Source organism: Cryptomeria japonica, chromosome 4, assembly GCF_030272615.1.
Source record: "Cryptomeria japonica chromosome 4, Sugi_1.0, whole genome shotgun sequence".
Taxonomy (NCBI): Eukaryota; Viridiplantae; Streptophyta; class Pinopsida; order Cupressales; family Cupressaceae; genus Cryptomeria; species Cryptomeria japonica.
The window spans coordinates 267,114,549-267,186,637 of NC_081408.1; the positions used below are offsets into that span (position 1 = coordinate 267,114,549).

The following is a 72,089-nucleotide window of genomic DNA, read 5'->3' on the forward strand; positions in this document are numbered from 1 at the left end:
ATCTTACTAGACCTCCATTGCAATCTTGAAATGACAAGAATTTTCTTTTATCACCAGTCATATGATGCGAACATCCACTATCAATCATCCATTCCTCCTTTTCTTCAATGTTAGCTGCTAGTGCCTACTCTATCGGCTTGACAGTAGGTGTTGGTTGATTTTCTTTTATTGCAACAAATGCCCATCCATTATCTATCGGATCTTCATCTAAATCATCTGTAACTCCTTCATCTACATAGTAACATGATTTATCTCTATTCTTCTTAAATCTATATCTTTGGTATTCAAGGTTAGGCTTATATGTTCTCTTTGCTTCCTCTCTCAATCTTGCATGTCTATTAGGCCATCTAGATGCTATGTGACCAATCCTATTGCAATTAAAACATTTGAAAGGTGCTTTACCTTCATACTTACTTCCTATTGGACCTTTAGGCATCTTCCTTGCAGATAGTGCTTCAAGTTCTTCCAGTTCTTCATTTTCCCTCTTGATATCTTCAAGTTCTTTTGCATAAAGTGCTTTCCAATCAAATTTGTCAGAAGATGATGATGATGATTTTGTAGATGACGATTCTTTGAAAGCTCAATCAATCTTGAGTGTAGCAATAGGACCGAATTTCTCAAGCTCAAATGCTGAAAGTTTTCCAACCAAGGTATCTCTAGATACTAATGTATTAGGCATTGTTCTCATTTCATTAATAGCAATCACTTTCATTTTGTAAGCCAGTGGCAATGCTCTTAAAACTTTAGAAATTATTTCATCTTCACTTAAGGATCCTCCACAACATTGTATTCCTAAAACAATTTCATTAACTCTTTCCATAAAAGCAAAAATTCTTTCATCTTCTTCCATTTTCAAATTTTCATACCTGACCCGGTAACATTCCAGTTTTGCAATTTTGATAGTGGTATCTCCTTCATTCAATGTTTCCAATTTATCCCAAATAGCTTTAGCAGTAGATCGGTCTGATAATCCCATGATTTGTTGATCCGATAATGCGCTTAGAAGTGCTTCTCTTTATTTGCAATCATTCTCCAAATCCTTAGCTAATGTCGGTGGATGAGGTTGATTCAGAATAGGAGCGACATAGCCATTCTTTGTAACTTCCCATATATCTCTTCCAATGCAGTTTAGATGTGTCTCCATTCTGATCTTCCATATACCATAATTAGTTCCATCAAGTTTAGGATTGTTCTTCCTGAAAATGTTTGTTGCCATGGGATATCCTCAAGCTGTTAGACTTTTGCAAAAAAGAGGACTAGGCTCTGATACCAATTGTTAGGAATTGGAAGGACAACTGAGAGGGGGGGTGAATCAGTTGTCAATGAATTTCAACCCAAATATAAATTAATCCAACTTGAACTTAGTGCCAGTAAACCAAACTTAATGTCGGTGAAACAAATTAGTAGTTTATATCAATATCGGTGAAACTTAATGCATGAAACAGAAAGAGAAACAACATCCACAACACATGACACAAATATTTTGACGTAGAAAGCCTGTAAGGGAAAAAACCACGGTGGGAAACCTTACCCACAATCAGATGATTTTGTACTGCAGATAGTAAGTGTATACATATGGGGTCTCCACATGCAGAAAGGCCAACAACCTAGAGCTCACTGCTCAATCATAAGATGGGAGTCACACTGACTATAGTATGATGGTTAAATCCCATAACAATATACTGCTTCAAAGTAGCATCTCCAATGCTAGATTCAGTACTGGTTTAAGCTCTAAAAAACACCTTCATACCTTCCTTGAACCTTCAGATGATGTCTGCATTATTTGCAATATAATCTGCTTATATGATCTTCAGTATTCGCACATATACTAAGTTACATTCCCATAATACATCTCACAAATGAGATCTTACATTTATACAAAACCTAAGACTAAATTTAAGGTCGACTCACTAAAGATATTACATTTAAATCAATTATAAAATAAGTCTTGATGTGATACAATATGACGGCCTTAATAAAATATCCAAATAATAAATCATCTCCATAACATGTCATGCTAATTTGGAATAGATAGCGTACACCGGTCCATAACCTAGACCTATCTGTCGGTAACAACAAATATGTCAACCCGATTAGACCAATAACTAAAACACCAAATCCAAACATCTAATCCATGCCTTCGACATAATCAAAGGATCTCCAAATGATAACAAGTCATCTTCATTATCGGTGAACCATATAACCTGTCAGTGAACATATACCGATGACTATGCATAAGCCACTAACCTTGCCAGTGAACACAACATGTCGGTTCAATAGTAAACCAATATAACCAAAGTGCCAAATCAACAATGTAGACCTCTAGAAGGATAAGTGTTGACATCAATGACAAAACCAATGCAACACATCCATAATACCAACATGAGCGAACCCTCATTCATATAAAAAAAAATTATTACGGCACTAGGGTTATAGTCGGATGCGTTGACGAACATTCCTCTTCCACCCACAGTCCCTACCAGCAAGACAAATCGGCAAACAAATATTGGTAAATATACCCTACTTGTATGGTTCGAGCTCACTTGAAAACAAGGATGACTATGCCTCCAAAATGTCGTCGCCACCTTTGCTTCCTTACACTACAAACGACAAAAAACAATCCTGCATTTCTAGAAAAAAAAGGAATGATAAAATTAATAATTTGCAGTATTACCTCTCTTTTTTGCAGACTGCGAAAGATTACGAAATTATTGCATGCCTAAAGACTCTGAAAATTCGAAAAGAGTCTCCAACTGCCTAGAGATAAATTTACCAGCTTTGACTGTCTAAAGAGTCTCCGACGACAAACAACTCGAAGCTAAAAGCTTCGTTCTGCTTCGAAATCACAGACCAGGTGGAATACATGCAAACCGATACCGGTTTCGTGGAATGGTTGTGGCCCTTTGTTAGCCCATTCGTGGATTCCAATGTTATTTCCGTCATGTAATTCAAAATCCTTTTATGTCGTTGGCCGATGACCCTGTCGAAAACTCGCGTACCATCGGCACCTCGTGACCTTCTCCGTGGACCCCATGCCACGTCATGTGATCTCCCACATGCCATGGCCATGCCATTTTATGTGGAGAATAGTCGGTTCCATTTAAAATTCATAATACAACTTTTTCTATTTAAAAATATAGTCAACATAATATTTTGATTTTTATATAGATGTTGTCATCAATGAGGAAATCAGAAATGCATGGGTGGGCTTCTTTCATACTTTTTTTCATATGCAGTTTTCGAGATGAAATTCTGTCCAAAGTTAAAAAGCAACAACAAAAATCTAACAGCTATGATTTTTTTTATCATTTTGTTGTGTACGAAGTGTAGGATATCCGTGGATGCATTTTGATAGGTTACTCTCTTTCTTTTGCTAGTTGGAAACGATGATGTAAAATGTCTGTAGAAATGAAATCCATATAGTCTGCTATCAATGGTCCTGTCAGGGTGAAGGCAAGTTGCACGTCTATCCGTTACTGAGGGAAAAACGGTTCATTTGTTTCGAAGACCGTAAAGTCAATGAGGAAAAATTGACAGACTAAACATCTGCAATCGTCTTGCATCGATTTTAATGAAATTTGAATAGTTGATTTTGAATCAGCTTGTGCATCTCAAATAAAAGATGCCTTCAGCGTGAAAATATATTTTTCTTACATATCAACACTAATATGAAAATTACAAATAACAGAAAAAACTGATTTAATCTTTAAAAAAATAAAAGCAGGTCAACGTTCTCCCAAATAAGTGAAACTGAAATCAATTTTAAAAAAATAAGTCACTCAATTTGCACTTTCAAGATGTGACTTTTTCGGCCCACTTTATTTTTATAAATACGTGTAATATTTTTGCAAGGGAAGCACAATTTACATGATCTCTATTTCTGCCCTTTGAAGTGCAAGCAGGGTGGAGGAATTTCACCAGATACACTCAACTTCACAAATTATCATAAAAACCCAGTACGCGATGCCACGTGTCTTCTAGAGAGAGGAAACTTAACACAGATAAAGACGCGTCGATGCCGACATTTAAAAAGGATAAAATCAAAGTCAACGGAGAACAGAGGAAGTTCAGGAATAAGTAAACGAAAGCAATGCAAAAAAAACGCGTAACACTCTGGAATCACAATTACGTATAAAATCCAAATACAACTGGCCACGAGGAATTAATTAATTAATTAAGTTGTCTTTTGCTTGGAAACTTCCCCTGTTTCTTCAAAAACATCGTGATATAATAAGGAACGCTAGATAGTATTTCCATAGCAATCTTTCATTTCATTTCATCAGAGAAGTCGCTTAATATTATTTGCAGAATTTGTTTTGTGTTTCTCGTTTCTTCAGTTTACAGAGAATGAGCTATTATAATCAACAACAAGCCCCTGTTGGAGCTCCTCCTCCACAAGGTATTCCTCATTCTCATATCTTAGGGCTTTTTTAGGTTCAGTTTTTTCCACTGTCATTTGGGTTTTTTTCTAAAACATTTGATTTATCATTGTTTCGCAAAAACAACATGGTAGAATTCAGCAGCAGTCTTATCTGAAAAATCTATCTCAATTAATGATTTATTGATGAAAGATTTCATATCATACACAAACCCTACAGAAATATGAATCTATGGTAATATTGTTCCAATCTTTGCAATTTTATGATTTTTTATTTCTTTTTAATGTGAACAGGGTATCCTCCAGCTGGGTATCCACAGGCTTATCCTCCACCACAACAGGGTTACCCTCCAGCTGGGTATCCTCAGCAGGGTTACCCTCCCCAGGGAGGACCCCCACCTCCACCTCAGAGGCAATCTAGAGAAGATGGCTTTTTGAAGGGATGGTGAGTTCTCTGCTTTATTTTGATGTGCTTAATTGGTTATCCTTATAAGTAAATTTCAATTCAAAACAAGAATAAATTGAATGTCATTCTTAACTGGGTAGTTTCAATCCTTCACTTATTTGAATACCCACAATTTACTGCTTATGAGAAATAGATTAGTGAAGGAATGGTTGGATTAGGAAAAACCTTATTGTTTCATATTTTCTTGCAGATCTGGCTAATTATTTTCTGTGTTGTTTTAAATGCAGTTGTGCTGCCCTCTGTTGCTGTTGTGTGTTGGAAGAATGTTGCTTTTGAGCTGGTACAGGAATTTGCAAAGGCTCAAAATTTGGTCTGCTAAGATTAAATGATTGAATTTGGATATAGGATTAGCTGTCATTACTGGCTCAAAATTCATTGTTTGTAGAGCTTTCCTTAGGACCCATTTGTAGCCATATTCATATTGTTGTATTGAATTTGCTTTGCTTGGAGGATTGTTGGGCTTTGACTGTTTAGTGGAGTATATTTATAATATATATTTTAATAAATAAAAATAAAATTGAAGGAAATTCCTTTCTGTTATAAATTTCATACCTACTGTGCATGGTATGCACAAGGCATTTTGTCTCGCTAGATTAAATATATTGAGTGCATGATTGGTACATATAATCACTACTCACATATTAAATTCTAAAGTAATCTATTAGATTTGTGTTGATAGTAAACCTGAACTAAATGAGGTAATTCAAAATAAAAAAATTTAATGAGGTAAATTTGATATTGTTTTTACACCAACTAATTCCTACACCATCTCCATATGCTCTTCTTCTTCAATCTTCTGCCCTTCCCTATCCGCACAGCATGCTTCTTTTTCCTATGTTTTCTTTGGATTTGTTTAAGGCTCAAAGTCAGTGCAATAATCTTTTTTTTGTTCACTATATTTACTCATTTACCTAATGTTCTTTTGGTTCATCACGTGCAGTTGTTTCTACTGGTAACCTTGTGCAACAATTTCCTTGTTCTTTTTTCTATTTCATCTTTTCAAAAACACAGCAAGTTTTTTTCTCTTCTCATGCCAATTCTATTACTCTTCCCATGCAGCTACCCTGATTTCTAGATATTTCCCCTCTTTATTCTTCCCTGCGCAACAAGGTTTCACTATTATCTTTTCTATTCCATCCAACAAGAAGTCATTTCTTAGCTTTTTTTTATCATTTTCATGCAACAATCATTCATTTTGCTTTTCCCTCAAAATCTATGGCACTTGATTTCTCTATCTTTCCCACGCGCTCGCTCTTCACCTTCCAAGCTAGCGTGCTGTTTGGGATTTTTTTTACCAACAGCCCTCTCACATTTCCACACTGGAAATGAATGCTGGAATTTTCCTTTGTCAAAGATATCGTAACCACAATTTTGCCTTAACCGTCCACAAATGCACACCAAAATTTGAAAACTGAAACAAACAGTCAAACTCAAAGTAAAATCTCTTTTGTGTTTGGTTGATGAAAATCACTTGTCCACCAAGATCCTCTCACATCAAACACACTAGGTAGGAAATTTGTTGTGAGCATAACTCACAAAATGGAGTTGAGTAATAGGACTATTCTTCTAGATAGTAAATTATCGATGCACACTCCAATGCTATTATTGGCACCATTCCTCTTTCATTCTTTTCTTCCTCTTCTTCCAGCACCAGATTAAAACAATCATCACTCTTCTCCAACAATTATGCTCTTCACTCTTCTATCTCAATGTGGAATTGGTTCCACCATGTACCGACCTCCTCGTCCAACAAATTTCTTCCTTTCCTCTCCTCGTTTGTGGGATACAATCCACCATTATCTGACTTTCTCCGCCAAAAAATATTTCCACTCTTCTCCTCTTTCATGGGTTTTGACTAACCTCAAACTAACCACCTTCACCACGTTTCACTTGCAACATCCTCTATAGCTTCTATGTGCAAACATGTGATGTCCACAGTAATCTATAACTACATCCTCTAATTTCATTTTTGTAAATAAAAGTAAACCAAACTCAAAATTTTGTACAATTACCTCATTCTCTTTTATTACACTCCAACATCTTTTTCATCATCTTTCATTGCAAAATTCATCTTCTCACTTGTAATGTCAAGTTTTGCAAGCCCCTATTTAAGTTTGTCTAGAAATTCTCCTTCCAATAGTTTATTTATCTTTCTATCTTCTCTTTGAATAGAAGATCATCTTCATCTTCTTCAATATTCTTGCCAAATTGAGAACTCTCAAAGTCCATCATCTTTGATATACCTTCGTCGTTGCTTAGTTCTACACTTACATCTCCCTTTTCTCTCTTCTCCTTCATGCCTTTATCAATACATGCTTTTCCTTCAACCTCATGCTCAAAAAATTCTTCTCTACTTGCTTCTTCAAGCAATTCTTTGGAACATCTTCATGAGGCCCTTGAAAAAAAAAGGGACCACAAATTTTTGAGCTCTCATTCTTCTTCTTTTCAACCTCTTCGGCTGTTACAACAACTTTGCTCCTCTTTTCTACAATCATAAATTTATCAAGAAAGTAATATTTTTTCATGACTTCTATTCTTGTCTTAATCTTCCTCAACTCTTCGTGAACAAATTCTTTTGCAAGCATTATTTTTATGAACTATCTCATTGCTACTCATATCATGAGTTCCCTTACAAATGTCCCCATCTCTCATACTGTTGTAATCTTCAACAAATTCTCATTTCATTCTTTGCAGCTCCAGCTCTCAATTGTTCAAGACTCTTCTACTTGCAACTATCCTTTTAAGCTCTTCTAAACCAATTACTTTACACTCTACTTGCAAGTCCTAGTTTAAATTTATTTTTTTATCAATAAAGGACATTAGCCGATAGATTTATATATTAATATAAACAAGATATACATAATAGAATTAAGAGTTTGTGGTCCTAGTTTATATTTAATATTAAAAATTAAATTATTTATTATTTTTCAAATATTTTTTTTATTCATTAAGTCTTTTTGTATGTGTTTTTCTTAGGAAGAGTCCAAGAATATAAATATAAGAATTAAAAATTGCAACAATGTTTCAAATACAAGGAATCGAGATTGTTATCAATGTAGCATTTCCATAGAAATCATTCATTTCATTTCATCAGAGAAGACGCTTTTTGTTATTGTTTGCAGGCTCTGTTTCTTGTTTCTTGTTTCTTTAGTTTACAGAGAATGAGTTATTACAATCAGCAACAAGCCCCTGTTGGAGCTCCTCCTACACAAGGTTTTCCTCATTCTCATTTTTAGGATTTCGTTATGTTCAATCTTTTCCATTGTCATTTGGGTTCTTTTTGAAACATTTGATTTATTGGATAAGAGTGTTTCGATCGTTTGATTGATTGAAAAACAATCGTAGTTGAAATTTAGAAGCAATCTTATTGGGAAAATTTCATTGAAAAGATTTATTCAATTTAATTTTGATAGAAGATTTATATCATCTAATACAGAAATATGAATCTAAGCTAATTTTGTTCCAATCTTAGCAGTTTTATGATTTATTTTTTCTTTTTAATGTAAACAGGGTATCCTCTAGCTAGGTATCCACAGGCTTATCCTCCACCACCACAGGGCTATCCTCCAGCTGGGTATCCCCAGAAAGGTTACCCTCTCCAAGGAGGACCCCCACCTGAGACAAAATCTAGAGGCGATGGCTTTTGGAAGGGATGGTGAGTTTTCTAGTTTCTTTTGGAAGGGATGGTGAATTAGAAGAGTATTTTGTATTTAGACATGTGTAGTGTATATGAGATCCTTGGTAGGTTGTACTATGTCTTTAGGGAAAAAATAGCTCTCTACAAGACCATATTCATTACATGGATCAAATATGCTTAGCTCTAGATTCATCCAAAGTAACCTAATTCATACTCCACATTCTTAAGAATCATCAACTCAATTATTTATCTCAATATTTATCTTTAAGCTTCTTTCTTCAACCTCAATTTTAAAATGCAAAAGAGTCATTATAAATTACATTATATCTTTCATTTTTTTTTGCAAACTTTTAATTAACATATATTTTTCTTACATACAAATATAAATAAAAAAAGTTGGTTTAATCTTAAAAATAAAAGCATGTTACCCTTCTTGTGAAATAAGTAAAATTGAAATCAATTTTATAAACCAATTTATGTAGAAGACATTAAACATTAAAATTGGTTGTGATCAATGATGAAATTTATATTGGTCTTAAAATATTTATAATATTTTTAATTTTAAGTAGTATAATATTATTATACAAATTTCTAAATCTAAATTTAAATTATGTAGATTTATGAATATTTTAAGATTTAAAATTATTTAAAGTTGGCTTGGAAAGTATGACTACACTTTGTTATTTATTTGTATGAATGCATACGTGTGTCTATTAAGATTTAAAAGTATGTTTTTCTTCTCTTAATTCTATATCAATATTTGTTCCAAATATAATGACACTTGTATAAATTCCATGTTTCTATGTAAAATTTAGTGAATGATTAAATCCTTAATTAAATTTAACTTTTCATACTCTAAGGATCTAGATCTAATTTTTTGTAGTTTAGGATGAATTTTGTGTAAATCTCTATCCCATTTGTGAGATATACACAATTGTGTTATGTGAGAACAAATTCTCATAGGATCCTTGGAATGGAGGTTTATCATAGAGTAACACCCACTATGATTTTCAATGCAATTATTTTCTTAGTGAATTTGAATAGAGGATAAAAGGAAATTGTAGGAGGTCATATTAATCTTAAAGAAGGTCAAACTAACTAGATTAGGTTGTATGGTGTGCCCTAATCTAGTACTAGGTTTCCTAGTGTGATTATGTCCCCTACATCAAAAAATATTTAATATATTTTCTTCAATAGAATTTTCATTTCTAATCTTCTTTAATAAGACATTGCACTCATTATGTACTTTAATCAATTCAGCTTTCAACTTAATTGATGTGTTGATTGGCTTATCTATGGTTTACACACCCTGTGAATGGTTATTTGGATGTGACTCCTAGATCTTGGCTTCTCCAACATGGTGCCAGAGCCATAGGAGTACTCCTCGTTTATGTTATTAGGTGTTTCTAGATTATTCAACCCTTTCAATGAAGTCAATTAAGGGCCTATATGCCATCTTCCGATCTAATATTTTGAATAGTATTGTTGTAGAGATTTTGGCTTATTTGGCCTCTTTTGTTGCAACAATTTTTTGGCCTCACGGCCTATTAACAGGTTAAAAACCATTTCTATTACAAAATCAACATTAACATCAAATTTTTAAATTCAACATTCCTCATTAATTATATTTTACTCTTCATCCTCTATTACACATTTTTTAGCATTTACTTTAGTCTCAAATCCTTATGTTATAAGGTTAGTTGGATTATCATTAGACCTTGGATACTTTTAATTTATGAAATTTAATAACTAAAAAAAAGTTTATTTTTTTTAAAAGGATGAAAATATAAAAAAAAAAGTCATTATAGAAATATCATCAATCTCATAATTGTCATTGTTATATAACCTGCATAAAACTTAAAAAGTAACTCAGATGAGCTACATGTAGCAAGATTAGTAGATGATGCCTTCTCAAAAATAAATTTATAAGACATATAACTCAAGTGAAATAGAATATGAAAAGACAAATAAAGATTTATATATATTTATTTTGATGTTATAATAGTATTTTAGATTATTAACTTTTAAATTGAGTCAAATATACAAAATTTGATGCATTTATAAGGTAAACATTTGTGAAATCTAATTATTAAATAAAAAATTTGAAAAAAAAACATGATTAATTTTTAAGAATATATATGTTGATGAAAAGCATTTAGACCCTTTTATTTGTTCCATTTTATATTTTAATATTTAATTACTTATTATCTTTTAAATATTTTATTTATTTATTAAGTCTTTTTTAAAGTGATTTAATTGGAAAGAATCCAAGAAACTAATTATAAGAATTTTAAAATTATAACAATATTTCAATTGAAAGGAATGAGATTGCTATTGAAAGTCAACTTCAAAATCAAACTTAAAAGAATCGCACTATTTATACACTTGTAGTCTCATGAGCTTTACATGAAGTTAGAGTATTGTATTTTGAGATATCAATATATTCTAGTCTTTAGAGGAATATGTATGCGGGAAAAATGGGTGAATAAAACTTAATATGTGAAAATTTAGTTAAATCCTAGTCCACAAACACACACAGGACTTCTTGGTGCAAGCTATGGAGTAATAACGTATTACTCAGCTTCCCAAGGAGGGTCCCATGGTTCTCTATCTCACAATGTCCCTCAAACCAATGTTTTTGCTCTCAGATCACTGAGCAAAATGGTTTAGGGATGGCAAATGCAAGAACGAGGGATGCACTGATAGTTTTTAGGATGAGATGTGTTAGGCTATGTATGATCTTAGAAATGCAATAAACTAAATGATAAGATGACAAGATTAGTATGAATACTATCCTAGCATACTATATTTAGTCTATGATTGAGCTAAAATGATAAAGAAATTATTCTAAACATGCATATTAGTCTAATTCCTGATCTAAAAGAGGCTAAATGAGGAGCATATATGAAATGAGAAAGCTTGAAATAATTTGAGCACAAGTGTAATGCTTCAAATTTGAAAGATGATTGTTGCAAATGGAGGAATGAGAGCTCTATTTATAGCATAAACAGGGCAATGGAGGGTCAAGATTGAATGGTTTAATCAAGGGTTGAGTTTGAAAGTTGGGTATCCATGTGCACAATTGGCACCAATGAAATGGTGACAAGTGTCAACATAGGGTTGGGTTAAGAGAAGAGGTTGGAGGCATTAAAGGCCTGAGAAGACCTCATGGTTATCTAAAGGCTAAGGGTCAAGTCTAAGTTAGGCTTACCCATTGGATTAAGAGTTAATCCAAGGATAAACCTTTGTGCAAATGATTAAGAGATAATCATGGTCAAAGCATTAAAGCCCTGATGAGACCTTTGGGTTGGGTAGAGGTTGAGTCAAAACAAATGTTTTAACCATGTAGGAGGGTTTGAATTAACCATTAATGGTTATTGAAGACTTTGGGGATTAAGTGGTTGAAGGTTGGAAGCCTTCAATGGTTTTCAAAAACTTTGAGCCATTTAGTGGTTGAAGGTTGAAAACCTTTAATGGTTATCAAAGACTTTGAGGTTTTGAGAAGTGACTTCCTTTTGCTTAGGGATGTGACAAAGTTTAGAGGAGGGGTTAGGTTAATTAGAAGTGATTAGAAGATTCTAGAAGGGATTAGAAAGGGGTTTGGGATTTTGCAAGTGGATGGAGAGATAATAGGATTTAATTGAAATAATTTAATTCAATTTGGTTGTAATTTGGAGAAATTAAATAAATTAGATTTATTCAATTTAGGATAACTATTTAATTAAATTTGAATTTAATTAAAAGTGGATAGGGGGGGTTTAATTGAATAAAATGATTTATTCATTAAATGGGTATAGTGAATTTAATTTAAATAAATTGAGTAATTTACTTAATTAAATAGAGGAAGGTGGATAATTTAATTAAATTGGATTTAATCAAATAGAGAAATGAACATAAAATATTCATGTAGGAATGTGGTCATTTTTATACGTCTACATTTTGCCCCTCTTTGAAGTGACGTGTGTGCACATGTTATTTCAAATAAAATGATGCTTTATCATGATTTATGATCTAATGCAATTTTTGTGTCGCTCTTTTGATTTACAAGTCGTGCCCCAGATTCGATGTGATGCCCCAGATTCGATATTTGATGGTGATGCCCCCTCGGGAGATGAATCAATATTTTTGAAAAAAACTTTTGATTTAATTTGAAGAGTTGCGTATGATGTGTATGATTCCATGCATGTATAATGTGTGCAAATTGATTCATCTCCCGATAAATTACAAATGTTATGGTATAGGGGAGACCGCGACCATATTACAGGTCCATTTGGCTAACCCTAATTTCATTTTCCTCTTATAAAAGGGGAAAAGGGCTTGATTTAGACTCATTTGTGCTTGGTTGACTTTGGAGAAAGAGAATTTGCTCTGGAGAGAAAATGCCTATTCCTTATCACAGACACCGTTTCGAGCGCGTTCGGAGGTATCGGAGACCTGCAGGGCGGGGACCACCAGTAAGTCCATGTTTTTGACCTTTTTTTGACTTTTTATTTTGTCATTTTTAGTCAGTTTTTGAATTTCAAAGTTCGGGTTTTACGTTTTAGCATGTCTAGGGTCTATAGTAGCGCATATGAAGTGTAGAGTAGCGCATCAGGTTCAAATTTAGGGGTCGCGTCTGAAAAAGATAGGTTAGCGCATAAAATTATTAGGTTAGCGTGTGCATGTATAATAGCGCATAGAAAGTGTTGGGTAGCGCTTCCATTCAGCAGGTTAGCGCGTAGGGGTGACCTAGCGCATAGGAGTCGCAGGGGTTCGCATGGGCAAGGGGGTTTAGCACGTAGGCTTAACCTAGCGCATAGGGCTAAACGAGTAGCGCCTAGGAGGGATAGATTAGCGCGTAAGCAGAGTCTAGTGCATTGGGTGGGTTAGGTAGTGCATGTGATGAAAATTTTAGCGCGTAGATAGAGTCTAGCGCGTAGGGTAAATAGATTAGCACGTAGGAGAGACAGCCTAGTGCGTGGGAGGTTTTTAGCGCATTGAATAACTATTTTAGCTCATCTGAAAAAAAATTGCAGGATGGGCCGATTTGAAAATTTGTTTTGTTGGCCTGTCATGTTTTGATGAATTTATCCAATATGAGTGTTGGTATAACTTGTTTTGATTTGTGATTTTCCAAGTTATGTATAGATATCAATGTGTTGTGTTTAATCAAAATATGATTTATATGTGTGTTCTGTTTCAAGTTCAATGTGTGTGAAAGCCTGAGTTGTGTTACAAGCCGATATGGGTTGGAAACTTGAGTTGTTTTACAAGCTGATATGGGTGGAAAACTTGAGTTGTTTTACAAGTTTATGTGATTGTGGAGATTTGAGTTGTTTTACAAGTTTTGATATGGTTTTTGATAACTTGAGTTGTTTTACAAGTTGATATGAAATGATAGGATTTTGAACTTTGATGTAGATGAGCAAATTGTTTCATGTTGTTGATGTAAGTTTGATCTTGATATCTGTGTTTTGATGTGGAAACTAATATTGGATATGTTTTGTTTGTTGATAGGAGCGATTGGGCGTGGTATAGTCAAGGGAGAGATTCCCCAGACCGTGGACATTGATACCGCGGTTGTCACAGGTCAATTTGGAAATTATTGAGAGATGTGGATTGATGTCTCTGCTGGATATGCCTCAGTTCACTGTGAACCGGGGGCTTTTGACAGCTTTGGCAGAGAGGTGGCATAGCGACACCAAAACCTTCCATTTTGCCACTGGAGAGATGACAGTCACCCTTGAGGACTGTTACCGGATTCTACGCATTCCTGTGGTAGGGGCACTATTACCGTACGAGCAGTCGGAGGAGGGTGGCACAGAGGCACTACGCTGGATTTTCCATGATGATACAGTCTGCGACTACGAGATTCCATGGCAGGAGTTTCTAGATTTAGATTATGCACCGCTGCCATCTGTACTGGCAGGATTCATTGGGGGATTCCTTTGTCCTGATCGCAGGTCAAAGGGATTCTCGGTGGGATGGGGACTAGTTTTGGAGGAGATGGTTACTCAGGGCAGGAGGTTTGCATGGGGGTCAGCGATGCTGGCTCATTTATACAGGAGTTTACATGAGGTAGTATACCTCGGTTACGGCAGTTTGTCAGCTGGCGTGACTTTATTACAGGTATGGTGCTGGGAGCACATTCCAGCAGCGAGGCCATTAGCAAACAGGGACAGGCCCGTAGGTGTAGCATATGCCTATGGATACAGAGGTCTAGTTGTCCAGCGTAAGCTGGGCAAACTAGAGCATTGGAGGAGGGTTTTTGATGACATAGATACAGTCACCTGGAGACCGTATACAGGATGCGAGGTATGGGCAGAGGATGGGCTGGAGATGCCCTTTGTTTTTATGACCAGATACTTGATTGGGAGGACCCCGTTTGTGATTGAGCGGTTTGTGGTGACCCGAGTTTTGAGGCAGTTCGGGCGCTAGTAGGGTATTCCTCAGGGAGCGTGCCTTTATGCACGGCGGCAGCAGGATGTGGCCGATTGGGGGCCGACTATTGATAGTGTCGTGGCAGTGGAGGAGTTTGTGGGGTTGGCCGGGTAGATCTGGGATTATACCCCAGAGATCCAAGATGCGGGGATGACAGACGAGTTCGCTCGATTGTTTGCGGCGCGGGCGGTGGCTAGGATCTCGGATCCAGAGGAGATGAGGCCAGCATTTGACTCAGATGAGGAGGAGGGAGATGGGGGAGATGATGGAGATGATGGGGAGGATGGAGGAGGAGGAGGTAGAGGAGCCAGAGGGAGGCGAGAAGGTATAGTGAGGAGAGGAGAGAGAGGTGTGGATCGAGCAGTTAGACAGGGGAGGATAGATAGGGGGAGAGGTGGATTGGCTATTGGAGCTGGTAGAGAGGGGACAGTGGGGGAGGTGCTAGCTGCAGTGGGGGGTGATGATGAGCCTAGTTGACCAGCTCAGAGGAGGAGGACAGATGCACTCCCACCTCCAGTACCAAGGATAGGCCGAGTGGGAGGGGTTCCTCTAGCACAGGTACCACTACGGGTTCGAGTTCCAGGGCATATGGAGGATGCTCAGATCTGGACCTTACAGATTACTGTGCAGCAGCTGTAGGCACAGATTTTGACTTATCAGCGGCAGATTGCTCAGTTGACTACTGAGCGAGATACCGAGATAGAGCGGTGAGGACGAACGGAGGAGGTGGTGGCGAGCATGCAGAGAGCAGCGGCGGGTGGTCCCATGAGAGACACCATGAGAGAGTTGGCACTGAGAGCCCAGGAGGTAGAGTATTACAGGCGACACTACGAGGTTGTAGTACCCAGGGACCGGCGAGTAGAGAGTTTTGCTCAGTCGAGATCTAGCCGATTTCGAGCCACTGGGTCACGATCTGAGAGCCAAGGTGTGACTGGTCCACCGAGACAGGACCCTCCTGGAGATCTAGGGGCGGGTGCATTTAGAGCGAGACCATCTCCGTCAGGAGATAGTCATACTTGAGAGACATGGTCTCTGTTGTATTTTTGAGCATTTGTTATTCGTTGTACTGGACACAGTGTTTGGACACATTTTGTAGATTTTGATCAGTTTTGAGATATATATTGTAGACACCCAAAATTGTCATGTCTAATTAAATAAATATTTTATTTATTTAATTATCTAAGCCTAATTCTTCTATTAATTAAATAAATTTTTATTTATTTAATTAATTCATTTATCCTCTTCTAGCCTTATTTCTCATTTAAATAAATACATTTATTTATTTAAATTATCCCTTTCCTATATTAAATAAATATTTTATTTATTTAATTGCCCTACTTCTTCTATTAATTAAATAAATCTTTATTTATTTAATTAATTCATTATCTTTTTCTACACATGACACATGTCATTCATCTCTTATTTCCTACACTACCTACCCCTTTCATTATTTTGGTATTTCTTATACCTACCCTCTAATCCTAGCCGACCTCCTTTTTACACCTCTCAATCTTAACCCTCCATTTTCTATTGTGTCTTCTATTTAAGGAGATGCTTTCTTCATTACCAAACCCTAACTACTGGATCAATTGACTACACTACAATTCTACTTGCAACCACATTCCGTTCTTTGTTGAGCTCTTGTGCATACAAAAATCTGAGAGCAAGCATATCAAACAAGATCAATGGAGATAGGAAGAATGGAGATCAAAACCCTAGTGGACATGTGATGGTATAATCTTTGTGATTTTTGAGTTATTTTGCATTGTCTTAGGTTATCTTCATATGTTATGGTGGATCTTTGTTCATTGTTAGACTAGGGTTTGGTGGTTGAATCCATTTTAGTCTTTCAATATTGTTGTTTATTGCTATCCATTTTCACCATATACATTTTGGCATGCCCGGTGGGACTCTTGTCCCTTTGCATTTAACATTTTTGTTGCAGATTTTGCATTTTTGAAGTTGCAGATCGGACGATTTCGACGACATTTTAGGTTTTTTCCGCGTCTGCGAGTGTTCGGATCGCGTTTTTGTATTTCAGAGGCGTCTGTGATATCTTTTATCCCGTCTGTGTTTCTGTCATTTTTATTTTTTGCAGGTTTCCGAAAGTCGCGTCTGTGATCCCGAATCGCGTCTGTGAACCATCTGATCGCGTCTGCAGAATAAAGAGGCGTCTGTGTTCTGAAATCACGTCTGCGAATCACAGAACCGCGTCTGTGTCGGACAGACACGTCTGTGTCTGGTATAACAGCGTCTGTGCATTCTGTTTTGCAAATTTTTTTAAGTTTTTCGATTCGGGTTTTCGGATTTTGTACTTAGGGTTTCAGATCTGGTTTATTTTTGGCTAACCTTTGCAGATCTAGCTAACCTGGTTTGTGCAGCTTGCTTTGGAGGCAAATACGTTTTGTTGAAGGCCCCTTTTCACAAAGTCTTTTTGGGTTTTCTTAAAATTTACCTAACTTGTGTGCTTGCAGGAAGGGGTTATCACTTGAAACAACCCAAACTACTAACAATTTTGTTGCAGGGCCTTAGCTAGGGTTTTGTAATTTTATTTGTGTGCCTTGTCTTCATAGCTTAGCAAACACTTCGATTGGTGCACTAAAATTGAACCATTGTCTTTTGTGTCTTGAGCAATAGGCTCTTTTTGTTTATTCTTTAGAGGGCCTGTCTTCCCGTGTGGTCATTAGGACTACTAGTGAGAAGAGAACGACCCAAGTGGTAGCAAAAGAAAAGCCATCTTCTTCCAAGCCACTATAATCAAATGTATTCATGGTGAAAACTATGAATAACGTGTGCTGATTAGTTCATACCGACACTATGTCTCCCCATAAACCCGTTTGATCAAATTTATTTGATCATTTGTAGGGCGTAACCCCTACCGGCTGGGAGCCTTCTGTATTTACAGAGCTGAAAGTGCCGCATGTATGGCCACACGAGTGGATGCCCTTACTAGCACCTCATTGTTTTAGATGCCCAAATCCTTCTAGTTGTTGAGGCAGGAGGTCGGACCTCTGGTAGTGGCCCACACACATACGGTTCTTAGTAGAGATACAAAGTTCACCATGGGGAGTTTTCATGGGGACTGATGCTTGGCTGACCCGAGAAGTGAGTGCCGAGGGTGGAGCCAGTGAGGTCAAGCATCTAAGTATCCGCTCTGAATAGCGTAGCCTCGGGGGTAAAACCCCATGTGGGATCAACAATTATTGTCCTGGCCAGCCATAAGAATTGTGCTTGACTTATGATAAACATTCAAACAATCAAGACAAAACAGCAAAACATTGTGTCTTTTGTGTCTTCAAGTGTATGCAAAAACTTTTTACATCAAACAACACACTTTTTGGAGTCTAAACAGTTTGCAAACATTGGGTCATCAACACTGTGTCCTCTTGTCACGAAAAACAGTCGAAAAATCAGATTTGGTCACAGCAAAACAAATTCACAGATAGGAAAGATTGCACTAAGGTTACAGAAACGCGTCTGTGTCTGTTAAAACCGCGTCTGTGTCTGATAAACGCGTCTGTGAAGTACAGAATAGCGTCTGTGTCGAACAGAGACACGTCTGTGTCTGGAAATCGCGTCTGTGAAGTATACAGAAGCGTCTGTGTCCAAAATTGCAAAAAACTGTTACAGTCCCAGCAAACATCAACAGGAAATCTCAGAATCACGTTTGTGTCAAACAGAATAGCGTCTGTGTCTTCAAACCGCGTCTGTGAAGTATACAGAGGCGTCTGTGTCAGGATTTGAAAAAAGTTTAACAGTCAAGCAAACAAAGAAATCAGTTTCGGCATACTTGAGCTTCCTAGGTTGTCTCTTCAGGTTTCATCTAGCATTCAGCCTGTTCTAAGGTCTTACACAGTTCATCATTGCTTCATACCTCATTTTACATTCATACTTGTCTAAACTTGAGTCAAAAGGTCACTTGCTTGTCCTCACTATACTTTGTCAACACACTACATACTACAACACTTTGTTAAGTGGTCCCTCATCAAGGTTTCTTACCTTTGGGTCTCATTTGGTCTTACTTAGAGTCAAGGTCAGCTTACCTCATCAAGAGAAACTATCCTCTCTTTGGAAGTCACACCTACTCTACTACGTACATACTTGGTCTTACACTTTGGACATTGCAAGTAAACTTTAGATTCATTTACACTCCATACAACTCTTGATCTTACATACTCTTGTCATTTTCATCTAAGACTCTCACATATTGCTAAACACCTAGTTCATGGTTGAAACCCGTCTTCAAAAATCTAGGAGAAAAGCTAAAGAAGCTCAAGGGTCCGTAAACATGAGTTCTTATGAGTATGACAATGATGTCTTCTACAATCCTGAGCACACTACATTACCAGACATGAATGTTTATAGACACAATCCAAATATGGAAAGCGCAAACGCTATACACAACGCTACACACAATGACAATGTTGACAATTCTTCAATACTATCAGCAGACATACAAGAATCTATAATGGATCCTCAATTCAATAGATTGGTTGAAGAGATAATGAGGAGAGATCGTCAATACTTTCTAAACATGATGGCACAAAGTGGAGCCAAAATCCCACATGATTTTGACTTATCTCAACTTATCGAAAGTAGACCTTCACAACAAACTCAACCAAATAGTGGAGGACCCAATAATATGATGCCGGAGTCACCATCAGTTTTGCTTCAGAAACCAACAATCCCACATACACAAGCTCAAATGCATGATACTTACACTCAAAGACCATCATGGAGGCCTTATGTTCAAACACATGCTCAAGATATGGGTCAACCAAGACAAATGGATACTCAAGGACTTCCTCAAAATTTTGACACAAGAAGACCTCATGCCAAAATTGGGGGCAACATAATGGTAAATGAAAGGCCCATTGAATATGGTTTATATACACAAAACAGATATGGGGTCCCTCAACAAGAAATTATGCCAAGTGCTCCATACATGTCACAACAATATAGACCTCCATATGGACATGTCTACGATCAGTATCATCCATATATGCAACAAGCTCCTCCTCAAATGGGTGTTTCAAACATGGGATATGCTACAAGAAATCCATCTCCTCCCAAAAATAATTTGGAGCAACAAATTAGAGATCTACAAAAGAAAGTGGAAGACATGGGCACATCAAAACCCACATATACTATGAGAGATATATGCCCTTATCCCTTTGATAAGAGCATTCCAATGCCTCCGTTTCCTCCGCACTTTGCAACGCCGAAATTCGACAAATATAGAGGGAGAGGAGACCCCAAGGCACACATAAGACAATTCTTCACAGCTTGCATTGAGGTAGCGGCAGAAGAAACATACTTAATGAGGTTGTTCCCACAGAGCTTAGGAGATCAAGCGATGGAATGGTTTTCTCAATTACCTCCTGGTATTAAGTCATGGGGCGACTTGGCAGAGGCATTCATTCAACATTTCTCTTACAACATTGAAACAGATGTCTCAGTTACTACCTTGTGCAATACGAAACAAAAAGAAGGAGAATCTTTTGCGTCATTTTTACAAAGATGGAGAAACTTAGCTAGCAGATGCTCTTGTGAAATCCCGCAAAAACAAATGGTGGAAATGTTCACACAAAATGTTAACAAGGCTATTGGCTATGATCTCAGAAAAGCTTGTTTGTCTACATTTAAGGATGTCATTGAAAAGGGCCTAGCAACAGAAAAGGTCTTGATTGAACAAGGAGTTATCAAACTATTCAAAGAAAACAAAGAGGACTTTAAGGGAAAGGACAAACCAAAGTTTTGGAACAAGAACAAGAACACAGTTAATGATGGTGTTGTTGATGCCAACACAGTGAGACCAAAGTTCATCTTTTCTGGATCAAATTCTACCAACAATCAAGTGAACAATCAAACGGCTGCTAAACCACGAAGGAAGTACACTCCATTGGGAGAACCACTTGAATCAGTATTCAAAAAGCTTGTAGCAAACAAAGTGATCACGGTCCCAGATTTTCCTCCATATGAACCAAAGGTAAAACCGAATTGGTGGAATGATGATGAATATTGTGAATTTCATAAGAGCAAGGGTCACAAGACAAGTAATTGCCATCGATTGAAAAACATTGTACAAGATCTCATTGACAGAGGAGATATTGAGATTGAGGGACATTCATCTAACCAAGAGCATGAGGTGTTTAAGGAACCATTCCCGAAACATGACAAGGGAAAAGGCAAAGTCACAGATGATCAAGCCAATTACACCAGAACATCTTACAATTATGATTCCACTATTAATCACATCTCAATGGACAATCATATTTCTACCATTACTATCAAAAATAAAAATCCTGAGAATCCTCCTCAGCGACCTAAAATTGTCCTAAAAGGTGTGGGATCTTCGTCCGCATCTACCTCTGAATGTCATGTTACAACCCGTCGAGGTAAGATCACATTGCCAGGTACCTCTACTAAGAATACCAATCTTTCGTCAACTAAGCCTGAGTACGATCTTGTAGAGCAATTAGGGAAAACACCCGCACTCATCTCTATTCTTGAGCTCTTACGTATATCTCCTGCACATAAAGCTGTCCTTGACAAAACCTTGAGAGATACTGCTGTCCCTACTGATCTGAACGTGGATCAGTTTCAAGCCATGGTGGGATACCTATCCGTTCCAGACTCCCTCACATTCACAGAAGCCGATGACGCCTCCATAAGTCAGCCTCATAATGCACCTCTACATATTGAAGCCTTCATACATAAACACCGAATAAAACGAGTCCTGATAGATGGAGGAGCAGGTCTTAATATTTGTACATTGAGCACCATCAGACAATTGGGATATTCTGACAAAGCTGTGAATGCTACAAACCAAATCACTATTAAGGCTTATGATGATGAAGAGCGTTCGTCCAAGGGCACAGTCATCTTACCACTAAGAATAGGGCCAGTCACAAAGGACGTGATTTGTCAAGTCCTGGATCTAGACCTCACATATAACATATTGCTAGGATGTCCGTGGATTCATGAAATGAGAGCAGTCCCATCAACGTACCATCAGTGCATAAAATTTCCTCATAATGGAGTCGAGGTAACGGTCAATGGTGATCCAAATCCATTCATATATTGCAATAACTTGAGATCACATACTGAGATTATCATTCCCAGCAATCGTGAGGCTACTCCTTCTTCAGCATATATTGATCCTGAGTCATTAAAGCCCTCGACATCCAAACAAGGTGAACTTAGAGCCAAGTTTCAAGACAAAGGCATGGGAGAATACACTCTGAATCAAACAATGTTCTTACGACAAGTCATGAACTCCCCCAAGGAATATGGGAGACCACATCCTAATAAGCAAATCTCCATCATGCTCCTCAAATGGGATCCTACCGTCTTTCAAAAATGGGGCGAACTAGAGGAAGAAAGTTTATATAAAATGCTATATAAGGACGCTGAAGATGATACACATGATCAAATTATAATACCCTGTGAAAACTATGGTAAAGGTTTCAAAATTCTGCAGAGATTCGGGTATGATGGAAAAAGTCCTCTCGGACTACGCAAAGAAGGTGTCATGGAGCCTCTACAACCTGAGCTAACTACAAGAAGGGAACGCTCTAAGGGGCTTGGTTTTCTAAATCCCAAGATTCAAAACAAGAGAACAAAACAGATATGGCGAGTCAAAGTGGCTGAAGTTCAACAAGAGGATAATTATTCCACAGACTCCAATGAGTGGGAATGGGGTTCAGACAAATCCTCCAGCGACTATGAACTTAATGAGACATTTAGAGAGCCAGATGAACCTACAGAGGAGGAGGAGTTTTACAAGAAATTCAGAGTTGGTCAAGAACCGACCCATAAGGATCCCGCACAAGCTTCGTTTCAGGGCCCTAGGTCAGGATCACATAGGATGAGGACACCTGTCCCTGAGGGTGCTACTAGTGATGATAATTTGGACTCACTCACGATCGACACTGATGAGGAGAGTGCCATTGACGACCTTGATGACTACCTTGACATACCTGAATATAACCACATCTTCACTATTAGCCTTGCGGACTCTAAAAACACTAAAGACCTTCCCCTCGTTCACCCCCAACTCATTGACTGGGATCAGGATGGACCACCACAGTTTGATACATTTCAAAATGATGAAGCTATTGTTGATTATCTTGGCATTCGCGATGATCTTCCTCTTGGAGACCATAAAGCAGGATACGCCATAGAGCTAAATAACATGGCATACTTTGGTGAGGGTGTCGGGCCTTCTAGTCGCAAAAATGTGAAAATAAAGACAAAACAAGGGTCTTATGGCGAAAACCACACTGTGGCGCTCTCTGACTCTAAAAAAGTAAAAAGAAAGGACGTATCTGAGGGTGAAAACCTCTCTGAGGCGCCCGAAGATGGAAGGCTTGACATTCTCCCAGCATCATACGAGGAAAAATCATCCATGTTGGTAGAGGAGACTATAAAGACAAACATTGGTACAGTAGAGGTTCCACACAACATATTTTTGGCTCAATCATTGACAGAGGCCGAGAAAGCAAGGTTCATAAGCTTCTTTAAGGAACGACAAGTCAACTTCGCATGGTCTTATGCTGATATGCCTGGACTAGACCCCGACTTAGTAATGCATCATTTAACAGTCAAACCGGGGGCAAAACCAGTAAAACAGAAATTGAGGAAAATGCATCCACAGGTGGCATTGCTAGTCAAGGCAGAGCTGGAGAAATTACTAGATGTCGGATTCATACGCCCAATTGATTATCCCGAATGGATTTCCAACTTAGTACCTGTTAGCAAACCAGATCGCAGCATCCGAATATGTACAGACTTCAGGGATATCAACAAGGCTTGTCCGAAGGACGATTTCCCATTACCAAACATTGATTTAATTGTTGATCTCACAGCAGGCCATGAGATGTTATCTTTAATGGACGGATTCTCTGGATATAATCAGATCAGGATTGCACCTGAAGATCAACATAAAACATCATTCACTTGTCCATGGGGAACCTTCTGCTGGAATGTCATGCCCTTTGGGCTGAAAAATGCAGGTGCCACGTATCAACGAGCCATGACTACTATCTTCCATGATCTCATGCATGTAAAGGTGGAAGATTATGTCGACGACCTTTTGGTTAAATCAATAGACAGAAATACACACTTGGACATACTTTCAGTTGCTTTTGATAGGCTAGAAAAATACAAGGTAAGATTAAATCCAAAGAAATGTGTCTTTGGAGTAACCTCCGGGAAGCTCCTAGGATTCATTGTGTCTAAAAGAGGAATAGAAGCGGATCCAGCAAAAGTCAAGGCTATCTTGGACATGCCGCCACCCAAGAATATCAGTCAACTTCGGTCTTTACAAGGGAGACTCCAGTCCATACGAAGATTCATAGCACAACTTGCAGATAAGTGTAATCCTTTCCAGCACCTGCTACACAAAAACATTAAGTTCAAATGGGATGAGAACTGTCAACAGGCTTTTCAGGCACTTAAAGACTATCTTTTGAACCCGCCAGTTTTGATGCCACCAATTCCGGATCAACCATTGCTACTTTACATATCAGCTACTCCAACAGCACTGGGGGCATTACTAGCACAGCAAATATCTGACGGCAAGGAAAAAGCAGTCTACTATATCAGTCGCACATTGGTGGGATATGAGCTAAACTACACACCAATTGAGCGTGCATGTCTCGCTGTGGTCTTCGCTTCACAAAAATTACGACATTATATGCTCACTCACAAGACCAAGTTGATTGCCAGAATTGATCCACTAAAATATCTGCTCAACAAAGCTACACTTACTGGGCGACTGGCCAAGTGGGTAATGATTTTGAGTGAATTCGACATTGAATACGTGGACAGAAAAGCAATCAAAGGACAAGCCATCGCAGATCAACTGGCAGATGCTCCCATGATAGATGATGTTCCTCTACAGTCAGAATTTCCAGATGAGTCCATTCTAACAATATCACCTGCAAAGCCATGGCAACTATACTTTGATGGCTCATACACACAGCATGGGGCAGGAGCGGGTATACTCTTTATAACTCCCCAAGGTTATTCTATACCAAAGTCATACCGCTTATCATTTCCTTGCACCAACAATATAGCGGAATACGAGGCATTAACAACTGGGTTAAGAATTGCAGTTCAGTGGAAGATCCAGGAACTTCGTGTTTTTGGCGATTCTCAACTTGTCATCCGTCAAGCAACTGATGATTATCAAACAAAAGATGAAAAGCTAATGCCTTACAAACAACTGGTAGATGATCTGAAACAACACTTTGCAAAGATAGAGTTTGAGCAGATACCAAGAGAACAGAATCGCGCTGCTGATGCCATGGCTACAATTGCTTCACTCATTGACCTACCGCAAAATGAGACCTGTTATGAGTTCTTGGTTGACAACCTGCTGATTCCGTCATATGAGATCACTCCTACGGAAATGATATGTGTTGTTGGTCCTGAATCCCAGTTATATGGTTCCATATTCACATACCTTCGCGACAACATCTTACCTCCCGATTTATCGAACAACCAACGCCGCACTTTCATCCGCCAATCCTCCCGATACGTTATCCTAGCTGATATCCTATACCGACGAGGTCTAGATGGCACCCTCCTTAGATGTTTAGAGAGTGACGAAGCTCAGATTGCGTTACGAGAAGTGCACGAAGGGATATGTGGTCCGCATACTAGTGGTCCTACCTTGGCCAAGAAACTCATCAGGACTGGATACTACTGGCCTACTATGGAAAAAGATGCATATCAGTTTGTCAAGAGGTGTAAGCAGTGTCAAATTCATGGAGACCTCATACATGCACCAGCACAGGAACTACAGCCACTTGCATCTCCTTGGCCCTTTTGTCAGTGGGGACTCGATCTCATAGGCAAGATTCACCCTCCTTCTTCCAATGGACATAAATTCATTATCACAGCCACAGAGTATTTCACAAAGTGGATTGAAGCCGTGCCTCTCACACAAGTTACTGGGAAACAAATCGCTACTTTCATCCTGAACTACATCATTTGCCGATACGGGATTCCTACTTCCATTATCACCGATAACGGGCGTCCTTTCAAGAACCAGGATGTTCGTGAACTCTGTGAGCGCTTCCATATCTCTCATCGTTTCTCCACACCATATTACCCCCAAGGTAATGGCCAAGCTGAGGCGTCTAACAAAACAATTCTCAAAATACTTAAAAAGACAGTCGACGACGCTGGCCGTAACTGGCATGTCCAACTCAATCCCGCACTTTGGGCCTATCGTACCAGTGTTCGCACACCTACAGGGGCTACACCTTACTCACTTGTCTACGGTGCTGAAGCCATCTTGCCTATTGAGGTCAAGTTACCTTCTTTACGGGTCTCCTTGAGAAACATAATCAACGATGAAGACTACAGGGTCTCTCGCTTACAAGAACTAGAACTGCTGGAGGAACGACGACACACTGCTTTTAATCATCTCAAGGCTTACCAACAACGAATGAGTCGCAGTTACAATCACAAGGTCAAGCCTCGCACATTTGAGGTAGGTGACTTAGTCCTCAGAGAGAACCCCAAGAATCAGCAAGATAGAGAAAAGAAGGGCAAATTTGAACCCAACTGGCTTGGTCCTTACATCATCACAGCAGCATATGGATCTGGGGCATATCAACTCTCAACGACAAGAGGGGAATCTTTGGAGGATCCTATCAACAGCATGCACCTTCGCAGGTTCTACACATAAGCTCTTTTTGAGTATCCTAATGCAAAAACACAAAAAAAATCAAAAAAATTCAAAAATACAAAAAAAATTAAAAAAACAAAAAAATCGTTACTTGGTGAAAACCTGGCAAACAGGCGCCTTGTGACAACAAAAAAAATTGAAAAATCGAGAAAAGTAAAGAAAAATAATTTCGTCCAACGGTGAAAACCACTTCGATGGCGCCCTGGGCAAGTACCATGGTGAAAACTGGGTCACCAGCGCCATGCGTAGAGACTTTGCTCCTCCCTCTTTCAGGATTCTCTTTCATCTTTTCACTTCGCACACACTCACGACCAATTCACTCACAATAAACTTACCCATTCCCATCATGGCTGGTTATTGATCTACCCAAGATTGGTTAGCCATTCATAATAAACCCTCCCTTTTCACTCCCTTTCCATCCATAATAAATCAGATCCTATCTGTGACTACGGCCAATTCCTACATCTAGTAATGGGTGTGGAACTGAGAACATCACATGTTTCGAGGAGTACAGTTTCTTCTAGTTTCCTTCAAGTCTATCCGCGCGCAATCCGCAATAAAGCAACATTTGCATCGCAAATCCGCAATAAAGTTTCGTCTTCTCCACAATAAAGTATTAGTTTCATGGATTCAGTCAGTTTTAAATGAGACACAGCAGCAACAATGAGCTTCAACAAAATCAAATCTTTCAACAGACTCAGACAACATATGGTTCAGTGCTATCTATCCTTTTTGTGAAAGTGAACATTGTGACCACAATCAAAATTTGACTTATACAAGTGACAAGAGACACTAAACTTGAGGACTACAGTGGATGTTGGTGTCGAGTCTTGGTTTTCTTTTGGTTTTATCTTTTTGGTGACATGTCTTTTAGCTTTTCCAGGATGTCTTTGACTAGAGATTCTATCTCCAGGATGTCTTTGACTAGAAAGGCGAGGATGGGGTATCGTCACTTATTTGCATTTGCTGTCTGTGGATTGTCTTTTAGTAATGCTATGACTTGTCCAAGGATATGAGGACACTGTGAATCTAGTATGAACTGGGGCATTCCTTGTTTGTGACTGTCTTATCTCCATGCAAACAGGTACAATGACTTTCTGGGCCGAACAAATGCCTCGATTGTCATAACCTATTCTGCCATAATAAAGCTCAATGATGATAACGCACAAGAAGCTCTTTCACGTTCATATCTTCTGTCTTTCATCCCCCTTTCTTGATTGACTTCCATCATCCTTCTCGAGTCCGTGTAGCCCGCTATCACATGACTGAGTATAATGACACACCAAAAAACATTTGCATTTCATATAGTTGCACCTACATCACCACATATAAGCATTTCATACATACATATAGATATCACAATTGCATCACATCCTGCATACACATGTTAGCACATCTCACATTCTCATTAAGTAAATAATCATTTGCATTATCATATTCATTTGCATCACATATACAACATAAAAGAACAAAAAATATATATATATATATATATATTGCATTGCATCATATACATATTTGCATCCATATCATAAACATCACATAAGAACATTTCGTCACATAAGGTACACATGCATATAGCTACCGCAAAAAAATGAATCATCTCATATATAATCAAATGTGTCATAATACAATGATGTCAAAAGAATCATATGGCTACAAAAGAATCACCCGCAGGTGTCTACAATACAATAAAGGTACATATACTGATACAATGGAAGCCCACTATAGCTATGAGGAACTCCCTCCCTCGGAGCCGCCTCGCCTCGACGGAGTCTGAGCTATAGATGGACCCGCCCCTGGATCCCCCTGTCTCTCTGGTGGTGGTGGAGGCCCCATAACCCCACCGCTGGATGCCTGTCTCCTGCGGCTCCCTCCTGTAGCCGTCGCTGTGCGCGACGATCTATGGAAGCTCCTAGCCCGCTGATCTGCTGGCACGGCTGCATAATATAGATCCCTCCAGTAGGCGATCTCCTCTCCGGCTCGCAAAACATATGCGTAGCCTGCCCCTGCATCCTCTGCTGCCCGCCTCCCTGCCCTCAGAACTGTCTCGGCCTCGGTGTATCTCTAGATGGCCTGATCCCTCTTCCGCTCTATGTCTCGGACCCTGATCCTGAGGTGGTTCCTCTCTCGAACCAAATCCTCAATCTCATCTGCCTGGCCCTGGCAGATCTCCCGCAGCCTAAGCACCTCATCCTCCTCAGAGTCTCCGCTCTCCGTCCCTGCCTGTGGCTCCTCCTCTACAGGTGCCTGTCCCTGTGCCTCTGCCTGCACCTGTCCCTGTGCCTGTATAGGTACCTGTGGCTGTACCTGTCTCTGTCCCTCTGGCTGCACCTGTCTCTGTCCCTCTCTGGGACCCTGTGCTGCTGGCACCTGTAGGGGTAGTCCACCCCGTCCTCTCACCACTGGAGCTGCTCTCTCCTGACCTCCCTCCCTCCGAGGTGCTACCCGTCTCTCTCCCACCACTCCCCTCCGCCTCCGCCGGCCCCTACCTCCATCCCCTCCTCCCTCATCATCCTCCCCTCCACCCTCTCCATCCACTGGTTCTGCTGGATCTGTCAACCTAGGAAATGGATGCTCTGCCCAGTACGCAGAGTACTCTGCGTCCATCCCTGCATCATCTACCTCTGGCCACATGTCCCATGGCATCGGCATCATCTCCGCTAGCTGCATAACTGCCTGATCATATGATAGCAGTGGGCCAAACTGCACCTGATCTCTGACCGTACGGGCATACATGCCCGAGCCTCGGGGCATCCTCTGAATCCTGCCATACTGCCTGCATACCCTGTCCACCAGCTGTCTCTCTAATATATAGGGCGTCCGCCCAATCAGGTACCTGCTCCGAAAGGTGTAGGGCAGCTCCAGTGCATCGTCCTCCCACTCCTCGCACCCCAGGTACGGCCTCCAGATCACCATGTCAATGTCATCAATGACTCTCCTCCAGTGCTCCAATCTCCCAATCCGAGGCTGGGATGTAATCATCGCATATAGGTGCACAAAACTCTGTCCCTGTCCTCTGCCTCTGAAATGAATAGGCCGTGTGATGGGAAGGTGCTCATAGGCCCACACCTACAAGAGAGTCACACCGCAGCCCAACCCCACTGATCCATGGTATACAAACTGATGCAGCTCATAATACAAATGTGCTAGGACACATGGCCCCCATGCATACCTAGTGTGCTCTGCCATCAGCGTCTCCAAGGCCCCTCCCCAGCCCACTGCCAATCCTCGTGTGGCCCTGTCTGGACATAAGTATCCACTGATAACTCCCCCAACAACTGCCGGCAATGCTAATCCTGTGGCAGTCATGGTGTCCCAGGCTACATGGCCTGCTCGCATCTCCAACTCAGGATCCTGAAAGACCCGTCTCAAGGCCTCCCTGTCACCATCACGGTCGTAGGGGATCAACTCTCCATCAATGGGAACATGTAATATCTTGTATACATCCTCTAAGGTCACTGTCATCTCACCCATCGGCAGGTGAAACGTGCATGTCTCTGAGTGCCATCTCTCGGCCAACGCAATCAGCAACCCCATGTTTGCCCGAAACTCGGGCACATAGAGCATATGTGTGAGACCCATCTCCTCAACGGAAATCATGTCCTGGATAGACAACTCTGGTCGCAGTCTCTGTGTCGACGGGAATCTCTCCCGTGACTCCAACATCGGCAAATACTCCTGCAGTCAAGCAAATCAATCTTGTTAGTTATCGTGGCATTCATTGTTTATCACAAAATGCTACTTGCTACCTAAATGCATATGGCTATCTACCCTAGTGACACTCACTGTTCATCACAAAGTGTTGCTATTTATCCTAGTAGTGCTCCCTGTTCATCACAAAGTACTACGTGTGTGACATTCCCTGTTCATCACAAAGTGTCACTCACATTCGCACTCCCTGTTCATCACAAAGTGCTGCATATCCTGGTGCTCCCTGTTCATCACAAAGTGCCTTGATCTATCCTAATCTTCCTAGAGGACCTGCTTGAGTGTATCCTCTCAGCAGCTTATCCAATCGACAGCGTATGTTCATCACAGAACTGCCGATTTGACCTAAAGGACTAAAACCATGCATTTAAACACACAAACGCACTGTTTCAACACACACGCGCTTTTAACTCATAAACGCGCTTATAGACTGCATAAACGCGCCTCTGCAACACAGACGCGCTTTCTGAACACAAACGTGCCTATGCCAGACATAAACGCGACCAGGGAACACAGACGTCCCTGCATGACATAAACGCTACTAGAAATCACAAACGCTGCTGAATTTCACAAACGCGTCCGCAATCAACACAAACGCGGTTCCAGGCACAGACGCGCCTGGACCCGACACAGACGCGCCTGTTGGACACAGACGCGCCTGGCGCTGACACAGATGCGGTTGCGCGTTTTTGCACTTCTACACTATCCTATTCCTAGCGCATTTATTGCTCCTAAACATGCCTTAATGACAAAACTCGAAATGCGTGAAAGTACGAGGAGGTTTTCGGGTACTTACCGGCTCTCCTGCATCGGCTGGTCGCTGGAATCGGCGAACACGGTCGAAACTATGAACAAAAGCCATCACTGCTGACTGTTGCTGCTTTATTTTCGCTTTGCACTAAGCTCTTGTGACGGTGTAGATGACAATGAGGATGTATTTTCCCCCGTGGTCTATCTTATAGATTGCCCTAGCTCTCATTTCCCGAGTCAGTCTTCCTTATTCCATGACTTTGTCACTTTATCTGATCAGTCCATTCTATCCCGTCTTTCTTATCGAGAGATTGTCTGCAATCTTTTCAGACATTTTCATCCAATCTCTCGAGGGGGCATATAATTCCCATACTGGGGCAACTCTGTATCAGTTCATCTTATCTTCTTTGAAACAACGCGACAAGCCGCATTGTCTCAAAGAGGGGCAAAATGTAGACACCCAAAATTGTCATGTCTAATTAAATAAATATTTTATTTATTTAATTATCTAAGCCTAATTCTTCTATTAATTAAATAAATTTTTATTTATTTAATTAATTCATTTATCCTCTTCTAGCCTTATTTCTCATTTAAATAAATACATTTATTTATTTAAATTATCCCTTTCCTATATTAAATAAATATTTTATTTATTTAATTGCCCTACTTCTTCTATTAATTAAATAAATCTTTATTTATTTAATTAATTCATTATCTTTTTCTACACATGACACATGTCATTCATCTCTTATTTCCTACACTACCTACCCCTTTCATTATTTTGATATTTCTTATACCTACCCTCTAATCCTAGCCGACCTCCTTTTTACACCTCTCAATCTTAACCCTCCATTTTCTATTGTGTCTTCTATTTAAGGAGATGCTTTCTTCATTACCAAACCCTAACTACTGGATCAATTGACTACACTACAATTCTACTTGCAACCACATTCCGTTCTTTGTTGAGCTCTTGTGCATACAAAAATCTGAGAGCAAGCATATCAAACAAGATCAATGGAGATAGGAAGAATGGAGATCAAAACCCTAGTGGACATGTGATGGTATAATCTTTGTGATTTTTGAGTTATTTTGCATTGTCTTAGGTTATCTTCATATGTTATGGTGGATCTTTGTTCATTGTTAGACTAGGGTTTGGTGGTTGAATCCATTTTAGTCTTTCAATATTGTTGTTTATTGCTATCCATTTTCACCACATACATATATATATATATATATATGGCACCATTTTTGATCATGTGATGTGTTGATATGGATGCATTTATTTGATGTGATGATGTAATGCTTAAATATATGATGTAATGTATGATGCAGGATGTATGCTATTTATATGCTGTGAGATGTATCTTGAAAATGAGATGTATGTTTTAATATGCTGCTAAATGTATCTTGATATGTAATGATGTTAAAATGATATGCAAACATGTTTAAATGATATGCAGCTAAAAAATGATATGCAGCTAATTGTAAAATGATATGCAACTATGTTTTTGGTAGCATCCTCATTCTATATTTGCCATCCGATATAACCATTTGTTTGCTTTCTTTGTAGATATCATCATTGAGCATTGATTTGTTTAGGATATGTTGAAAATTTATACAAGCATAACGGTATAATTGAACCATAATGACCTGAGAAAAAATTTACATGATTTTTGATGTTGCAAGATAGCACAAGTGTCAAGGTATAATTGAACCAGGACGACCTGAGTACGTATTGCGTAAACAGACAAGATTTGATCATTTATATGCGTGAAGTGGAATCAGGCCTTCAGTGATATTCGATGTATCACGTCTCGAGGTATGTATTCACACAGTACGAGTGATCGCCTCCCAAACAGAAGACTAAGAAAATATTGGAAATTCCTCTTGACCTCTAGCTGTGAAGCATTTAGTGAGACAAGGAAGGGAATCCAATAATTCAAAAAGTTCAAAATGCAAAACTAGTCAAGACTTTATGCAAGAATGCAACATGTAGTACTTCAGAAAATCATCCATCCTTCGTATTTGTGTGAATTGTTTTTGTTTTGGTTTTTGCGATGAAGCGTAGTTTTGTTTGTTAGATGTCAAGCTGTTGAGTTTTGCAAATAGCCTTGATGTTTTGAATGTTTGCAAGTTTTTGAACCAACTAATGCCCCTAGCTGAGTGTGCCTCTTGATATGATCATGTACAGTGATTTCCAAGCCATGGTGGACTGTGGTAAGAGAATAGATATAGATGGATAACCCAGGATAGTGACTACGTTAAGTATATCCTGAATGAATATATGCTAAGTGTCGGGCAATGGCCGATAGTGTTTTGATGGATAAAATGGCATGGAGATAGATAGAGAAGCCGTTCTTTCACAAGGGCGCCTGTTTACCAGGTTTTCACCATTTGTTTTTATTTGTACTCTCTGTTTTTTCTTTTTCTGGATTTTTTTTTTTTTTTTGATTTTTTTTTGGTTTGTTTTTGGTTTTTTCCGTGCACTAGGCTACTTTAAGTATAGTACTTCTTCAGATGAATGCTATTAGTTGGGTCGTCGAGCACATCTCCGACTGAAGTTGTTAGCTGATAAGCACCTGATCCATAGACTGATATGATAACATAGGGACCCAACCAGTTAGGTTCAAATTTCCCTTTCTTTTCTCGATCTTGCCGATTTCTTGGATTTTCTTTGAGGACTAGGTCACCAACCTTGAAGTTGCGGGGAATGACCTTGTGATTGTAGCTCCTACACATGCGTTGCTGATATGCTTTGAGATGAGTATAAGCATATTGGCGTCTTTCATCTAATAGCTCAAGTTCTTGCAGTCGGTTAACTCGATACTCTTCATCTAGGATTAAGCCTTTCAAAGAGACTCCGAGAGATGGGATCTCTACCTCCAGGGGCAAAATGGCTTCTGATCCATATACCAATGAGTATGGTGTTGCGCCTGTAGGTGTGCGGATGGTGGTTCGGTATGCCCAAAGTGCTGGATTAAGTTGTACGTGCCAATCTTTGCCTGCATCATTCACTATTTTCTTGAGGATTTTTAGTATTGTCTTGTTAGATGCTTCCGCCTGACCATTTCCTTGCGGGTAATATGGTGTAGAGAACCTATGTTGGATTTTGAATTTCTCACATAGTTCTTGGACATCTTGATTCTTGAAGGGCCGTCCATTATTTGTGATGATGGAACTTGGAATACCATATCTACAGATCAGATAATTTAGGATAAAAGAGGCAATTTGTTTCCCAGTTACTGTGGTCATGGGAACTGCTTCTATCCATTTGGTAAAGTACTTTGTTGCTGTTATAATGAACTTGTGTCCATTTGATGATGAAGGATGAATTTTGCCAACGAGGTCCAGTCCCCACTGACAAAAGGGCCAGGATGTTGTAAACGGCTGCAGTTCTTGTGCTGGTGCATGTATCAGATTACCATGGATCTGACATTTAGGACATTTCTTGGCGAAATGATATGAGTCTTTCTCCATTGTAGGCTAGTAGTATCCCATCCTTAGAAGTTTTTTAGCAAGAGTAGTACCACTTGAATGTGTGCCACAAATACCTTCGTGAAGTTCGTGTAAAGCAGAATCAGAATCATTACGATCAAGGCAACGAAGAAGAGTACCATCGAGACCTCGACGATACAAAGTATCGGCAGTAAGGGTATAACGGGCAGCTTGTCGGATAAAGTTACGTTTTTGGTTACGGGATTGGTCAATGGGTAAGATATTATGCTTGAGATAGTCATATATTGGTCCATACAACGGAGAATCTGAACCAGTCAAGGCATAGATAACATGGGATTCAGAGTGGTCATAGGTGGGGGAGAACAGTTACTCTACCAGGAACTCGTAACGACTCTGTTGCTCTAGAATTTGTAGTAGTGAAGCGATTGTAGCCATTGCATCGGCTGCTTTGTTGTTCAACCTTGGTATTTGCTCGAAGATGATGTGCACAAAATACTGTTTGAAGTCATCCACCATTCGTTTGTAGGGTAGTAACTTATCATCCTTTGTCTGATAGTTGTTATTGATTTGATTGATGACCAGTTGTGAGTCTCCATAGACTTTTAACTCTGTGATTTTCCATTCGACGACCATTTTGATGCCTATGACCAATGCTTCATATTCAGCCATATTATTTGTGCATGGAAACATAAGCCTATATGATCTTGGTATGGTGTGTCCTTCAGGAGTGATGAATAGAATGCCGGCCCCTGAACCATGTTGTGTATAGGATCCGTCAAAGTATAGGGTCCAGTGTTTGGTAGAAAGAGCAAGAACATCTCTGTCTGGAAATTCAACCTCCATGGTTTGTTTTCTTGGTAGCGGTGCTTCAGCCAGTTGATCTGCAATTGCTTGTCCTTTGATGGCTCGTCTTTCTGTGTATTGGATGTCGAATTCACTGAGAATCATGACCCATTTAGCCAATCGGCCTGTAAGAGCGGCCTTGCTGAGTAGATATTTGAGAGGATCAATTTTTGCCACTAGCTTTATAGTGTGTGCTAGCATGTAATGTCGGAACTTCTGAGATGCGAAGACCATTGTCAGGCAAGCCTTTTCAATGAATGTATAGTTGAGTTCATAGCCATCCAATGTCCTACTGATGTAATATATGACGCGTTCCTTTCCTTGTTGATCTTCTTGTGCCAATAGTGCCCCCAGTGATATATCGGTTGTTGAGATATATAGGATAAGTGGCTTTCCTGCGACTGGTGGATTCATCAGGTACTGTTTGATTTGGTAAAAAGATTCTGCACACTTGGCCTCCCATTTGAATGGTACATTTTTGTGTAGTAAATGGTTAAATGGTAGACTTTTATCTGCTAGCTGAGCGATGAATTGTCTGATTGATTGAAGTCGTCCCTGTAGAGATCTGAGTTGACTGATATTCTGTGGTGGTGGCATGTCCATAATGGCTTGTACCTTTGCTGGATCTACTTCAATACCTTTAGTTGAGACTATGTAGCCTAGTAACTTGCCTGATGTAACTCCGAAGACACACTTCTTAGGGTTAAGCCTAACTTGGAATTTCTCCAATCGATCAAAAATCTTTGCTAGGATGCCAAGATGTTCAGCTCTAGTGAAGGATTTAGCTAGTAAGTCATCCACATAGTCTTCCATAAATGTGTGCATCATGTCATGGAATATTGTGGTCATTGCTCTTTGATAAGTGGCCCCTGCATTCTTTAAGCCAAAAGGCATAACATTCCAACAGTACGTTCCCCAAGGACAGGTGAATGCTGTTTTATCTTGATCTTTAGGGGCTATTTTGATTTGATTATAGCCTGAGAAACTATCCATTAATGAGAGCATTGCATGGCCTGCTGTGAGATCTACAATTATGTCGATACTTGGCAGAGGAAAGTCATCCTTTGGGCAAGCTTTGTTGATGTCTCTGAAGTCAGTGCAGATTCTGATACTACCATCTGGTTTTCATACTGGAACAATGTTGGAAATCCACTCTGCATAGTCAATGGGTTGAATGAATCCGACGTCTAATAGTTTCTTTAGTTCAGTTTTGACCATGAGTGCCACCTGTGGATTCATCTTTCATAGCTTTTGCTTGACTGGCTTAACTCCTGTAGATATGGACAAGTGATGCATGATTAAGTGTGGATCTACTCCGGGCATATCAGCATATGACCAAGCAAAGTTAATTTGCTGCTCTTTAAAGAAGATGATGAATGCCGATCTTTCTTCCTCTGTTAGATATTCTGCAAGGTGTATGTTTCTGGCTGCTTCTGTGGTACCAATGTTGATTGATTGAGTGAGCTCAATCAAAATGGGTGATCGCTCATGAAAGTGCTCAGGAAGAGTGTCAAGTCTCCCATCGTTAGGTGCCTTAAAAAGGTTTTCACCCTCAGATGCGTCCTTTATTTTTACTTTTTTAGGATCGAGAGCTGCCATTGACTGGTTTTCAGCATCAGATCTTTTATTTGTTATATTTTTGCGACTGAAAGACTTGGCACTCTCTGATTGACAGATATCGTTATTTTGTTCACTGGTAGAGCCTGTTTCGGGATTTAGGGTACATAGGTAATGGATAATAGATGCATCATCTGGGAAAATTGGTATATCATGGATTTCAGGTTCATCCCAGTTGATGAGGTCAGGAAAGACAAGTGGTAAGCAATCGTTGGGTGGATCAAGTTCAACTACTGTAAGTGTTAGAATAGAGTTTTCATCGTGCTGGGTTTTGGTTTTAAAGGAGTCCAGGATTTTGTCGAGGTCCTCGATGGTATCATTCTCCACATAGACTTGTTCATAATGTTTTTGTTCGCTTTCCTGGGCGTCATAGATATGTTGTGGTCCAAATTTAAGAGGTCTATCTTTTGCATTATGTTCTTCTTGAGAAAGGGATATAGAATCAGTATCATCCACGACATCGATAGTAGCATTGGAGCAGGTACCCCATTCATATTCATTGGAATCTGTCTCATAGGCATCATCCCAGATTCTATCTGTGTTGCAAACAGGTATGTTGTATGGTGAAAACAAATCTTTGATGATTGATACCATTTTGATGGTTTTTGTAGATTCCGTATCAGATCCGTCTTCTACTTGCTGGATTTGTTCATAGACTGTGCTTCCTCGGGGAGGAATAACGGTATCTGGAGATGACATGATTTGTTCTTGAGATATTGGTGTTTGAATATGAGCTACTGCTGCAGATAGGGCCTTCTTATGGCTTAGAAGCTTTTCTTGATGTAACTTCTGATCTTGACGTTCCCATGCCTTGTGGATTGTTTCTGTTGATTCAAAAAGTGCTTCCTGTCAGGATTCTTCTTTGTACTTCTTCTTTTCCTTCCATTGAGGTTTTGTAGCTGTGTGTGTCGGCTGTTTCAATAGGAACGTGAGTTTAGAACCCAATCCTGCTGTGTTTCTACTAGGTTGTGAAGGAAGATCTATAGGTTCAGTGACTCCTTCTTTGCGTTTCCCAATAGGTCCTTTACCACCATATCCCATTTGCTTCATGATTAAGTAGCCCTTTCCATATAGGTGTGTTGGTAGAACCATGTTCAAAGCGGCTGCTCTATGATCTTCTTCTTCATTTTTGTACAACCAGCTAAGAACGTCCTTGTCTTCTGATTCATGTGCGAGAGTACCCAATTGGATGAAGGTACCATCAAATTTAGTGATGGGCTGAGTAGCCAGTTATGTTGATGTAGTAGGCAAACCATGCGATCTAGGTGAGGTTGGCAATTTTGCCAAACATAAAGGTTCCAGAGAGTATTCTCCCATGCCTTGGTCTTTGATTTGCATTTTCTGCTTGAAGTCTCCCCATAAGGAGTTGGGCTTTGCTGTTTGTACATCTGATGTCAAGGATCGCTGCTTTTCTCTATTATGAGGAACCAAACTGTCTTGGGCTACCCCCATTGTGTTGCAATGTTGAAATGGATTGTGATCAGCTGATATGGAGATTTCTTGTCCATCATAAGAAAACTTGACACACTGGTGATATGTAGAAGGTACTGCTTGCATTTCATGTATCCAGGGTCGTCCTAACAAGATATTGTAAGTGAGATCAATATCTAAGACCTAACATATAGTCTCCTTTTGTATTGGTCCTACTTGAATAGGTAATATCACTGTTCCTTTAGAGGACCTTTCCTCATCATCATATGCCTTTATGGTAATTTTCTTGCAAGGATCAATAGATTCTTCTGAGAAGCCTAATGCACGGATAAGCTTTAAAGTACATATATTAAGTCCGGCTCCTCCATCTATTAAGACTCTTTTTACTCGGTGTTTGCAAACAATGACTTCAATATGGAGAGGAGTATTATGTGGATGACTCAAGGAAGTATTATCATGCTCTGAGAAGGTGAGGTTATGAGGTCCTGTCATATGGGCGACCATGGCTTGAAATCTGTCTGTATCCAAATTTTGAGGTACATTTGTTTCCAATAGCGCTTGCTCCAATATGTCTTTGTGCTCTGGTGATAGTTTCAATAATTCCAAGATAGATATCTGAGCTGGAGTCTTGTGTAGTTGGCTAACCAAGTCATAGTGGATTTTGGGTGTGATAGTTATAGGTGCAGTATGTCCCTTCAAGACATATTTCTGAGTTCGGGTTGTTACATTGACAGATTCATGATCATGCTTATCTCGAATGGTGATGACATTGACTTGATGATCTTCAGTTGATATGTGGTTGATGGTGTTGTTGTAGATGTGATTAATACGAGCTCCGCGTGTATCATCTGAAGTTGATGCTCCATCTTTGTTGTAATTTGGGAGAGGATTTTTGAAGGCTCCGTGATCACCATTTGTTTTGAGACCATCCACCGTTAAGTCACCTCGATCAATCATGTCCTGCACTATGTGTTTTAATCTCATGCACTCGTTTGTTCTATGACCCTTATTGCAATGGAAATCACAATAGTGTGAATCATTCCACCAAGGTGGTTTGATTGGGGGTTCATAGTTGTTGATTGGAGGCAAAGAAAGAATCTTATTTGCCAAAAGTTCTCTGAATGCGGATTCTAATGATTGTCCTAGTGGTGTAAAGATACGCTTTTGGAAATTGTTCGTGTTGTTGCGTGGATTGTTGTTAGGTCCTGGATTCATGTTTTTGTTGTGAGTATCGTTGGTGTTGTTTGTGTTGAGCTGTCCTTGATCAGTGTTTGGTGCATATGTGTTAGCACTGGGAGTAGCATTTTTAGGATTTTTCGTATTTTGAGGATTTCCGGATAATGCAAGCACTGGTTGCTTAGATTTGGGATCATATGATTCATTGTTGCCTTCATTTTTGTTTCAAGTCCAAAATCGAGATTTGTCAAGGTTGGCGTTGTTCTAATTATTGTAATTTGATGAATTTGTTCCTTCCTTGTAGAATTTGAGTGTTCCCTTTTTGACACATGCTTCTTCTACTTGAATGCCATTTTCAATCAATTTAGCGAAAGATGGTATGCATTGAAGTTTTAGTCTGTAACTCATTTTGCCATTTAAGTTATCGATGAAGATTTCCATTTTCTCCTTTTCAGGAATATCTCGAGGATATCTGGATACCATGCGTCGCCAGCATTGAAGGAACACCATGAATGTTTCATTGTTCTTTTGTTTGGTGTTGCAAACATCTAGCATGGTTATGGCATGTTGGATGTTGTAGGAATAGTGGGTTATGAATTTGTTAACCAATTCATCAAATGATCTAACAGATGGCGAAATTTTGGATAACCATTCCATGGTTTGCCCTCCCAGGCTCCTCGGGAATAACCTCATTAAATAGGTGTCATCATGAGCAAATTCAAGACTTAGTGTGCAAAATTCTCGAACATGATCTTGGGGATCACTTTTCCCATCGTATTTATCAAATTTGGGAACGTCCGAGTTTGGAGGAAAAGGCATCATGTTCAGTCTTCTGTCAAATGGATAAGGACAGATTTCGTTTAAAGAGTACCGTACTGTTGTCCCTTGTTGCATATCTTGTATTTGTCTTTGCAACATTTGCATTTGTTGAGTAAGAGCAATCAAAGGCGCATTATCTTGCCGAGGGAAGAGTTCTTCTCTCGTATTTGTTCTTAGCTGAAAAGGTGTGGTAAACGGTATGTTTTGTTCTGGAGTTTCAAGCTCAAGTATACGCATTTTTGGTATGCGTTGTTCTGGAATGTGTTGTTCAGGTATGTGAGTTTCTTCTTCTCTTTGTTGTTCTTGATATGTATATTGTCGAGACCCGGTTTGAAAAATGTTTGCATCGAAATCTTCTGGAAGTTTAACGCCTTTACTCGTGAGCATGAGCAGATACTTTTCTTTGTCATTTTCCATGAGCTTTTCTACAAGTTTTTGGAATGAAGGGTTTTCTTGACATTCCCGAAGAAGTGTGTCAGTAATTTCAGTTTCTTCTACGGGTGGAATTTCAAAAGGATTTGATAATCTTCGATTCATACTTGATTCTGTGTGTGTCTCGCTTTGTTTGTCTTGTTAAGAGCGAGTAACAGACATTTTAGTAGAAACTTTCAGTGATGAAAGGAACAAAAGTCTCTTCGATATGTTGTTCGGGGGTTGGTGGTTCTGGTCGAGATGTATTATATGTGATGCACTCGTCGGGTAAGAATGCTAGATTGATTTTTCCATCGCGGTTTATGGTTTGATTAAAAGCAGACTTTTGACAGTATGCTCTTGTCTTCAAGGGTTCTTTGTCAAATTCGCTAGATTTGTTTTGGATATACTTTTTGACGTGATGAAGGAATACCCGATGAGATACCCGATGAGATTTGAAGAGTTGACGATTGATGTATAAAAACTTATTTCTCTTGATGAATTTGGAAAAACTAGGTTGTTGTTTCTTCAACGTGATGTTACGATAGAGGTTCTTTCTTCTCAGAATAAGGGGATTAGTTATGCATGAGTGATCAATGATTTCCTTTGATTTGTTTGGATTTAGTTGATCCTTGTTTTTGAAAATTTCAAATCTTACTTTATCAGAGTGAAGGTTTAGATGCCCCTTCACGACAAAGTGTGTCAAATGATATGGATAAAAGTTTTCCGATCTAGAAACTGGATTTGACAGTTTGAAAATTTTAAACAAGTGTGTTTGAGATAAAAATTCGTAAGATGGTAAAGGATTCTGTTGATACTGATGATAAATTTTTCCGGATTATGATAGGAGAGACATCCTCTATTGCGCGATTTGTTTAGGATTCTGACAACTTTGTTTGACACAAATTTTGTTCAAGAAATAGTTTTAATGATTTGTTTTTTTTGTCACTCTGTTTTGATTGAAAATGATGTTTAATGAAAAAGGCTTCTAAAAATGTTTTTGAAATTTCAAAATTTTTCTCGGTTTTGCTCTTTGTTTTTCGGCCTTGGATCACGCGCTAGAATAGAGTCTACATGCACTACTGAATTTACTTGATGCGCTAAAAGAATGAGCACACGCGCTAAGCTGCCCCTAGACACGCGCTTAAGTTTGGACTTTCTGAAAATGGCGGTCTAATAGTTGAAAAGTTTATGCGCTATCCTGGGTTTTTGACGCGCTAACTGTTCGACCTTATGCGCTAATGTCTCTATGCCACGCGCTAAGCTGTTTCTTCTACGCGCTAAAGTTCGGCCTGTTGAAAATTGTTGTCGAATTTGTTTGAAAAAGCTACGCGCTACACTGGGCCTGTTACACGCTAACTGTTAGACTTTATGCACTAATTCTTGGTTCCTATGCACTGAGATGTTGTTTCTATGCACTAGACTGTTGTTGGGATGCGCTAAAGGACTTTGCACTGTTCTGTCTTAGTTGAAAACGCTACTATTTTAACCCCACGCGCTAATTTGAGATTTGGATGCACTAACAGAAGTATTCCACGCGCTAAAAGGTTGCTCTTATGCGCTAAACTGCGTTGATTTTTTTTCTTTGGTTCGGTTTTTGTGGATTTTGAATTTTGTTGAGAAATTTTCAAGTGTGATGAATGATTTTCTGAAGTAATAAATGCAAGCATGGCACAAAAAGTACAACCATTTTTGCCTAATCTAACAAAAAGTGTATGTTCTTGCGAGGATGTGTTCAAATCCTCGATGTTATAATAGGTTTGGATACAAGTAATGCACTTTAGAAAGACTCTTTAGTCAAGGGTCATAAATAACATCATAGCCCACTAGTCTCGATACTCCGTCAGCTCAAACAGCCGTGTCACCCCCTAGAGGGCACCCGTTTTTTTGCCTTTTGCCAGAAATTAACTCAAAGTGAATTTCTTCACAGTTGAGTAGTTATCTTGGGAGATATATGGTGAGTAATCTTGGGGGTGGATTCTTCCCACCCTTGCACTATGATGTTATAAATGTCTGGTTACTGACTCGACTCAAAGTTTCTATTTCTTATGGTTCGTAATCAGGTTTCCCGTTCGGTCATCAGTGATAAACTCCCTCAGGAGGCTTCCCAACCTTTAGAACAAAGGTTTTACGTATCTCGAGGATACTGGGGGAAGGCTAATCACTGCGCGCAACCGTTGAAAAGGACTTTCGTCACTTTCCACATTTGATTAGAGTGGGTTGGAATTCTTGGCGTCAAAGCTGTTCCCCACTTAGGTCGTTCCCTTCACACTGGCCATAAACGACTTTAAGAGTTGATTGCAACTCCTCGGGAAGGCAGGCCTGCTAAAGGATGTAAATGCTTTAATTTAAAGAAAGCTGTAAGAGTGGGCTGGATTTTTGATCACCCAGTTAAGGGGAGAGCATATTCCTTCCACTTTCGAGACAAAGCAATCAAATTGTTTATTTTATCCTTTCAAATAAGTGGTTTGCTAAAATCTATGCAGAGATGTTGCTCCACAAAAACATGATGTTCATTTTATATTAAAAGAATGATTTTCTGATCAATGAAAAAGAAATGGTCAACAAAGCAAATTTTCAATTTTGCGGTCAACAAAAAAAATCGGTTAAAAGAAATGGCGTCCGCTCCACCTGCAAGAAATTTGTTAGAGTCCTGCAAGCAAACCAGAAAAGGAAAATGTTAAAGAATTTGGGGGACTTCCACAAGTCTAAAATTTTAGTTCGGTTACAATAATTTTTTTTTTTTTTTTTTGTTTTTCTCTGTCTGTGATGCGCTACAGAATGGATTGCACGTGCTACACTAAAAACTAGATGCGCTAAACTGATGTTCTTCTGCGCTATACTGTTGCCTGGATGTGCTACTCTGTGAGTTGGAAGCGCTGCTTTGTTTTTTTTTTCTTTCCCGCACTGAGACCTGCAAGAAAATTAAAAATTAGATGCGCTAACGTTTGAGTTGCACGCACTGGATGATGGACTATAAGCACTGAACTGTGGATCGTATGCGTTATTCTATTTATTGAATGTGCTACTCTGTGTTTCGCCCGCGTCGAGACCTACAGGAAAATGTTAGAGGGGTCATGCGCTGAAAAAAGGACTTCACGCGCTAAACAGTAAGCGGGATGCGCTAGACTGTCAATCAGATGTGCTAGACTGTCAATCAGATGCGCTAGGGAATGTTTCCCACGCACTGATTCCTGTTTCCCACAGACCTGCAAAAGTGATTAATTTGAAAAATCGATTTGTTATTTAGGGTCGGCCCCACGGTGGGCACCAGAAATGTATGCAGGAAAAGTGGGTGAATAAAACTTAATATGTGAAAATATAGTTAAATCCTAGTCCACACACACACACAGGACTTCTTGGTGCAAGCTATGGAGTAATAACGTATTACTCAGCTTCCCAAGGAGGGTCCCATGGTTCTCTATCTCACAATGTCCCTCAAACCAATGTTTTTGCTCTCAGATCACTGAGCAAAATGGTTTAGGGATGGCAAATGCAAGAACGAGGGATGCACTAATAGTTTTTAGGATGAGATGTGTTAAGCTATGTATGATCTTAGAAATGCAATAAACTAAATGATAAGATGACAAGATTAGTATGAATACTATCCTAGCATACTATATTTAGTCTATGATTGAGCTCCAATGATAAAGAAATTATTCTAAACATGCATATTAGTCTAATTCCTGATCTAAAAGAGGTTAAATGAGGAGCATATATGAAATGAGAAAGCTTGAAAGAATTTGAGCATAAGTGTAATGCTTCAAATTTGAAAGATGATTGTTGAAAATGGAGGAATGAGAGCTCTATTTATAGCATAAACAGGGCAATGGAGGGTCAAGATTGAATGGGTTAATCAAGGGTTGAGTTTGAAAGTTGGGGATCCATGTGCACAATTGGCACCAATGAAATGGTGACAAGTGTCAACATAGGGTTGGGTTAAGAGAAGAGGTTGGAGGCATTAAAGGCCTGAGAAGACCTCATGGTTATCTAAAGGCTAAGGGTCAAGTCTAAGTTAGGCTTACCCATTGGATTAAGAGTTAATCCAAGGATAAACCTTTGTGCAAATGATTAAGAGATAATCATGGTCAAAGCATTAAAGGCCTGATGAGACCTTTGGGTTGGGTAGAAGTTGAGTCAAAACAAATGTTTTAACCATGTAGGAGGGTTTGAATTAACTATTAATGGTTATTGGAGACTTTGGGGATTAAGTGGTTGAAGGTTGTAAGCCTTCAATGGTTTTCAAAGACTTTGAGCCATTTAGTGGTTGAAGGTTGAAAACCTCTAATGGTTATCAAAGACTTTGAGGTTTTGAGAAGTGACTTCCCTTTGCTTAGGGATGTGACAAAGTTTAGAGGAGGGGTTAAGTTAATTAGAAGCGATTAGAAGATTCTAGAAGGGATTAGAAAGGGGTTTGGGATTTTGCAAGTGGATGGAGAGATAATAGGATTTAATTGAAATAAATTAATTCAATTTGGTTGTAATTTGGAGAAATTAAATAAATTAGATTTATTCAATTTAGGATAACTATTTAATTAAATTTGAATTTAATTAAATGTGGATAGGGGGGGTTTAATTGAATAACATGATTTATTCATTAAATGGGTATAGTGAATTTAATTTAAATAAATTGAGTAATTTACTTAATTGAATAGAGGAAGGTGGATAATTTAATTAAATTGGATTTAATCAAATAGAGAAATGAACATAAAATATTCATTTAGGAATGTGGTCATTTTTATACGTCTACAGAATATACATGAATTAGAAGTATATGTTGTATTTAGGTGTGTATTAGATTGACACATGATTTAGGTTGGTATTCCATTAACACAAAATTTACATTCTTAAAATTCATCAATTAAATTCTTTATCTTAATATTTACCCTTCCAAGGATAAACTATTGGAATCTTCCCTTATTTTACTGGAGCAACAGCTGCTTAAAACTCGAAAATATTACCATATTTGCTTCCTCTCCTTTCTATTTGCCTACAGTTTTGCCTACAATTTTTTATTTGCAAAAATATTACTAATAATTTCACTTACAAAAATATTGCATAAAAGTAAGCAACTATTTTACATTCCATGGTGGTGCTGCTCCACAAATTACTCCTAAAACAGTTGAGCAAGCAGGGGCAAGCATAGGGACATGCCCTTAATTTCCTCCTTTAACTTCATTTTGAAAAAAAAAAAAAACTCTCTTTGTAATTGTAATTTATTTTTCATTTTTTCACAAATCTTTAATTAAATTTTTTTTTTCTTACCTATCACTTAACAAACACTGATTAATAAAAACATGTCATCATCCATAAATTAAGCATATAAATTGAAATTAATTTTTTTTTGTTCACCCACCTTTTTCCTCCCTCTACTACCTCTCTTATTATTAAAAGACCTTTTATTATTGTATTGTTTTATATTTCAGACTGAAATTCAATCGAACTCTCCTTATGAGACTTTTTCAGCTCAACCTTTTCTTTAATATATGTAACATTGTTTTTCAATAATCAGTAATAGCTACCTATATGCACTATTCGTTTTTGGAAAATAAAAATTCCGTTGAAAGTACAATTTATAGGCTCTCTTTTGGTGGCCTTCGAAGGACACCCAGGCTGTAAGATTTGACCACTTGTCGCGTGATAATACACCAAACTTAACAAATTATCATACAAAACCCGTGCGCATTGCCACGTCATCTAGAGAGAGGAAACTTAAGAAGATAAAAAAGCAAAAGATGAAAGGCAACATCTCAGAACGGAGAACACGGGGAGTTCGGCAATGAAGTAAACGAAAGCAATGCAAAAGACGCGTAAATCGGTTGATATTTCTAGATTTCTCCGCCATAACAACTCTGGAATAACAATTACCTATAAATCCAAAAGCAACCGGCCACATGAGGATTTAAATTAAGCATTCTTCTGGTTGGAAACTTTCCCTGTTCCTCCAAAAACATCCTTATTTAATAAGGAACGCTAGGTAGCATTTCCATAGAAATCATTCATTTCATTTCATCAGAGAAGACGCTTTTTGTTATTGTTTGCAGGCTCTGTTTCTTGTTTCTTGTTTCTTTAGTTTACAGAGAATGAGTTATTACAACCAGCAGCAAGCCCCTGTTGGAGCTCCTCCTACACAAGGTTTTCCTCATTCTCATTTTTGAGGGTTTCGTTATGTTCAATCTTTTCCATTGTCATTTGGGTTCTTTTTGAAACATTTGATTTATTGGATAAGAGTGTTTCGATCGTTTGATTGATTGAAAAACAATCGTAATTGAAATTTAGAAGCAATCTTATTGGGAAAAGTTCATTGAAAAGATTTATTCAATTTAATTTTGATAGAAGATTTATATCATCTTATACAGAAATATGAATCTAAGCTAATTTTGTTCCGATCTTAGCAGTTTTATGATTTTTTTTTTCTTTTTAATGTAAACAGGGTATCCTCCAGCTGGGTATCCACAGGCTTATCCTCCACCACCACAGGGCTATCCTCCAGCTGGGTATCCCCAGGAAGGTTACCCTCCCCAAGGAGGACCCCCACCTGAGACAAAATCTAGAGGCGATGGCTTTTGGAAGGGATGGTGAGTTTTCTGGTTTCTTTTATTGTGCTCAATAGTCATCTTCATATTTAATTTCAATTCTAAATGAGAATGAATTGATGTAGTTTCAATCCATAACAGATCTGAGCATCCACAATTTACTGCTTGTGAGAAATAGATGATTGAAGGAATGATTGGATTGCTTCCATATTCCCTGCAGACTCGTCTAATTATTTTCTCTGTTTTTTTTTAATGCAGTTGTGCTGCATTGTGCTGCTGTTGTGTGTTAGAAGAATGCTGCTTTTGAGTTGAAACAGGAATTTGCAAGTCTCGTGGGTCTCTTTTAAGATGGGATGATTGAATTAGGACGTATGATTATTTTGCTCTATATTCGTTCTTTGTACAACTTTGCTTGGGGCCATTTGTAGCCATATTCATTTTGTTGTATTGAATTTGGTTCGATTGGAGGATTGTTGGGCTCTGACTATCTAGTGGAGTATATTTGTAATATCTATTTTTATAAATAAAAAATAAATTGAAGACAGTGCCTTTCTGCTCTGAATTTTGATATAGATTTCATACCTACCATGCATGGGTTGCACAACGCATTTTGTCTTGCTAGATTAAATATAGTGAGTGCATGATTGGTATATATATAACCACTACTCATATTAAACTCAAAAGTAACCCAGTAGATGCGTGCTGATAGAAGATCTGAATTCAATATGAATTTAAAAACTTTAATTAGGCGATAGGCTTTTCTCGTGGGCTTTGCCCATCGGAATTGAGAGTCCTCACGCCGAGAAGGTGAACGGGAAACGTTTCCGGTGCCCGTGAAATTTGGTGAACGAGTACAAGTTGTTCTCGTCGCCGACGGATTTTAATAGCTCCTTCACTGTAATATGTTTGCCGTTTGCAAAACATATGTGCCTCATATCTCTTTGTTAACATCTACTTTCTTGTACCGTCGTTATTCATATTTACAGAAATTCAATTCACAAAGGGCAACAAAACGATTATAGTCATTGATTGTTGGCATTGTTCTACAAGAATAATGATGCAGATTTCCAGCGCTTCGATTACAGTCCCTCCTCAGGAAATGACTTCACGAGCCGCACGTTTGTTTTATACTTATTTTAGCAGAATTTTTTTTTCTGCTGTTTTCACTTGAAATAAAACGTCGTCCTTCGAAAAAAAAATTTGTGCTACTGACTGTCAAAAAGACGAGGAAGTATGAGGTGTGTAGGAACATACAAGTTAGGCCAAACGAAACGATCAATCTGTTTATTTTTCAGTCTTTTTGGTATGAAGAAATGGTATTGATATTCATTGTTTCTTACGGCATGAATTACATGAAGATTTTAGACATCTCTTATTCTTGCAAAGATGGGCACTTAGAAACAAATTAGGTTTAAGTAGCCTTAAAACTTTGTTATTTTGTCTTATGAGATGGTCCTTCTATATTAATATTTGTAATGGTTTTTATCTATTTTTCAATTACATTCTCATAACTTTTGGTTTATAAAACATCAAACAATATAGTAATAGTAAAAAATTTATTGTCATATGTCTTTTCATATGGTTGCATAATTAAGTTATCAAAATTCAAAATTATCAAATTAAAAATGGTTGAAAAAATGTGGTAGCAATAAGTTGAAAGAATATATTTTATTTCATATCCGAAATCCATAATTATATTCATAATATTAAAATTTTATAAGAAAGCATTCTAATAATTTTATATGTTATTTTATTTCATAAAATATATAATTTGGCTTATTAATTTTATATATTTTTAAAAAGTTAAGTAAAAATGAAACCAATTATTTATTCAATATATTGACTTATTAAGTACATCATTTTTATTTTTTTAAAATATTTACTATTAAAATGTTAAGAATTAAGAAAAAGAAATCAAAATGACAAAATACTAAATAAGAATTGTAATTTAGTAAATCTAAATTATTACCTTAACAAGTGTTAATATCAAGTGTTAAATAATTTAGTAAATCTAAATTATTTATATCAAGTGTTAATATCTATCTAAACTAGTACAAACACACAAATATATAAATAAATGAATGAAAAATAAAAGTATTTTATTCAATAATTGAATTATTTTATCTTTTATTTTTTGGAAAATTATTTTTTTAAAATTTATTTACTTATTAATAAATCATTAAATGGAGAAATTATATTCTTTAATATCAAAAAGATACATAGAGTCAAAATTGTCCTGCATAGAGCATAACAACCATGACATAGACTACTACCAAACGAAAACCAGTAACAATGTTAACATCAATCAAGAAGGAAGATTGACAGTAAATTAAATTTCAAAACATAAACTGATAGACTTCAGCAATAACAAATAAGCAAATTAACAACACATCACACAACACCAAGATTTTTGATGTGGAAAACTCGGTTAAGGGAAAAACCATGGTGGGAACATACCTCCAGTAAGATGATACTCTACAGTAGTATGTGAAAATATTACAATGGGGAATGCACATGAATTCAAGCACATTGCCTAGACCTCACTGCTTAAAAGATATATGCTCGGAAGGCTACAACCCTCAGGGAAGTCTCACTAACTTACAATATGATTCAGCCTACAATCTAGAAGGAATGAACTGCAATGATAGCATCTACAAATGCTTGATGACAATTTCGGCTAAGCACAATGGTCTACTCTGCAACACCAATCTCACCTCAACACTTACTGAATGATAAATCTCTTGTTCGCACAATCACCTCTCTCTGATAATGCAGACATAATACCGACACCTAAATTGCATAAGCATCTCACCTATATATGCAAATCATCAACCTTGATAACAAGGTCGGCTAAACCCTCAACTTACAATTAAAAAATTACATTGCACGATACAAAGATCGACCACTGGACCAATATTATGATTTACATAACATGGACCTAATTCAAATTCTCAAATAATTACATCCACTAAAAATCCCACCAAGATCAACAGCAACACGCTACACCACCAGAAATACCGCATAACACAAAAAACGTCATTGGTTCATAGAAATCACCAAAAAATCGCACAACGATCAATGTGGATCACAAAAATAAATAGGACTCGACTAGGAAACACTAGCAAGAACGTTAGAATCATTTGGAACAGTTGCACCAACACCTCTTTTCAAATCTTCATTGGTCAACGTCTCAAAGCTCAAGAACACAACCAATCAACAATTGTCACGAGGAAAGATAACTTGTGGAGCACCAAATCATGAACCATCTGAAATGAAGATACAAAAGATCATCCCAAACAATAATCCAAAGTCTCAGCACAAGATTTGATCACACCAGAATATACCAGAGGAAATACAAGATTCTGCAAAACAAAATAGTGATCAGCAAAACCAAACTACTAAAAATCGGATCAGAAATTCTTCCCAAACTCACCAGAATAAACCACAAGAATATGTTGACATCAATGACAACAACATATCCTAGCAGCAACAATGATCAACCAAATCCAACAATCTCCCCAATAATCCAACAAACAATACTCCACATTACAATCCCAACCAACAAAAAGACATTGTTACCAAACTACAAAACCAGTATCCATACATTAACAAAATGGACCATGTCATTACAGAGAGATACCCTCAAAATACCTAACCATATTGTTAAGGACACACATATATTAATGCCAATGCTTATAGTCCTGCATCCAAGCCCAACTAGAGAAGTAGAGAGAGAAATCATTCACCAAACTAGAAAACCCCATATCGCACAAGCTTTGAGAAATAAAACAACCAATCAAAATTGTCCACTGCTTGTAGTGCCTTAATCTTCTATAAGAAGTCATGACCCACCGTGGCTCAATGTCGATGGTGACCAAGTTCTCTGTTACTCAAGCCCAAGATAAATGGTTGATGGATGACCGACTCAAACCCCTCATACAGCTTGTGAATGTCACTCGCCCAAGAAATGTTGAGACCGATTTCTGCCCACACTGCAACATCCACATCATCTACTAGAAAATCCTCATCAAATTCCTCTCATAGAAGAAAGAGGATATCAACCTTTCTGCCCCCCAAATCCAAAAGCAAATCCAAAAGCCTAGAAGAAATGTTTGTGTTGACATGGTAATGGTTCTCATTCACCAAAAATCTCACCCAAGCACCATCTTAATGGCTTCTAATACTATTTGCTAAATAAAGGGATACTAATGGCCTTTACTAATGCTCTTCAATCTAAGGTCTGAAATTATGCCCAAGAAGGCCATTTTTTATCTCTTGCACCTTAACCTGATAGGGTTATCCATGTCAAGTAGCCACCAACTTCACACTGAGGTAGAAAAATTCATCAATAAGAAAGAATGAGAGCATAACACACCATGTACAATTTAATAAACCTCCACATGAGTGGCCAACTCCCCTTCTTGATGACATATTAGCTCAACCTCCTTCAACTTTAACCTTCTTAAGCCATGCCATCTTCACTGTATCCTGAATAATTCATGAAAGACAAGGCTCGAATAACTAATCCAAGCTTGCAAAATGCATTATACATAATTAATGTTTGACCCATAAATGGTACTGGCATAACCACCACCACCAAATTGTCCAATTTATCTACTTCTCCATTTCCTTCATTAAAAACATGATTGCCCTTATAAAATTCAAGCAAATTTATGAGGAAAAATGCTTTTATCCAATAAAGATTTAAATTTCCAATAAGGGGTGTTACCTTTTCTAATAGTATTGATTGTAAGAGTCAAATCCGCTTCAATTTCTCCTTTTGTAAACTAAAATTCAATACATTTTCTCAAACCATATATTAAAGTAGAAAATTATGCTTCATTGTTACTACCTACAGGGATAGGAATTGACATTGAGATCATAGTTTCACCCTTCCAATCATAGATAATACAACTAGCACTAGAGACCCCTGGATTGCCCCTAGAAGCACCATCAAAATTCAATTTCATCCAGCCTGGTTGGGGAGGCTTCCAAACTATCTTTTCTCTCAAATTTTCACATGAGTGAATATTCTAACCAATCCAGGAAGGATATCTCAATCCATTCCAATTCAATCTCAACTTAGTATCCCAATCGGTGAACTCTATAGATTTGGGCATGAATCAGTCAAGTTTTGAATTAATTATCTCAACTATGGTGTCTTCTACCTTGTTTTGAAAAGACATGAGTGGCATTTCCTTGTCCTAGAAGAGTCTTTGGTTCCTTTCCTTCCACAATTCCCAAATAAGAATGGTTGGGCCAATAATCCATATACATTTGAATGATGCTTTATGCTTGATATTTGGCCAATAATGAAAAAGATTTAGTATATCACTGGGCAGAGAACTAAGCCAACCTAGCTTATCACACAACCATACCCAATATTTTGTGCAAAGGGACATCATAAAAGAATATGATCTACATTCTCCTCATTGTTCTTACACAAAACATGCCTAGATGGACCCGAGAAACCCATTTTTTGAACATGTCTGCCATCAAGATCTTTTTCTAGAGGGACAACCAAGCAAGTATGCATACTTTAGGCATACATAATTTGTTCCAATAGATATGGATTTGAAAATTTATTTTCTATTCTCCCCCATCACTAAGCTTCAAGCAGTCATCCTTCACTGAATACTTGCCATCATTGGCACTGTTCCAAATGAGCACATCCTTCTCTTGTCTAAAAATCAATCTCCTATCTTTCAAAATATGAGAAATCCTCCTCACCTCTTGGTCCTTTAAGAAAGTCCTTGCAGATTCTTCCAATAACATCCTTGAAGATTGGCTAAGTTATCCATAACCACATAGTCACAAACTCGTGACCCCTAAGATATTTTAAAATTTCTTTTAGATTTGGATTAAGGCCCATGTTGTCCAAACATGGATAACCACCCCATAAGTCTTCCCACAAGAGAGCCTTCTCTCCATTATGAACATCCCAGGATAGAAAATCAACAATGGCATTCTTACATTTTTGCATAAAATTCCATATCCTTGAGCCCTTCGGTGGATCTAGGGTGGTTAGTATTCCTTCAAGGTTAGCATTATCAAGGTACTTCCTTCTCAATATATGAGCCCATTATCTACAGGGTTCTTGATGCATTCTCTATACCAATTTGGCACCGAACACCTTGTTTTGAATGGCTTGACTCCTAAGAACAACACCACCTTTTTCCCTTGACCTACACAACTTGTCCCAAGCCATAAGTGGAATCTTATCCTTCTCTTCAACCCCTTGCCAAAAAAATCTCCTCATCATCTGATTCAATTTAGTAGTGACACCAAAGATCAGAGCCATACATGATAGAAGATAAATAGGCATTGTTGAGATGACAGATTTAAGCATAGTTAATCTTCCAACTCATGAGAGCCATTTCCCCTTCTAGGAGATCATCCTCTTCTACATGCTCTGTTTGGACCCAAAGATTGTTGGTTCTTAGATGTGTGGCTAGGGGAATGCCTAAATAGGCATAGGACAATTGTCCCACTCTAAAATCTAAAATTTGCGAGATTTCCCTTTCCAAAGAAACTGGGGCGCTAAAGAAAAATATTTGATATTTGTCTCTACTTACCTCTTGACCTACCGTCCTAACATACATCTTTAGAATCGATTTGTATTGGAAAGCCTCCTTTAATTTTTCAACCCCAAATAACAGTGTGTCATCAACAAATTGTTGATGAGTGAGAGAGGGAAAGTGAGCTTGTCACTTCCACCCCTTGTATTAGACCTTGGTTACAACTGTTAGTGATGGCACGCCTAAAAGCTTCCACCATTATGATAAAAAGAAAGGGGGGCATTGAATCCCCTTGCTTAATTCCCTTATAAGATAAATAAATACCTTCGAGCGACCCATTCACCAAAACTAAGAACCTTGGGAAGAGATACAATCTTAGTTCATATGATTGAAGTGCTCTCTATTCTACTTTGATTACCTCTTCATTTAGATTCTCCATGGCTTCATCTATACTATTATTTGTTGAGAAAATATTTTTGAAGTGCTCTCTATTCCACTTCAAAATAATCTGTTTAATCGCTTTCATTTTAGAAACAAAGAAAAAAAAAATTGATCCTTCAAATTGTTCCTCCCTCCACCAAGACTCTATACGCTCAAAGAAGTTTCTATCCTTCATCCACATCTTCTCAAACTTGAAGGGGTAGTTTTAAGGTTTTTAATCACTTATTATAACTAGCTACACTGGAAAATGATCCAACCCTGAATAAGCTAGTATAAAGGACTTCATTTCAAAAGGAAAGGTTGATAAGTCCCCATTGAAGAGAAACCTATCAATTTTATATGACTAAATCCCAACATCCTATTATTCCAGGTGAATATTCTATTCTCTGTTGCCAAATCTCGGACGTTATTCTCGTTTTAAAATCTAACCTCTAAAATCAAACTGAGGCTACATTTCCTTCTATATCCTACCCTTTTCTCTAACATATGATGGATACCATTGAAATACCCCCCTAGAATTGTGTGACGAAATGGTATATGATTCATGAAAATGTCTAACTCACTCCACAATTCATTTTTCTTGCTAGTAGCAATAGGGCCATAAACATTGACCAACGTAAAACATAATTTGCTACCAACACTTCTAATCAACCATCCAAGTCAATGGTTCCTTTCCGATAGAATTTCAAAGGAGACCCTTCTTAGGTTCCAGAGGATCGCTAATCTTCCAGAGGCTCCATCAATATGAACTACCTCTACTTCCCAATTTCCTAACATTCTTCTAAAAACTGCAATTTCATCTTTTGTTAATTTTGTCTGATTTTGAAGAATTGTCTATGCCTTTGACAATGAGATACCACACTTGACCAAACACTATTTATTAGGGGCATTTAGGTCCCTAACATTCCACATTAGAAGCCTCATGGCTCCTTGGGAAGGCTCTTCCTCTTCCTTGCATTGAGTAGAGTGGTGGTCTTAGTTTCGTCTCCTACACTATCAACCATCAATTTTCTCTTTTCTAATGATTTCCTACCCCTCCCCTTACTTCAACACTTCCCACAGTTAGGTTTATCTTTGTCTGGACAATACTGGCAAATAACCCTACCTCTGATTCTTGAATATTTACTTCTCCCACTAACAAATCCTTTTTTGCATCTTCTGATTCATCTAATTCCAAAAAAATTGAATCAATAGTTTGTTTTCTTTTATAATTTCCTCACTCCCCTCACATTGTAGTTGGGAGATCCTAAGAAAATCACATATTGCCTCGAATTCTAATGGAAGAGGAAATTATGTTCTCCTTCAATAGGTTCCACCTCTTCCACAATTAATGTCTCTCCCTCCTTTATTGAACTAGGGACTACCTTTGGGGCCTTTCTTGGCCTAGAGTTTATAATATTTTGGAAATTTTCTCTCTTATTTAACTAATTCTTTGAGTCCTTTCTATTATCCATGCCCATCTATCTATCCGCTGAGGATATTAGAGATAGTTGCCAATTGATTTTCTGACTAAAAGCAACAGCTTCGCTCTTAAGAAGAGTAAGCTCTTATCTCTTTATCGTCCTAATCTCATTTGAGAGATTATCTCCTTTCTACTCCTTTCTCTACAACTCCTCCATTTGAGAATCCCCAGCCTCAACTATTTTTATATTTTCTTATGCCAAATCCACACATTCTCCTTCAATATCATTCTTAAACTTTATTCTTGTTGAGATTGACCTTTAAAGTTATATTTTCGAGACCCTACCTCTAGGGGCTTTCCTTCCTTGTCTTCCTTATCTTGAAAGAGGGAATTTATGAACTCCTGTTATCACCAGCTATACTATCGATTGGGTTATCCCAATACCACCTTCTTGCAAACCCCCCGACTCTTTCGTATTGAGCAGAGAGTTTACACTTTCCTCCTAACAATCCCCCCTATGTTATCATTAACTCTAGAGCTTCCCGCCTACAACTTATCCCTTAAGAGACATTTACCAAGATGCCTATCGTCCAATACTTTCACTTTTTGATACCATCTTCCGTAGTCTAATAAAGTTTCCAATTCTTTATAAATCCCTAGGTCGGAATCCATCTCAACATATATATTTGCCACATACCCCACTTTTCCATTGAGAAAATCCTCCCCCCACCCATAAAAGAGCCTAGGGCATCTTCTATTCTAATTAGAGCTTCCCCATTCCAAAATTCTTTGGGTAACCCTACTAGACTAAGCCATATTGGTGATTTTTTAAAGTTATATCTAGTAGGATCAAAGTTGGGAATCCAATAAATTCTTTAATAACTGGATCCTTTGAAAAAAATAGGTTTCCCATATAAAATTTTAATTTTTACATTCAAATCTATACATTCTAATAGAAAAAAATCATTATTGAGCTCGGTCAAATACTTATCTTCATAAGTATGAGTTCCTCCATGAGTCCATTATCTCCTTCTCATTTATTCCCACTCCACACCACTTTACCAGCAATGCTTTGTCCTTCAGCCGGTTTACATTTGGAGTTATGAGATTAGATGACATCACAAAAAGCTTGCTACACGGTCTCTTTATTGTCTTAAGTCCTTCCTCTATACGATCTCCTTTACTATTAAAAACCCTCTAAATCTCCTTCCCTTTTCCAAGCCTCTTCCCCCAATTCCGATTTTGGTTCTGATTCCATGGCTTCCCTTGTAAAATGACCCTCCCCTGATACCTTGTGATGCATAAGGGGCAACCCTAGCAGTTCCAAACACTAATTTCTCTTCATTGGCATCCCTTTTTGCTATTAGGAATGAAATCTAAGTGATTCCCAGAACTCTATATTGCAAACCAACAAAGTTCCTAATTCCATTGTGCAATCTCTTTATTTTTTGTTGGGAATGCTCTATCATTGAATGTCAATTTCCTTTTTCCATGCTCACCCTTGCGAGTTGCCAAAGTTAATCATGCAAGACTATGCGTTGTACACCTGTTTATATATTTGGGTCTTACAATCTATTTGTTAATTTATATAGGATTTTTTAGATCAATTGAATGAGTTTTTTTAGGTTCAAAGTAATATTAGTTTGACAATAAATCTTAGGTTAGGGTTAGGTTTAGGATTACTATTAAGGCTCAATTAGGGGTACTAGAGTTAGTAGTGTTTAAATTTACATTAATTATTATAACAAAAAAATATATATATTAATGATGAAGATTGAATTTATTAACTATAATCTATTTCATAAGTTAATTGTTTCATTATATTGTAAAAAAATTATAGTTTACAATGAAGAATTCCTAGAGATTTATGAGGAAGATTCTAACTATTGATATAGGGCTATGATTAAATTACGGTTCAATTAGGGTTAGAGGTAAGGTTAGGGATAAGTTTCAATTAGGGTTAGGGTTTAATTATGACTATGATTAAGATTAGAGTTACCATTAATGTTAGGGTTAGGGTTCAATTTGATTTCAACTAGGGTTTAATTAGGTTAGTGTTCAAGTTCTATGATAAAAATTTAGGATTATGATTAGGTTTGGGTTTCAAATAGAATAAGGGTTGGGGTTCAATTATGATCATAATTTAATTAAGGTTAGAGGTTTGGTTCAATGAAAAGGCTTTACAAAATTTCAAGCAAATGCATTTGGCAGGGGTGAAGTCAAATTGTATAATCTTTACAAGCATCCTCCTACCTATGCCAAAATTGTAAATACTTCCTATCATCTAGGCACTTCGAAAGTGAAAGTTTCAACCATTAATTTTACTTAATATATATCGTGTGTCAAAATAGATATAATATTTGATTAATTTTATAAGTATTCTTGCCTGCAAATGGAAGTAAGTCTAGATCCATCACCTCAATAATATTGTTTTTTTAAACTCCCACTTTTCTAACATTCTAATTTCTTTTTAAAAATTTTAATGTTTTTTTTGTAATTCTACTAAGTTAAAGTTATCCCTGTATGTTACCAACAATTTTCCCATAGATCCTTGTCACTGAACATTAATTGATTTCTATTTTACTTGACCTTTGTATTGTGACACTATTAAATCATTGTCTTTACTTTGGTTGATGAAACAATTATATTGTACTTGTTACGTAATGAAATATTTTACCCTCCACTATATTTTTTAAAGTATATTAATATATATTTTACCTGCGCAATGCCACATTCAATTTAAATATCCCGTGCACAATGTCACATTCCTTTTAAAAAACGGAAACTTAACGGGCGTTGCCGACGTTTAATAAAGGAAAAGATCAATCAGAGCGGAAAACATAGCAAGTTTGGGAATGAGGTAAACCAATGCAAAAAAAGGCGTAAAATACTTTATATTTTTAGATTTCTCCGTCATAACCTACGCCGACCTATAACAACTATGGAATCGGAATTACCTATAAATTCGAAAGCAACCGGCCACAACTGTAATTTTAAAGCTGTCTTCTACTTGGATACTTCCCCTGCTCCTCCAGAGAAAAACCCTTATATAATAAGGAACGCTAGGTAGCATTCCCACAGCAATCATTTATTTCATTTCGTCACAGAAGACGTTTATTACTATTTGCAGGCCTTTTTTCCTGTTTCATTTTTCCTTAGTTTATAGAGAATGAGTTATTACAATCAGCAACAGGCCCCTGTTGGATCTCCTCCTACACAAGGTATTCCTCATTCTCATTTTTAAGGATTTCTTTCTTATGTTCAATCTTTTCCATTGTCATTTGGGTTTTTTAATCATTCGATTTATTAAATAAGAGTGTTTCGTTTGACTGATTGAAAAACAATCATAGTTGAAATTCAGTGATAAGATTTATTCAATTTAATTTTTAATAGAATGAAATCTCATACACAAATATGAATCTAAGTTAATCTTGTTCCAATCTTATCAGTTGTATGATTCTTTGTGTTTATTTTTTTAAATGTAAACAGGGTATCCTCCAGTTGGGTATCCACAGGCTTATCCTCCACCACCACAGGGCTATCCTCCAGCTGGGTATCCCCAGGGGGGTTACCCTCCCCAGGGAGGACCCCCACCTCCACCTCAAACACAATCTAGAGGCGATGGCTTTTGGAAAGGATGGTGAGTTTTCTGGTTTCTTTGTTGTGCTCAATCACCATCTTTGTAACTAATTTCAATTCTAAATAAGAATGAATTGAATCTCATTCTTAACTGGGTAGTTTCAATCCATTCCTTATCTGAGCATCCACAATTTACTGCTTGTGAAAAATAGATCATTGAAGGAATGATTGGATTGAGAAACACCTTATTGTTCCATAATTATTTTCTCTGTTATTTTTATGCAGTTGTGCTGCCCTCTGCTGCTGTTGTGTGTTAGAGGAATGCTGCTTTTGAGTTGGAACAGAAATTTGCTTAGATGGGATGATGGAATATGGATGTAGGATTACTTGGCTCAAAATTAATTCTTTGTTCAGCTTTGCTTGGGGCCCATTTTTAGGCATATTCATTGTTTTGTATTGAATTTCCTTCGGTTAGAGGATTCCTGGGCTTTGACTGTCTAGTGGAGTATACTTGTAATATATTTTTTAGTAAAAAATAAATAAATTGAAGACATTCCCTTTCTGTTATAAATTTAGGTATAGATGCCATACCTACTATGCCTGGGTTGCACAACGCATTTTGTCTTGCTAGATTAAATGTACACAGTGTATGATTGGTGTATGTTAAATTCAAAATTAACCCAGCAGATTCATGTTGATGGAAGCTCTGAATTCAATATGAGGTCAAGAAATTTAAAAAACTTAATATTAGGTAAAGAAAATAAAATTCAAAAAATTGTATATCTAAATTTAATAAGCTGAGCTTTAATGCTGTGTTTTTCTTCTAAAAGGTATTGCATGCACTTGAAGCTAAATTTGATGGGGGCATGATTGTATTTAATAATGTTATTCATAAAATATGATAAATTTATAAAAGGTTATATTATTTAAAAGTGAATATTTTTATGTCCAGAGGCATCTACAATGATATCAAAATGTCTGTAAACAAAAATCCATGTTTGAAACAATTTGACATACAAATGATAGGTAAATGCATGAAATATATCATGTCTCCACTTTTGTGGAGGTGTTATTTTATTACTTCAAATAAAATAGAACCCTTGCCATTTTTGTATTCTTGGTGTTTAGTATTTTAGAAGAACATTTATTTTATAGATGATTCTCTTCTATTATAAGATATCTCTCGGCATATTTTACATATATTTTTTAAATATAAGTATACTAGTAGATAAACATATATGTATATATATTTTATAAGAGATTTTCAAATAAAGTAAGGTTTAATATTTATAAGGGAATTTCAAATAGATAATTATGGCAACAAAAAAAAAATTGTTTGATAGATAGGATTGATTGTGAAAATCACATTTACAAATGAATGCTCATATTAAAATTAAACATTTTGTCTATAATATTGAAGAAAACTCCAAACTGTTTTTAGAGTTAATAGCAATATTTCATCTTAGGATCAACCATATGATTTTAAATAAAAATACACTCTAGATTTAATGAATCAAAATTATTATGTAAATTATATTTGTTTTTATATTTTCAAAATTAATTAGCAAGCAATTATAAGGAAAACCATTCATAAAAATAAGAAACAAGTACTAAAATCAACTAAATATAACTAAAAAATTAATATTTATAGAAAGTTAAAAGAATTACAATATTTATATATCTGTAGGGATTTTCTAATGAGCTTTGCATAAAGTTGGAATATTGTATTTTAAGAGATCAATATATTGTAGTCTTTAGAACAATAAATATGAATCAGTGCTCGCCGCCTCTAGGTAGGAAAAAGCTAAACTTCGATGGTGCTAGTCGTGTCAATCCAAGTTTGTCGGGCTTTGGAGCTGTGGTCAGAGATGAGGACGGTAGTTTTGTTGGGGCTATATGTGGACTGTCAGGAATTGTTTCTAACAACGTTGCAGAAATCACTGCATTAGAGGAGGGGCTTAATTGGGTCACAACAAATAATCATCTAAAAGTAGTAATCGAAGGGGATTCTCAAATTATACTAAATGGTGTAACCAAAAAACGTTTTACCAATTGGAGGCTTAATGAACGGATTCCGAGAATCGACCAGCTTCTTCAAAAACTAGAAGACTACCAGGTAAAACATATATATCGTGAGGGAAACCGTGTGGCAGACTTACTTGCTAATCAAGGGGTAATCGAATCTCAAACAAAGGTCATTTCGGTGGCAGATTCGATGATCAAGGACCTGGGTGTATTGCTGGAAATGGACATAGATATAATCCCAAGGAAGGGGATTGGGTAATCCCAACCACAGGAAGGTACCATTGGGATAAGAGATGAGATCTCTTATTTGCTTCGATGTTGGAGGACAGGGCAGGTGTAATTTTGATCTTAGGTTGATGGATCTCTCTGGTTCTCGGGATAATGGTGGATGCAGTGACAACGAGAGACTATCATGACACTTCGAGATCCGAGTGCATATGAATCCATTCGGGCTTAGTTGCCTCTGCAAAGAGGAGACGTTGGAGGTGCAGTGCGACAGATTGTTCGACATCGACACAGATGGTCTTGAGGCGATATGTAGAATAGTGGAGGGTGCCCTCAACAATGATAGGCACTGGTGCGATGGGCAGATCTATGAAATTATGATGTGTCTTCTGGTTGATGTTTTACCATCCAAGGAGGTTTGCATTGAAAAGATTGTCGGTTTTGTCAGGGATGATGATGCAGACGCCATAGGAAGCGCAATCATGGAGGTAGAAGAAGAATGGGTCAGCATTCTGGGACCCTTTTTTAACACTATTGTCTATCTATCGGATGTTGAATGCTCGGACTTGGAGGACGAAGCACAGGTTGCTGCAGTGGCCCTCAAAACCAAAAAGGAGGAATTCATGTAGAACACCTGGGAGGTGTTTCACGTGGGGTGAAGAATGATGATATGGATCCCTTCAAGCGGATGATGCGGTCAGAGGAGAGTTGGCTCTCAGAGGGCAACGTTGAGAGGGTGGCTTTGATCGGGTCTCGGGTTGCCACCATTTTGAGGCTCATATAATATGGTCAACAAAGGGTCTGATTTTTATAGCTTATGTTATAAGCCTTGTGTATGTAGGGTTTTTGTTATGAGATATTGTAAACATGATTGTAATATCTTTTCATAACTAATATAGGGAGCTATCCCCATCAAAGATAGTACTTGGTTTAAAAAAGAAAAAATGAATCAGAAGAGAATGTTGTATTTAGGTGTATGATGCATGATGGGATTCTTGATAGGTTTCACTCTCTTTAGAGAGAATCATGACTCTCTATGAGACCTTATTGATTGCAAGATTCTTGATAGGTTTTACTCTCTTTAGAGAGAATCATGACTCTCTATGAGACTTTATTCATTGCAAGGATCAAATATGTGAAGCTCTATTCATCAAGAGGAAACCTAACAGGTGATCCACATTCTTAAGAATCATAGAATCAATTTAATTAAAATAGATTTTTCTTGCATATTTGCAAACAATAACAAAATTTGTTTTATAAGAACATGTCAACCACCCATTAAATAAGTAAATTGAAATCAGTTTTAAAAAATGTTTTATAATATTGTTGTTTCACATTCTAGGTTACAATTCAATTTGAATTGTCCTTATGTGACTTTATTTGCCCAATTATTTTGTTAATATATGCATGACATTATATTTTAATTAGTAACATCTATATGCACTATTCACTTTTTAAGAATAAGAAGGTTTCCTTTCTTTCGTAGTGATGGAGAACTTGTGCAACTTGTTAGTTGTGAAGAATAAGAAATCTTATTATATTTCTCAATAATACATAGCCATGTCACTAATAATTTCCTAGTAATCACTCCTTAGGAGTGTCTTTGGGAGCTTGAAGATTTCTTAATCTTGGCACTTGCATCCATCTTTAGTTGATGGACCTCAAAGAAGTGCTCAAATTTCAATTTAAGTAGTTCAACCCATCAATTATTGTTAGAGTAATTGGGTCTTTACTTGATTAATTAAACAACATTTGTCTAATTAATTAAGTCCCCCTTTATCTCTTTTACACTTAAGCTAACATTAGGTGCATAATAATTAATTCTTTTATTAATTATTATGTGCAAACCTAGGGTTTTCCCTTTTAGGATTTTTTGACCTATTAGAGGTTGAATTCTTTCTTTTGTATCATAATTCTATTACACATTTTTGTGAACACAGAGCTCTCATATTCTTAAGCATTTTCCTGTGTTTATTTTTTCTCTGTTGCTTCCTTGCTTCTCCTTGTAACAGGTTTATTTAGCTTGCAAAGATCATTTGGGCTCCTATGGTGTTGTATTTCTCAACTCTCACATGGTATCAGAGCTTCAAATCTGCAGCTCCCTGTTCTTGTTTTGAGTTTGTTTTTGCATTGGAAGCAGATCTAGGGTTTCAAAAGTTTTTTTTGTGCACCTAGGGATAGGCCTTTCTCTGAGAACTTTGGGCCTAAACGGACCTCACCATCGTGCCCATAACGCCCCAAAACCCCTATGGTCATATAAAGCTTGATCATTTTCGACACCTGAGCCTCTGGGGGTATTTTTTTTGTTCTGTACCAGGTTGTATGGCCTTGGCATGCAGTTCGAGAAATTTTTTTAAAAAATCAATTTTTTGCCTTTTTACGGCATGCAAGCCAAAATTTGGCAAATTTTTTTTTTAAAATCAAAATTTTTGGGTTAACCCAAGGTATGCAGGGTACCATGGGCCCCCTGCCCTGCAGCAGGCCCGTACCTGCGCCGTCACCGGTCCCTACCCGCCGACCACTTCCCTACTGGCCTTGACAGAGTGGGCCCTGCCGTCGCCCTTGCTCCACCACTTCGCCACTAGAGCGCCGCCCCCGAGCCACCTTCGCCCGACCCTGCCACCAGACAACCTCCCTCTTGCCTTTGTAGGGGGGGTTGGTTTTTTCTTCATATCTTGAGCATACAGAGTCATTTTTTCAAAAACAAATAGGTGTCAGAAAGTGGGTTCCAAGATTGACCTCATGGTATTGGAATTTTTTTACAATTTTTCTGTTTGACTGTACTTTTTTTCAGTCAAAGTGGGGTCACTTTTCTGTACTTCTGGGGCTGTAGGATGTGCAAACAAACTTCGTTTTTCAAAAATGAATAGGCGTTGGAAAGCTATTAGCATGCTATATTCAAATATGTGATCTTGTTTCTCAGATATTTCATTAGGTACATGAGATTTCAGTTTGAAGTGTTTTTGCTTATGCACTGCTTCATTAACACCAATATGTACTAGGGTTTGGGTTTATCTCTTGTGGAGGGGTGTTTTTTTCTCTCTTTCTGTCATTTATATCAGAAATCTAAAACACTAAAACTCCCAAAACAAACAAACCCTTCTGCATCTTCTGTCTATTTTGAAAGATCACATAATAATAAAAAACACAAGTAGGTACAGGTGCAGAGTTTCATGGTAGATTCTTCAGTTGAGTTGTTGACATCACACAACTATCACACCTGGAAGCCTCGCATCACGAGGCTTCTCAGGGCACGAGGGTTGTGGTCTTGTTTGGATGAGGTTCAGCATATGTTGCAGCATCCTTTTGAGATTCTTCAGCACAAAAACAAGATGGATGAGGCCATGGGTTTTCTTTCATTACATGTTTCCGATAGTCTTTCGTTTCACCTTGATGCTTTTCTCACTCCTCGAGCTATGTGGTTGAAGTTTGAGACTCTCTTCGGGAGAGTTAATGAGATCCAGGCATTACAGATTGAGGCAAAGTTGGTTTCCTTGTCACCTGATTCCTTTCCCACCATTGAGGATTTTTTGAACAAATTCAAGACTACCAGATCTGTTCTCTAGGGGTGTGGAAAGATCAAGACAAACCCAGAGTGCATTCACTTGATCCTTTCGAAGCTTTGGGGTCCTTTTCAGTTTTTTGCCTTTGCTTTCTACTCCACCATGGATGGCTTGGGTGCTCATTTTACCATGCCTACCTTTGATGTGTTTTGTGAGAGTTTTTCTCGTGAGCAGTCACACCTTTCTCAATTGGACATGCTCTCAGGGTCCAAGAACAAAGCATTGGTTGCTCAATCCTCTAAGGAGAAGCAAAATAAGAAACCGAAGCCAAAGAAGAATTCTACAAGCAGAGAGCATTCTTCCAAGCCACCTCCTAAGTCTGATTCTAAACCACCATTTCCTCCGAAACAAGGGAAATATTCGCAATCTGGTGAGTCTTCCTCCAAGACTAAGAAGAAATCAGGAGATACTTACAATTTTTGTGGCAAGGAAGGACATCTAGTTTCCAAGTGTTGGAAACGATTAGAGGCTTTAGAGGAAGCAATGCAGCAACATCACATCTCCTCACCTCAGGCGTCTTCTCCTTCCACAGGGAAAGGTCATGCTCTCACTACTCGAGCTTGGACATATGGGTCCACTTGGATTTTAGATTCTGGTGCTTCTCACTATATGAATCACACTCAGTAGTTGGTTACTTCTCTTGCCTCTTGTGGTACTTCACAGATTGCAGTGGGTGACTTTGTTCAGTTTTTAGTCTTGGGTTCAGGTTTTGTCTCTTTGGATGGGGGTACTCTGCAGGATGTTCTGGTTGTTCCTGACATCTCGACGAACCTCCTATCCATTTATCAGATTTTCCATTCTAGCTTTGGTAAGACAGTTGAGTTCTCACCGCATGATGTAGTTATTTGGGACCTTCATGACTCTGATTTGGTTGTGGCTACTAAGAGTATTGATACTGCATCTTGTCTTTACAAATTTGATGGATTTGAGCCCTCTACGGGTTCAGGTTCATCTCTTATAGCACATGCAGATTCAGTGAGTAAGCTTTGGCATGAGCGCTTGGGCCATGTCAATTACAGATATCTTCAATAGATGAGTACACGGGCACTTGTTCTTGGGCTCCCACATATTTCCTGCACTTATGGTGTTTGTCATGGTTGTGTGCTTGGCAAGCATCACAGGGATCCCTTTTCGAAGGGAAGAGCCCCTCATGCTTTGGCACCTTTGGAGTTGATTCACAGTGACCTCATGTCATTCCCTACTCCTTCTTTTTCTGGGCCCAAGTATGTACTCACATTTATTGATGACTTCTCCAGACGCACATGGGTGTACTTTCTTAAGTACAAGTCTGATGTCTTTGATTCATTTCGAATCTTCAAGACATTTGTAGAGAAGCAGTCTGGTTGTTCTATTCGATGGATACGTATAGATAATGGGGGGGAGTATGTGAATCAAGCTTTTAGAGATTTTTGCACTAAGAATGGTTTACAACATCATTTTATTGTTCCCTACACCCCTTGACAGAATGGTGTTGCTAAGAGAAGGAACAAGACTTTACGAGAGATGGCAAATTGTATGATTCAGTCCAGGTCCATGGATTCGTCTTTTTGGGCTGAGGCAGTCAATTGTGCCAACTACATTTAGAATCAGATGTCTCACAAGGCGATTCGACATATGACTCCTGAGGAGGCTTGGTCTCATGACAAGCCTGATGTTTCTTTTTTCCAAGTATTTGGTAGTGAGGGATGGGAATTTATTCCTGATGCTTAGAGGAGAGCAATGGAGTAGAAGAGCCGACCCCTCATTTTTGTTGGCTACTGTGAGGATGTTAAGGCGTACATGTTGTTTGATCCTGATTCCAGAGAGGTCCTATTTCGACGGGATGTTTAGTTTGATGAGCACCTTCCCACAGTGGATACCCTGTCTCCAGTGTCTACCCCTCTACCTACTCCTCCCATTGCATCTCTTCAGGATTATTTCGAGGATGAACTTGATGATGTTGCTAATGATCCACCATCCCCACCTCCACCTGCTCCACCTCAGATGCCCAAGTGGGCTCACTTTACTGTTGAGGCGACAGGATCTATGGCCGGTGATCCTTCAGATACTCGTCACACTCATTCTCATACTGTGGGTTCTAGTCTTTTGAGTTGTGTCATTTCAAATGATCCTTAGAATTTTTCAGAGGCAACAGAACACCCTGAGTGGATTGTGCTATGGTGGAGGAGTATTCTTCTTTGATGAGGAATCATACTTGGGATCTTTGTCCTCTTCTTAAGGGTAGAAAGATGGTTCGGTGTCGATGGTTGTATCACACCAAGTATGTTGCTGATGTTTCGATTGATAAGTACAAAGCACGTCTTATTGCAAAGGGTTTCTCGCAGGTTGAGGGTATTGATTACTCCAAGACATTTGCCCCTATCACCAAGATGAACTCTATTCGCTTTGTAATATCCCTTGCAGCTTCTAGGGGATGGCCTGTTTTTCAAATGGATGTGAAGAGTGCCTTCTTGCATGGAGACCTCTAGGAGGAAATCTATATGGAGCAGTCTTAGGGATTTGTGTAGGACATTTCTTTGGTTTGTAGACTTCGGTGTTCATTGTATGGTCTCAAACAGGCCCCTCAGGCTTGGTATGAGAAGATGGACTCTTTCTTACTCTCCACTGGTTTCACACGTTGTCATTCCAATCACACAGTGTACATTCAACATCTTGAGGGTGAGATCCTGATTCTTGGGCTATATGTTGATGATCTCCTCATCACAGGTAGCTCATCCTCTATGATTCAGCATGTTCAACGAGCTTTGATGGACCATTTTGAGATTACAGATCTCGGTCTTCTGCACTATTTTCTTGGTCTTCAGGTGATTTAGTCTTCTGATGGGATCTACATTTACCAGCAGAAGTATGCTCTTGACGTGCTTCAGTGCTTTGGTATGCTTGGTTGCAAGCATGCCCCCACTCCTTTTTAGTCAGGGGTTGTTTTGATTACTACTTTCCCCACTCCTTCAGTAGATTCTACACTTTACAGGCAGTTGGTTGGCAGTTTGTTGTACCTGACACACACTCGTCCTGACCTTTCCTTTGCGGTTGGCCTTGTCTCTCGATTCTCCTATGATCCTCATGAGAGTCATTGGCAAGCTGCCAAACATATTTTGCGGTACATTCGGGGCTCTATTTCTCATGGAATTCACTACACATCAAGGGAACCTCACATTGTTGGCTACACTGACTCAGATTGGGCTGGTGGTGTCAATGATTGGAAGTCTACTTCTGGTTTTGTTTTTTGTCTTGGCTCTGGTCCTAGCACATGGTCTTGCAAGAAGCAGATTGCTCGTGCATTATCATCTACAGAGGCTGAGTACCGAGTTGTTGTGCTCGCAAGGCATGAGATCTTATGGCTTCGACAGTTGATGACTGAGTTTGGTTTTCCTCCTAATAGTCCCACTATTCTTTGGTGTGACAATCAGAGTGCTATTAACATTTCTCGCAACCCGGTGGAGTATTAGCGGACGAAGCACATTGAGCTTCACATGCATTTCATCTGCAAGTTGATTCAGGATGGTTCTCTCATTTTGTAGTACATTCCCACTGCCGAGCAGGTTGCAGACATCTTCACGAAACCTTTTGCATTGTCGCACTATCTTCAGTTGCGCTCTATGCTTGGGGTGAAAGAAGTTGTCCTTGAGGGGTCTTTATGAGGCCTTCCTTCCTTCATATTTCTTTCAACATGTTCTTTTATCTCTTTTTGGAGAGGAGTTTTTTCCCACTGGGTTTTCTCCTTTTTCTCCATTTCATAGAGATTTCCTTGTATTTGGGCACCTAATCAGGCCTTGTTATCAGGACCCATCTTTCCTGCTTTCAGTAGTTGTTCTAGGTTTTAGCTTCTCCCTAAGTCTAGCTTAAGGGGGGGTGTTAGAGTAATCGGGTCTTTACTTGATTAATTAAACGACATTTGTTTAATTTAATTAAGTCCCCCTTTATCTCTTTTACACTTAAGCTAACATTAGGTGCATAATAATTAATTCTTTTATTAATTATTATGTGCAAGCCTAGGGTTTTCCCTTTTAGGGTTTTTTGACCTATTAGAAGTTGAATTCTTTCTTTTGTATCATAATTCTATTACACATTTTTGTGAATACAAAGCTCTCATATTCTTGAGCACTTTCTTGTGTTTTATGTTTTTCTCTGTTGCTTCCTTGCTTCTCCTTGTAACAGGTTTATTCAGCTTGCAGAAGATTATTTGGGCTCTTGTGGTGTTGTATTTCTCAACTCTCACAATTATTATCATTAGTACCACTTGTGGGTGAAATTGGATATGAATTTTTTATTTTTTTATAATAACCTCTCATCTGATGTTTTTTACTAATGTGTCTTTAGGATTAATTATTGTGAGGTTTTTTACTAATGTGTCTTTAGGATTAATTATTCTATTGTGTCCTACATTGTATCTTTTTGCACATGACATTACTATTTCTAGGCAGTGTATAGTTATAGGTGTCACTTTTACTTGATTTTTGATAGGAGTTGAATAGGTTCTTGATAATGTTATATGTTGTGGTATCTTAGATAGATATTTTAAAAATAAGTGTGCTATAAAATAAGTATTAATTAAGTTTTACAATATATAGTTCTTTATTTTCTTCCTTTTTGTATATATTTTATTTGATACATCTATATAGATTTTTAAATTATTTTACATAAAGACAAACTCTTAAAAATCTCTAGCAACCTATGCAAAATGTAATATTTTGTTAAAAATTATTATTTTTAGATAGGTTCTTTGATAATGTTATATGTTGTGGTATCTTAGATAGATATTTTAAAAATAAGTATGCTATAAAATAAGTATTAATTAAGTTTTACAATGTACAGTTCTTTATTTTCTTCCTTTTTGTATATATTTTATTTGATACATCTATATAGATTTTTAAATTATTCTACATAAAGACAAACTCTTAAAAATCTCTAGCAACCTATGCAAAATGTAATATTTTGTTAAAAATTATTATTTTTAGATAGATTAAACTATGAATATATTTGTAATACAATTAAGCATCATACATGCATGTATATATTTGTGGTGCACTTGAACATTACAAGTGCAAAATATGGATAGAGTATGTTTCAAATCAAATTTATCTTGAAAATGTTATTAACTAGCTTGTAAAAGAACTTGGTGGAGAAATATCACAAAGAATAACTTTTCACTTGCAATTGAGAATGATAAAAAACCCATATGATATTTTTTTACTTATCTCAAGGGTAGTACCAAATGCATCTCTTATTTTAATTTTTCTATGCTAGAAATAAATTTCCTATATTTATTTTAAACATAAACGATAGATGTTTTTTAGTAGGGGAAAACATGTTTTGAAGGGCCCCTGAAACCCTTTACATCAAAGAATCAACAAAAAAAACACAACACGGAGAGAGCCACAACCAAAAGAGCAAAGACTATCTCAAATGACAGCAGACAACTCCACCAAAGACAAGGCTAGGAAAGCCAGCCCAAACAACCAACAAAAAGGGCCCTCAAGATTTACAATTGGCCTTGTGGGAACGAAGATTCATATCAAAAGAAGGATTGAACATCTTTGGATGCCTCCCCTTAATAGTAATCCACCCTTCTTCAACTTTAGCAGCCGTAGTTGACTAGTTCGAAGGGCCCAACATCGATATTACCATATTGGAAGAAAGAGGGTCAGAAGATGGAGCAGCAACCATCACGAACACAGGACTGCAACCAGCAGATGGGGCAAAAGTTGTGTCAACACATGATGAAGCAGCCAGCGGGGTAAGAGACATCAATCCATTTTCAGTAGAGGGGACAACAACATCCTATATCACAACATCATTAATCTCAGAAACATTCTTAGTGGCAGCTAAAGAATCATTCATTATCTTTAAAGAAACCGAGCCAACAAATGTAGAAACCCCAACAGCCAATGACTCTTTAGAAGAGTCCAACGATTTCCTAACCGTATAATGTCGGTGTGAGGCCCTTAACCACCATGAGGCCACCAAATTTTTCTTCTCAAGCCCATAATTCCCAGCTGCATGGCCGATTTTGAAGCATCTACGACACTTTAAGAATACCTTTGTAATCCAAAGTTTGGACATAGCTGCCACAAGAGGAATTAATGGCGATTTCAGCTAGCAGTCCCATAGAAACATCTAGCTCAACCAGAATACGAGCAAAAGTAGTATGATAAAACCCATAGAAGTCATTATCCACCATAATGAAGCTCCCAATGGCATCACTGATCTCCTCAGAGAGAATCAACCCACAAGTGGAGAGGAAGGTTAGGAAACCTGACCTAGACCATGATTTTGTTGAACTTCTCTGAAAGGGGGTTAAAATCAAAGTGGCAAGGTTTTGCCAAGAGTGGCATATTATCTTTCTCATAGAAAAAAGCTTTCACATAGGATTTTTCTTCTATCTTCATCATTCTTAAATTTAGAAACAAAGAAACCTTTAGCCATAGGGTAAATGTGAACTGTACCAGAAATGAGGGGATTCCAGTGTTGGGAAATCCATTTATACAACTCCGGGAGGCTAGGCCATATACCCTTGAATCTGTAAATAGCACCGTGCTCCGTGAAAACTCACATTATTCTTTATTTCTTGTTCAGCTCCTTATTCACATTAACAGATATGGTGCATGAGACAGGGATAAACCCTCTTCCATCCCCTCTGCGTGAAGATGAAGGGGGGACCCTGTCAGGAATTCGAGCAGAGTCTGGGCGGGGGCCCCCAACGACCACCGACGCCTAGGAGGGACCACCAGCAATCGCTCCAGCAGTGTCGGTTGGGATATCAATAGCAACAGGGGAGTGTCCAGCTCCATCCATGTTGGCCGGGAGATCAACAGTCGCAGGGGAGCGACTAGGGAAGCGTGCATGGGAGCAGGCGGGAGACTGCCGCTAGTTCAAAATCTCCATTGCGCGAGAGTAGACGAGAGCTTAACATTTGATAGATGTTATTCATTACATGCTTTTTCAATTTTGCTTATTTTGGTGGAGTTATTATTGAAAGGA

The 72,089-nt window shown here is 38.1% G+C and overlaps 3 protein-coding genes across 4 annotated transcripts; all 3 read left to right on the forward strand.

The window, feature by feature from the left end:
* Window positions 1–4,239: 4,239 nt before the first annotated feature.
* LOC131054739 (cysteine-rich and transmembrane domain-containing protein WIH2) lies at window positions 4,240–5,388 on the forward strand. Its single transcript, XM_057989324.2, has 3 exons — window positions 4,240–4,399; window positions 4,673–4,823; window positions 5,072–5,388. The coding sequence occupies exons 1-3, from the start codon at window positions 4,348–4,350 to the stop codon at window positions 5,118–5,120; spliced, it is 252 nt and encodes an 83-aa protein (XP_057845307.2). The 5' UTR covers window positions 4,240–4,347; the 3' UTR covers window positions 5,121–5,388.
* Window positions 5,389–7,905: 2,517 nt separating this feature from the next.
* On the forward strand, window positions 7,906–47,899 carry LOC131054740 (cysteine-rich and transmembrane domain-containing protein WIH2-like). Of its 2 annotated transcripts, none has more exons than XM_057989326.2 (3): window positions 7,906–8,057; window positions 47,253–47,397; window positions 47,614–47,899. In XM_057989326.2, the coding sequence occupies exons 1-3, from the start codon at window positions 8,006–8,008 to the stop codon at window positions 47,660–47,662; spliced, it is 246 nt and encodes an 81-aa protein (XP_057845309.1). In that variant the 5' UTR covers window positions 7,906–8,005; the 3' UTR covers window positions 47,663–47,899. The 2 variants fall into 2 exon arrangements, with proteins under 2 accessions (XP_057845309.1, XP_057845308.1); XM_057989325.2 differs by lacking the exon at window positions 7,906–8,057 and adding an exon at window positions 46,652–46,954.
* A 10,835-nt stretch (window positions 47,900–58,734) lies between these two features.
* Window positions 58,735–59,820, forward strand: LOC131054741 (cysteine-rich and transmembrane domain-containing protein WIH2-like). Its single transcript, XM_057989327.2, has 3 exons — window positions 58,735–58,937; window positions 59,206–59,356; window positions 59,581–59,820. The coding sequence occupies exons 1-3, from the start codon at window positions 58,886–58,888 to the stop codon at window positions 59,627–59,629; spliced, it is 252 nt and encodes an 83-aa protein (XP_057845310.2). The 5' UTR covers window positions 58,735–58,885; the 3' UTR covers window positions 59,630–59,820.
* The last annotated feature ends 12,269 nt before the right edge of the window (window positions 59,821–72,089 follow it).

Bases quoted from the DNA above. Each gene is read 5' to 3' on its own strand.
- LOC131054740 (XM_057989326.2), top strand. From the start codon at position 8,006: ATGAGTTATTACAATCAGCAACAAGCCCCTGTTGGAGCTCCTCCTACA. The intron at 8,058-47,252 runs GTTTTCCTCATT...TAATGTAAACAG, and splicing joins TGGAGCTCCTCCTACACAAG to GGTATCCTCCAGCTGGGTAT. The intron at 47,398-47,613 runs GTGAGTTTTCTG...TTTTTAATGCAG, and splicing joins GATGGCTTTTGGAAGGGATG to TTGTGCTGCATTGTGCTGCT.
- LOC131054739 (XM_057989324.2), top strand. From the start codon at position 4,348: ATGAGCTATTATAATCAACAACAAGCCCCTGTTGGAGCTCCTCCTCCA. The intron at 4,400-4,672 runs GTATTCCTCATT...TAATGTGAACAG, and splicing joins TGGAGCTCCTCCTCCACAAG to GGTATCCTCCAGCTGGGTAT. The intron at 4,824-5,071 runs GTGAGTTCTCTG...TTTTAAATGCAG, and splicing joins GATGGCTTTTTGAAGGGATG to TTGTGCTGCCCTCTGTTGCT.
- LOC131054741 (XM_057989327.2), top strand. From the start codon at position 58,886: ATGAGTTATTACAATCAGCAACAGGCCCCTGTTGGATCTCCTCCTACA. The intron at 58,938-59,205 runs GTATTCCTCATT...AAATGTAAACAG, and splicing joins TGGATCTCCTCCTACACAAG to GGTATCCTCCAGTTGGGTAT. The intron at 59,357-59,580 runs GTGAGTTTTCTG...ATTTTTATGCAG, and splicing joins GATGGCTTTTGGAAAGGATG to TTGTGCTGCCCTCTGCTGCT.